General features: G+C 45.0%; 1 protein-coding gene across 1 annotated transcript; it reads left to right on the top strand.

Annotated features, from left to right (window-relative positions):
* The first annotated feature begins 6,512 nt into the window (after window positions 1-6,512).
* On the top strand, window positions 6,513-40,088 carry URM1 (ubiquitin related modifier 1). Its single transcript, XM_040324770.1, has 5 exons — window positions 6,513-6,619; window positions 15,478-15,548; window positions 31,537-31,618; window positions 31,996-32,044; window positions 39,255-40,088. Exons 1-5 carry the CDS (start codon window positions 6,585-6,587, stop codon window positions 39,321-39,323), a joined length of 306 nt encoding a protein of 101 aa, XP_040180704.1. The 5' UTR covers window positions 6,513-6,584; the 3' UTR covers window positions 39,324-40,088.
* Window positions 40,089-60,948: the final 20,860 nt, after the last annotated feature.

Raw genomic sequence — 60,948 nt, 5'->3', positions numbered from 1 at the left:
TTATGATATCAAACCACATATACCATATATACACATAGGGGCCAGATTCTCTAAGATTCTGCATTGGCGTAGTGTAAGCCATTTACACCACGCCACCGCAACTTACTGGAGCAAGTGCCGTATTCTCCAAGCACTTGCTCCGTAATTTGCGGCGGCGTAGTGTAAATGGCCCGGCGTATGGCCGCGTAATTCAAAGGGGGCGGCTTGTATTCAAATTAAACGCGCCCCCGCGCCGATTGAACTGCGCATGCGCCGATTGAACTGCGCATGCGCCGGGCTGAAAAAAAGCCCAGTGCGCATGCTCCAGCTCACGACGGAAAACGTCAATGATGCCGACGTGAGCGTCATTGACGTAAAGTCGTATTCAAGAACGACTTAGTAAAACGACGTAACCGATGGAAAAAGACGACGCGGACCCGACGCCATACTTAACATGGCATATGGCGGACTGGCGTAAGGTTACCCCTCATATAGCAGGGGTAACCTTACGCTTACGGAAACGACGTAAACGACGAAGAAGCGGCGCAAATTCGTTCGGGAATCGGCGTATCAGGCTCATTTGCATAGTCAAATGAGACCTGAACGTAAACGCCACCTAGCGGTCAGCGTTGTATTGCATTTAGGATCTGACGGTGTAAGTGACTTACACCAGTCGGATCCTAACCTAATTCCGGCGTATCTTGTTTTGCGAATACAAAACAATGATACGCCGGCGGGAATTTCGAATTACGCCGGTGTATCTGTAGATACACGGGCTAGATTCACATAGATTAGCAGATCTTTAGATCCGCGTAATCTATGTGATTTACGATCCGCCGGTGCAATTTATCTAGGCCAGTGCATGATTCACAAAGCACTTACCTCGAAAATTGCACCGTCGGATCGTAACTCCCCCGGCGGAATTCAAATTCCGCGGCTAGGGGGAGTGTACAATTTAAATCAGGCGCGTTCCCGCGCCGATTTAACTGCGCATGCGCCGCTGGTGAAATTTCCCAGTGCGCATGCTCCAAATGACGTCGCTAGGACGTCATTGTTTTCGGCGGCTACGTAAATTCCGGCCATCCGTATTCCCGATCGACTTACGCAAACGACGTAAAAATTTGAATCTCATTAGCTACCCCTCATATAGCAGGGGTAACTATCCGCCTGAAAAAGCCGAACGCAAAAGACGTAAAAAAAAAGCGACGGGCGGGCGTTCGGTCTTGAATCGGCGGTTCTCCTCATTTGCATATCCGACGCGTAAAAAACAGCGACGACACCTAGCGGCCGGCGGTAGATTGCAGCCTAAGATCCGACTGGCGTAAGTCACTTACACCAGTCGGATCTAAGGGAGATCTATGCGGAACTGATTCTTATGAATCAGTCGCATAGATCCGACCGTCGGATCTCAGAAATACGACGGCGGATCAGGAGATCCGCCGTCGTATCTCTTCATGAATCTGGCCCACCGGCGTAACTCTTTTGAGAATCTGGCCCATAGGCACTTCTCATACACTTACAAAATAGAAATGTATTTTCTATACATCATTTACCAGTCATGTCGGGGGGCACCTTATTTGGGGCAGATCATTTTATTACTAGTGTAGCGCTACCCCCAAAAGAGCCGCTGATTGTTTTGGGATCGGCGTATTAAGTTACCCTGTAGTGTGTCTAGGGGTGATAGCAGTGAGCCAAAACAGTGAGCGAATGTCCAGACAGTGAATAAAGGTTTTTTCCAATGCTTTATTTCCAGGCCAACACGGCCAACATCAACAATAAGTGGGAAGAGCAGGTTGATGAAGAAAAAGGAGAACCTCGCAGTATCAGGCCCGGATATTTGTTGAGCAGTACTTGCTCAATAGACCTGAAACGGTGACCCCGCGAAGATTTTAGAACACATGACACCTGTCACAGATATACCCTTCCCCAGCATGCCCCGCGAGGAAGAAACTTCTCTAATTGGCCGCTGGGAAAAACTTGCTCTGCAAGAACCCCTCTAGCGCCAACTGCCTGCCAGGGATGGTACTGCATCCCTGGAGTACAGATTGACCCAGCGGTAATTTCTGGAATGACAGAAGTGCCAATTTAAATAAATTGTGAATGGGAGCAAAGTAACTCTCCCATTCCCCACTAACTTTAGCGTAGTGCCCATACTGAAAGTAAGGGGGCGCTACACTAGTGATATATGTGTGAAGTTGATTTGTTCTTATAAGAATTTTATAATGAATGCTTTGAATACAGACAGTAGATTCTAATCAAGTTGTAGTTATAGTGCCTTCAAGGTCCATTTCCTTTTCGGTATGTTCCTTTTTGTGGCTTAAGCAGAACTAAAGGCAAAAGTACTTACCTTAGTTCTGACTGTCTGAGGCCCCGTACACACGTCCGAGGAACTCGACGGGCAAAACACATCGTTTTGCTCGTCGAGTTCCTTGTGAAGCCGCCGAGGATCTCGGTGAGCCAAGTTTCTTCATTGACTAACGAGGAAATAGAGAACATGTTCTCTATTTGGCCCGACGAGTTCCTCGTCGGTTTCCTCGGCCAAAAGTGTACACACCACCGGGTTTCTCGGCAGAATACGGCTCCGATTGAGTTTCTGGCTGAATTCTGCTGAGAAACCCTTGCCAGCACCGGCACCTTCGCCCTGGGTTCTTCTGAGAGCTGGTCTTTGGCCTTCTTGATTGGCTAGTGTGGGCTGATGCATGCACAGGCATTGTGACGAAATGTAAACTGAGCTGCACATGCACAGCTTAGTGTACATTCTACAGTGATTACCAACAGGGAGGTAAGAGCCTGTAAAGAGGCTGCCTGTTTGTATATTTTTATTTCAATACAATTCTTCGCAAAGGCTCCTAGAAATTGTGGCCAGTCCATCACAATGGAGCAAGGAGGTGTGAAAACACAGGCAGCATGCATGCATTTTTCTGCACCAAAGCTTACCTGACATTCCTGCCTGATGCAGGTGCATAGAAATATATAGTGACCTTTCAATAAAGCTAAAAACAAACAATTCTTGCTTAGTCTTCATCTATTTTGTTTTTAGGAATGCTAGAATGTGAAATGTTTTCGTGCTTTGGTAAAATATATTTTTCCCTGTATCTCTCACTTGTTGCTCTCCATCTCCCAAAAATCTTTACCCAAACTCACACGGGTGTCGCTACAAACCACAAACAAGACCATTGCTGATGCAAATTTAAAATAAGTCACAATTTTGTGTTTTTTATTATTTCCAAATTATCATAATTTGAGCCCAAAAAATGTGATATGTTGTTTATACATTAATAGAAATCTTTTTGTTAAAAAAAAAAAAAATGTGATATGTGTACCAACATCAGAAATAAAAATGTAAGTCCCAAAAATCAGAGGGTAACATCACTATTCTACACTCACACACCAAGAACCACCAAATATCACAGAATAACTCAAGTTAGAATAGCTCCTGAATAACAGGAAATAAGCGCCTTGAGGCGATTTAGTTTGCATTTGTAGCGCTATACAAGTTATTCACTCACTCACTCACACTAATGTAATTCCACTACCTACCCTGTTTCCCCAAAAATAAGACCTACCCTGAAAATAAGGTCTAGCATTATTTTCCAGGAGGGCTGAAATATAAGCCCTACCCCGAAAATAAGCCCTAGTTAAAAAATGCTTGTAAAATCAAAATCCTATAATCCACTATATTACAGTAGTTTATAATGTACAATGTGTGTGTTTCTGTAATAAAATTGCGGGGAAGAGAGCTCCGGCGGGTAACAGAAGTGCAGAGCGGCGCTATAACAAATGTATTTGGCACAATTATATTACAGAAACGCACATACTGTACATTATATAATACTGTAATAGAGTGGATTATAGGATTGTACAAGCATTTTAACTCAGTTCACATTGGGGATTCCTGACAGGCAGGGAGGGAGAGGGGGAGAGAAGGGGGAGCACATTACATGGTAAGACCTACCCTGAAAATAAGCCCTACTGTGTATTTTGTTGGCATAATTAATATAAGACCCAGGCTTATTTTCGGGGAAACACGGTATATGTCCAATGTGTGGCAGCACAGTGGCTAACAGGTTAGCACTTCTGCTTAGCAGCGCTGAGGTTTCTGGTTTTAATCCCAAACATGCCGCTTCATGTAGAGAAGTTGTCTGTTCTCCCTATATTGTTAACCATAACTCCTGACTCGGGTCCTTTATTTAGGAGGGTTCCACCACCATTGCAAATTGTGTCATATGTTTTTCATGGGCAAGGACTATAATCAGCCTTAACATTTCCCCACCAGAACTAAGTGCAACATCTTACCAGGCCAACACCCACAAAATGACAGCAGTTTATCTCTCAGCATGCTGACAGTAATCAGCCATAACCAGCCTTTAAAACATATTGCATTTGCCAGAAACATGTTGTTTGATGTCTCTCTGGCCTTCCACAGTACATCTGCATTTATTAACTTCTTGCACCCCTAGAACCTATGATAGTTTTAAACCACAGAGATGCAGTCAACAAATATGTAGCCGCACAGTGGCTAACAAGTTAGCACGTCTGCCTAGCAACACTGAGGTTCTTGGTTCAAATCCCAATCCTGCTACCAGGCTAGAGGCCTCTATGCGCTTCCTGGCGTTCTGCAGCATATGCTGACAATGGGTGAATGCCAATGCCACATGAGCATAATTGTTACCATAATATTAATGCCTCAAATGCAAAACATTATTGTATACAATTAAAAGAATCAAACCTCATGACATGTATTTCCTATGCATGATTGTGGTCAGCTCGGTAGTGTAGTGGTGTGCCCTGCTACCTTCAAAGGTTTTAAGCCATGGATTAGTTAACTTTTTTGTTTTTAATTTGCTTGTTTACTGGAAAAATCGACACAGCTACCCTTAGGTGGGTGGTAAGTTGGCTGGGATTTGAACCCATAACCTGAGTGCAGACCATCAGTGCACACCACCAAGCCATAGTGCTAAGTACACTGAGATGTTTAGTGTCGTGTAGTGTCTTACCTTTTTGTACTGTTGATATCAGTGGTGGCTGGTGGTATTTTTTTTTAGTACCACCACACCTCGGGCAGGCGGGTCTGGAGCACTTACCCCATCTATGGTGGGCAGCGTTTCTCCCGGTCTTCCCCTGCTCTCATGGGCATCACGGCGGCCTCTGTTTTCCTATTTCCTCCTCCGCGGGCCAATCAGGACTCTTCTCTTTTCGGACAATCGGGAAATGGGTCTCAGACCTTCTTCTAATTGGCCAGATTGAGGATCAATGTTTCAATAGCGAATATTCATTCGCTGTTGTTACACCTGGGTGGGCTCGTAGCTCAATGCTCTGTGCCCGGAGCCCACCTATTTTGAAGCCTATTACGTGCTTAATAAAAAACTTGCCGCTCTAATTCATGCGCCCGTCATCCTGAAAGGGGCCAGACGCATGAATAGGGGGGCGGTGGCTGTGGATTGAGGGGGCGGCGCCCAGGCACCCATAATGGATGGTTGATATACTGGTCGGGCAACACACTGAAACCTTTGCAGCCATTGTGCTATGTGCTGGGTGTTCAGTTTTCCCCTGTGCCTTTAAGAAGGGGTGGGCTCCCTTTAGTCCATCTGTCCTCTATCTATCCATCAGAATGCTTGTGCTTCCACTGTGGAGACACTTAAAAGTTAGCATACCTCCCAACTTTTTGAGAAGGGAATGAGGGACACCTACTAGCAAAAGCATGTAGGCATATGACAAGCCAAATTACCAAAAAAAAAAAATGTTTACCACTACTATTCCTTTAAATTGGCTTTTGAAATTTAAATATGCTGCCATTTAGATTTTGGGTGAAAGGTTTAGCACTGGGAAACACTTTTTGAAAGATAAAAAATGCATTTTATATACAACTATATAGATCAGACCAAAATGAGGGACAAATGAGGAGTAAAGAGGGACATTGCTCCAAATCAGGGACAGTTAGGAGCTTCTCCTTGCTGCAAAGGCCAGTTATAGGTGGGGGCAATGGCTTGCCTTTTGGCACTGTACTGTGTAAATCAAAGGACTGGATGGACAGGAATACCTGTGCATTGGCAGGTAACACAAAACTCTTACACCTCATTCGCACGGGGCATATAACCATACGTCAGTGGAGGGTTGTGTTTACCCTCAAGGGGGTACATAGGTATTTCCATACAGGCACCCCCATTGTTGTCAATTGGGACACAGCCGCTGCTCCCAATGTAAGATCTGCGTGGATGCACGCTTCCCTCCATGGCATACGGGTATGTATGCCCTGTGTGCCCGGAGTTCAGCTTTAATGTGACCTCCCAGGACTCACTGATCTCTGGCTGAGAGACCCTGCATGAGATTACAAGCTCATATGGTTGCACACTCCTGTCAATGATCTTTATTTATAAATTCAAGAACTGAACAAAACACATGTCAGCCCTCGGTGTTCAGACTGCTGCCTGCTGCTGTTCTCTCACTGTATAGTTTTTCTGCTGACATTCTGAGCTGTTATGTGACATCGGCACGTTTATTCCATACAGAAACTGGGACTTTCTCCTGTGCTTCGTCACCATAACAACCGATGACAGCCTGCACTTCCGACTCTGCTGCGGAGCACTTCCGGTGAGAGTAGCAAGATGGCGGCGCCCATAAATGTGCAGCTGGAGTTTGGGTGAGCAGGGAGTTTAGTTGTTTCGAGTGCTTTGGGGGGAATAATAACGATGTATAGAGTGTGCTGTGTGTGAGGAGTGGGTATTTAGAGAAGCCCGGGGCTCTGTAACTCATTATTATGGACGTCAGACAGGGTGGTCTACAAGAAACACACATACACAGTATACACGATAGGAGAGGTCTGATATTACAGCATCTGTGGCCCGCAAAAGCCTTCCATAGTACACTATGGGGGCAGGGGTGGCATCAATAAGGGAACATACAGTGCCCAGCTACCTGTTACCAAAGTATGGACATACAATATCACACATATTTATAAAACAAAAAATAGTACATAATATGTAATATGTAAACATTTCTCATGTTTTTTCTCTTTAAACTTGCTGCAAATATTGGAAAATACTCGTTGATCCTGACAGAAATCCAATGAGCTCCCCATTTCCTGTTTCTTAAAGGGGAGTTCCACCCAGATATGGAACTACCACCAATTCGACCCCCCCCCCCCCTCTCTGGTGAGGGAGCGGATATCTGTCAAATCCAGGTATGTGCTCCCACCTCCGGGGGAAAGATCGCCGCAATCTGTGCAGCGAACTATATGCAATGTCTGGCCCCTCCTCCTCCCCCCGCTGCCTTCTGGGAGACACACAGGTCCCAGAAGACAGCAGGAGCCATTCAGAAAGCGCAGTGTGACTCACGCATGCGCAGTAGGAAAAAGGCTGTGAAACCGTAAGGCTGATGATTAGGGATGAGGTCCGGCGTGTTTGTACAGACCACGTGCAGACCCCTTCAGGAAGTCTGCACGGCGCTGCGCTAATCACAAGCAGGGAGACATTGTCCCGATGCTCGGCTGCAGAGATCGGGAAATGTCTTTCTGCCTGTGGTTAGCGCAGCGCAGTGCTGACTTCCTGGCCCGCTCTGCACGTGGACTGTGCAAACACGCCGGAGCTCATCTCAAACCTGGAGGGGCGGGTCGGCTTCGGGTGCCGACATTGCAGGCTCCCTGGACAGGTAAGTGTCCATATATTATCAGTCTACAGTATTTGTAGCTAGTGACTTTAATTTATTTTTTTCTTGGGCAGAACTGTTCTTTAACCGCCACTACAGCTGTGTTTTAATTTTTTGCACGCACGTAAACATCTATATTTTTGGCAATAAAATGACCTAACCCTCCTAGAACATGATATATTATTTAAAAGCAGAGGGGCTGTAGAATAACACGAAAAAAAGCTGCAATTTTTTAGGCCACACAAACTATTTATGGAACGCATATTTCAGCAAAAAAGTTAAATATAAATTTTTTTTTTTTTGCAAACACACACACACAATTTAATACTCATTTTTTAAAATAAAATATAAAAGATGATGTTCCGTCAAGTAAATTGATACCAAACATGGCAACTCTTAAAATTGCGCGTGCCTGTGATATCCCAAAAAATGATGGTGCCCAAAAATGTCCAAAGGTGATACTTTAAAGGCCTTTACAGCTTCTCAGTATAGAGTTGTAATGTGAGCTCTGGTGCTTGAAATATTGCTCTCACTCTGATGTTCACGGCAATGGCGCAATTGCAGTTTACGAACATGTTCCCACATTTGCATTTGTGGGTGTGTGCAGGGAAACGGGTTTTGATATATATATATATATATATATATATATATATATATATAAAATATAATTTGATATACATTTTATTATAATTTACATCCTTCTCTTTTTTGCTATTACTAAGGTGTTAACAAACCCCCAATGTGATAGCATTGGGTAGGTGACAGGTACTCTTTATTGAGATGTTGGAGTCTATTAGACCTCCAATATCTCCCTTGCTCTCAAAAGCAACTAACAAAGCGCAGATCAATCTGTATCAGCCAGGGAATGACCGCTCTGAAACTGTTAGTGACAAGATCATTATTGCTTCCAGCTTTATTTGCTGCAGAGGAGATCGATGAATCAATGTTCCTCAGTCTCCTCCTACTCAACATCTATTTGATGTAGTCAAAGCCCAGAGAGATCCCAGGAACTAAGGATGAGCTCCGGCGTGTTTGCACACCCCACGTGCAGAGCCCGCCAGGAAGTCGGCACTGCGCTGCACCAATCACAGGCAGTCAGACATTTCCTGATCTCTGCAGCCGCACATTAGGACAATGTCTCACTGCCTGTGATTAGCGCAGTGCAGTGCCGACTTTCTGGCGCGCTCTGCACATGGAGTGTGCGAACACGCCGGAGCTCATCCTTAACAAGAACCATGGGGGAGGAGGACATCACCACCCGCACGGTAACAGTGATCAGTCGGCTATACAGATAACTTTTACTTTACAGCTGGGAACCTGTTGAAAAAATTAAGCACAAGCTTATGGCTGTTACTGCAGTCATGAGCTTGTGCTTAAAACCAGCAATAGATGGATCAAATCTCAGCTGGTTCAGCAGGGACCAGCCAAGATTCGATCCATCTATGGGCAGGATGGTTGTATCCAAGTCGATCTATTGAGCCTGTCTAATATACTACATGTGTTTACTACCAGCAGCTATAGCCACCAGCAGTAAACGTGTTCTGCCGAACGGGAAGGCTCCCTGCAGGCAGAACACAATAGCGCTGTGGGAGGCATTCCTCCATCAACACTAACTGTGCTGATGGAGAAATCAAGCAATTTTCTTTCCTTCCACTCGTGTTGGAAGGAAAGAAAATGTAATCATGTATGGCTTGCCTAACCCCACTCTCTCTGGATGTACTACGTCCAATGAGCTGAATTAGTTAGACTGACAACACTGCCTCTGCTTGCACTGAAATTCCAACCATCGTTATCAACCTTTTTTAAAACAGAGTTTCATGTCACTTTACCTGCTTCTGTTTGCCTAGGGGTAGAAGAATAAGGAGTAATGCTTTATTCCTTTCTCCAGGGGTGCGACCAGTCTCGCAAAGTCTCTTTTGTAAAGCCCCACAGCACACTGGGTATTTAGGTGCAGTCTGAGGGCACAGGTGCAGCGGCAGCCTGTTAAACTCTATCAGAGGCTGACAACCTAGTGATACTTACGTTTAGGGCAGTATGCCAGGGATGAATTCCTGAACACCGACTTCTTTCATCCTTGGCATTTGTCCCTGGGTAAGTACCGTTGGGCCCCTTTTCACATGGGCGTCCTGATCAGATCACACTATCTGTTTCTCAGGTGGATCTGATCGGAATTAGGTCCACAAATTCAGAATCAAGGCCACAAAAAAAATGCAGGAGGGTTTTTATCTTCCTTTTTGTAGAGCAGATCAGAGGCAGTTGGATGTGAATGGACAGCGAAGTCTGTTTACACCCACAGCCACCCATAGAGATCAACGGGGCCTGCCAGTGTCTGCTTAGCATAAACTGATATGCCATCACCTCTGTTTAGCCAGGGATCAGCTCACAAACTCCCTGCTGATCGGAGCGGAATCGACACCATGTGATAGGGGCCTTAGGTGCACTGTCCAGACACAGCAGCTCTCGGCTTCCCATAGAGTTTGACAGGCTGCTACCAGCAGCGCTGGATGGTGCATCTGTGCCCTAAACACTGGAGCCTTATACACCAGGGCCAAAGGCTCAGTGTACATGGGACATGGGGCCGTGGTCACACACCTCCCTCCTCCATGGACGGATCTGAGATTGAAGCATCACCAAATTTTGATTGTCCGATTTATAGATTTATTCCAGGATAGGATCAAAGACAAAAAATCCAACGCGTTTCAGAGGCACAGGAATAACCCCATTCATCAGGGCTTGTTCGTGCTGCCTGAACCAGCTGCAGACAAACTCCAGTATCCAATACCTCTCATTTCAAGCCCTGATGAGGGGGGAAATCCCTGGCTGCTGAAATGCACTGTAATTGAGTTCTCAGTGTGGTGCTTTAATCTCAGATTTTCTCACAAAGGAGTGGAGGTCCCTTGGCATGGAGCAGCTGCTGGTCCCGACAAACCAGACCTCTCAGTTGAATACCTCTTAACCCCTTATAACATTGGGATTACCACAAGGATGACTCTGCAATGTACATAATGGCAATGAAGGACCGTCCGGAGGGAGTGGAGGAGAATGGAGCCAGGGGGAAGGTAAAAAAAAATGGTGCCCATCAACCCTTGGATGTAACCAGCATTTAATCCTTCCAGTGCAAGCAGGGGGCCACTGCAAGGGTATTTTGGGCTTTAAAGTTTAAACCAAAGATAAACTATTTTTTTTTTAGTTTGGATGCAGGGGATGAGAGGGATTATGACATGTCAGGTCTTTATTGCTATATGTGACCCTGAGGCTGCCATTGGTCCTCCTGTACAGGTCCTGGGCAGCAGAGGGAATCGGATGTGGTCAGGGAGGGTGAACTGTGAGGCGGGGAATTACTGGAACCGCTCCCCTGTTTGTCTCTCTCTGAAGCAGCTGAAAGTCGGCTTCTTCTCCTCTCCCTCCTGCCAACTTTGAGCTACTGCAGAGAGACCCATACAGGGGATGGCTTGCAGTGGTTGCCCCCCCCTGCCGCACCATTCACCCTCCTTGTGCACAGAGCAAGCTACCCAGTGACAGTAAATTGGTTAGACTGTAACACTGCCATGGTTGCTTACAATGGTCATATCAATTTGTCATATAGAGAATGTTACCACAATTTTCTCTGACTTTATTGCTAAGTCTTGCTAACCGCTATCCCCCTATCCAATAAGGGTGCCCCCTATTGGCCTCATTGACAGTTTTGTAGAAATCGGTGACCAAAAATTGCAATGAAATCCATTTTATCTCCAAGTTGTAACCCTTGTACCATTTGGAAGAGTCCACAGGATATCCAGGCAAGCCACTGTACATGGTGAAAATGTAGCGCACAGGTAGGCAACCTAGGCATGCCAGCTGTGGTAAAACTACAAATCCTATAATCTTATTTCCCATCTGGACCTTCAAGCCTCTTATACAGCAGATTGCTTTGTCCACCCCTCCTCTTCTTTTGTCCAATCATGCAAGGTTTTGTTTTTTTACCAAAGTAGTCTGTGAATAGACAGCAAATTAGAGGGGCTGACAGAGCAGTTGCTGTGTAGCAGACCACAACTTTCCTGACATAGCAGTAGCTGTACACCTGGCCCTTATTAAAAATGTACATAGTAAAAAAAAAAAAGGTTAAGTCCATGAGGTGGCATACACCTTTTTAGACTTAACTTAACCATTTCAGCCCCGGACCATTTGGCTGGCCATAGACCAGAGCACTTTTTGCGATTCAGCATTGCGTCGCTTTAACAAATAGAGATTTCTTTTGGTGGTATTTGATCACCTCTGCGGTTTTTAGTTTTTGCACTATAAACAAAAATAGAGCGGCAATATTTTTTGCTATAATAAATATCCCGAAAAAATATAAAAACATTTTTTTTTAGGCCAAAACGTATCCTTCTATATATTTTTGGTAAAAAAATCGCAATAAGCGTTTATTGATTGGTTTGCACAAAAGTTATAGCGTCTACAAAATAGGGGATAGTTTTATGGCATTTTTTTTTTTTTTACTAGTTATGGCGGTGATCATCGATTTTTATCGTGGCTACGACATTATGGCGGACACATCGCACACTTTTGACGCAATTTTGGGACCATTCACATTTATACAGCAATAAGTGCTATAAAAATGCACTGAGTACTGTGTAAATGTGACTGGCAGTGAAGGGGTTAACCTGTAAGGGCGCTGAAGGGGTTAAGTGTGACCTATGGAAGTGTTCTAACTGTGTGGGGGCGGCGCTATGTGTGACACGACACTGATCACCGCTCCTGATTACAGGGAGCTGTGAAGGTTAAGAAGGATGTGCTGGAACTGGACAGAGTCCAGAGAAGGGCAGCAAAGATCATAAGGGGACTAGAGCAGTGATAGGCGAACCTTGGCACCATGCCATGATGCTCATGCACTCTACAGTGTAGTTGAGCATCATGGGAAATGTAGTTCTAAAACATCTGGGGTGCCAAGGTTCGCCTATCACTGGACTAGAGGAACGACTACAAACATTAAACTTATTCTTTCTGGAGAAAAGATGCTTGATAGGAGATATGATTGCAATATACTGGTGACTCTAGCATAGGGTAGAAACATTTCAGTTGGAAGGAGTTTAAAAAGACACTTGGCCATTCACTCGAATCCCAGCCACGACACTACTTGCCTGGAGTTTGCATGTTCTCCCTGTTCCTGCGCGTGTTTCCTCCCACACCCCAAAGACATGCTGGTGGGATTATTGGATCTTCTCTAAATTGGCCCTAGTATGTGTACTGTATGTATGAATGCGAGTTAGGGACCTTAGATTGTAAGCTCCTTGATGGCAGGCACTGATGTGAATGTACAATGTATATATGTAAAGTGCTGTTTAACCTTAACCACTTAAGACCCGGACCAATATGCAGGTAAAGGACCTGGCCACTTTTTGCGATTCAGCACTGCGTCGCTTTAACTGACAATTGCGCGGTCGTGCGACGTGGCTTCCAAACAAAATTGGCGTCCTTTTTTCCCCACAAATAGAGCTTTCTTTTGGTGGTATTTGATCACCTCTGCGGTTTTTATTTTTTGCGCTATAAACAAAAATAGAGCGACAATTAAAAAAAAAAATGCAATATTTTTTACTTTTTGCTGTAATAAATATCCCACAAAAAAATATAAAAAAACATTATTTTTCCTCAGTTTAGGCTGATACGTATTCTTCTACCTATTTTTGGTAAAAAAAAAAAATCGCAAAAAGCGTTTATTGATTGGTTTGCGCAAAATTTATAGCGTTTACAAAATAGGGGATAGTTTTATGGCATTTTTATTAATATTTTTTTTTTACTAGTAATGGCGGCGATCAGCGATTTTATTTTTCGTGACTGCGACATTATGGCGGACACATTGGACACTTTTGACACATTTTTGGGACCATTTTTTCAGCGAAAAGTGCTATAAAAATGCACTGATTACTGTGAAAATGGCAGTGAAGGGGTTAACTACTAGGGGGTGCTAAGGGGTTATGTGTGCCCTAAGGAAGTAATGCTTACTGTAGGGGGGGGCGTGGCTGTAGGTGTGACGTCACTGATCGTCGTTCCCTATATCAGAGAAGAACGGGGAAGGTGTGTTTACACTCTCCTCTCCCCGTTCTTCAGCTCCTGTGACCCGATCGTGGGACACCGGCGGCGATTGGGTCCGCGGTCACGGAGCTTCAGACCGGGTCGCCAGCGAGCAACCCACCCCATGGCTTTTAAAGGGCAACATACAGGTAGGTGCCTGTGCCCAGCCGTGCCATTCTTCCGACGTATATTGACATTAGGCGGTCCTTAAGTGGTTAAACTGTGTAGAGGGTTCTTTACTGTTAGAGCAGTGAGGATGTGGAACTCCCTTCCACAAGCATTGGTATCAACAGGAAGTGTCAAGGTTTTAAAAACAATTTAACTATCGCAACATACAGGGATACAGTATTTTTTATTGACATAAACACACACACACCACAAGTTGAAAAGGATGGACTGGTGTCTTTGTTCAATCTTACTAACTGTGTAACCACTTGCAAGCCAGCCTATTTTTTTAAATTGCTGCAATTCCTGGAGCTCAGCTTTAAATGTATATATTTGCAGACTATGCAATACAATACACAGGTCAACAACTGTTGTAATAAAATATCAGCCACACAGGGAGGGCATTTGTTTAATGAGTCAGACAACTCTTGGGCCCCTTTTCACACAGGGCGGATCAGTAATGATCCGCCTCCGTATGCTCAGTGGGGATCGCTCCGTTGATACCCGCTGAGCCGGCGGCTGATAGGGCAGGGACCGCCCTGTCTTTTCTCCGCTCTCCCCTATGGGGGGATCGGATGAACACGGACCTTATGTCCTTGTTCATCCGATCCGCCAGACGGAAGGAAAAATAGGGCTTTCTTCCGTCTGCAAAATCAGATCTTTGCGGAGGCGGACAAGATCGGGTGTCAGCGGATGTTCATCCGCTGACACCCGCAATCTCATAGGGACCAATGTATGTCCTTTTTTCATCTGCATACGGATGGATGAAAAAGCGGACATACGGTCCGTAGGTGTGAAAGGGGCCTTATGCAGGCCATTTACAGCTCAAATGTTGACCAATTCTGGCTGAATTGGCCAAAATTCAAGCTGCGGGTGGCCCTGGTGGCACCATCCAGCTCATCAAAATTTGATCTGAAAGTCCACTGAGCCTGGTGGGGAATTGTCAGCTGTACAATGACTGCAGCCAATCACATGCAGCCACTGTTGGGGTATTCTGATGTCAGCTGTCAGTATACAGTGGCTGGCTGGGTATATTCCTTCATCTACACTGTTTAGCGTCGATGGGGAATCTGAATGAGAACAATCTTAATTTGTATGGCTAACCTTAGACTTGTATAAGGAGCAGTAAAGCACAGCAAAGCAAGAAGCCAAATCTGCATATGTAATACATGACCACATTATCTTTAAAAAAACAATAGACAAATTGATCATTTTATTTAGATCCAAACTCACAGACCTATATTCTGAGAAAATAATGGACAGACTAGACGGTAGACTCCCTTTAATGAAGCGGGTTGGTCATGTGACCCCGCCGGTTTTATGTCTTTTGACCTCCTGTATTTGGTTTTTAATAATTCAGCTGTAGGAAATGCTCTGTTCATCCCCCATCTATGGGAGTAAATAAAACCTTCCTGTCGTTTTCTGTCATCTTTGTGGACTGAGCTTGTCCAGCGCTCCGTTGGTACCCAAGAGAGCCTGACATAGAGATGCTAATGAGTAGCCCGTGTCCTGCAGGAGCCTGCGGGGAAACCTTTGTCTGCTGCTGGCTCTGTTGTGGCACTTTGCTGTGTGTGTGTTAACCCCCTCCTCTGTGGCGGGGATGTCAGCATATCTCATGTATTTATTATCTCTTTTCAGAGGTGGCGCAGAGCTGCTATTTGACGGGATCAAGAAACACCAGGTGACCTTGCCTAGTCGGTCAGATCCTTGTGAGTATCCTTCATAGAGATGCTTTAGGGTTACCCCTTTATGATGAGATTGGAGGTAAGTGCAGGTCAATCATACACCTGCTCGGCACATGTTTCATGGGATAGCTGGCTATGATCGATCGAGAGCATGTAAAACATCTACACCTAATATTGTGACGTTTTTCAGCGGTGGTAGGCTCCTCTTTTATTCATTTTTTTTTAATTGTACCTGTGTGTATAAAGCAAAGTACACCTATTTTTTTAAGGGGCACTCCACCTTTAAAGCTAAACTCCAGGCAAACAACTAAATTCACTTACAGGTCCCCACCCCTTCCATGTGACAGGACAGTAAAAGGTGAAGCGGCATACGGATGAGCTCACCTACTCTCTCTCCCACTATCAGCATGCTCCTTGCACTATAGCATACCTGATTCGCTCCTTGTGCTGTACCTTCCTCTCCCACTTTGAGCTCTGCTGTACATAAGACTGCAATAGGGTGATATTTATTTATTTTAGGTACTTGTATAGTGCTGTCAATTTACATAGCCCTTTACCTATATATTGTAAATTCACATCAGTCCCTGCCCTTAAGGAGCTTACAATGTAAGGTCCCTAACATTCATACATACTAGGGGCCAATTTAGGCAGGAGCATATTAACCTACCAGCATGTCTTTGGCGTGTGGGGGGGAACCTACGCAGGTATAGGTAATGCCGTGGTTAGGATTCGAACCAACGACCACAGTGCTGCTAGACGGACATGCTAACCACTTCTGACCACTACATTGTGCGGATGTAGGGAAAAGATTATTTCAGTATTAATCTCTTAGACCCCTTTCACATTGGGACGGTTTTCAGGTGCTTTAGCACTAGAAAAAGCTTCTGCAAAGCGCCTGAAAACCGCCTCCCATTCATTGGAGTGCGTCTTTTTACACTGGGACGGTGCTCTAGTGGCATGTTCCAAAATGTCCTGCAAGCAGCATCTTTGGGGTGGCTTAGGAGCGCTGTATTTAGTGCTCCCAAAACACCCTGCCCATTGCAATGAATGGGCAGCGCTTCCAAATCTCCTTAACCACTTACCGCCCGCCCACCGTCAAATGGCGGCTGGGTGGTGTGGCTCTCGTTCTGGGTGGATGTCATACGATAGCCGCCCAGAACGACCGCTCTTCAGCGATCACTACCACGCCGTTTTGCTAGGACATGGCGCATGCCCGATCTGTGTTATGAGCCGCGGCTCTTTATGCGATCGGCTGTGACCAATCACAGCCAGACGCATGTAAAAGCAGAGATACCGGTAATTGGCACTTCTCGCCGCACACTGACAGAGTGTGAGGAGAGGAGAGACGATCAGCAGCATCTCCCCACAGGGGAAGGCTAGGTATGTATACAGGGCACTGATCATCAGTGCCCTGATTACAATTAAAGTGGATGTAAACCCTCCATACACCCAGTGAAGTGAACAGCTTCAGATGATACACAGAGATGAACCAAAGCTCCCTACATAGGTTTTGCATGTATATCTGCTGTCTTCACATTTATCTACTGTTTAGAAAGTTCAGATCTTCCTGGTTAACGCAGAGTGTGATGCCTGGGCATACAGCTAACATTGCTGATTGGAGGAAAGGCGCACACCCCCTCTCATCATGGGCAGAGACTCTCAGAGGTGATTTGTAATAGGGCCAGCTCCCTGTTAATAAATTTTAGCAACCTCCCCTGACAGAAATTTCAGGCTGCTTTTATCTAAAGTGTCTGAGAATTTGTCAGGAGTTATGAGGCTGATAACAGAGGAATGGTTCAGGAGAGAGCTATAAGACTTGGCTCTTTGAAGAGAGATGACAAAATACTGCAGATATATGTGCCCAGCTCAAATTTCATGAATTGGATTTACATCCACTTTAAGTGCCAGCAATGATTGCCCACCACTGCCAGCAATTAGTGCCAACCAGTGCCCACAATTACCACCAATCTGTGCCTACAAGTGCCAGAAATCAGTGCCCAAAAGTGCCAGCAATCAGTGGCCATGAGTGATACCAGTCAGTGCTGGCTATCAATGCCACCCATCAGTGCTGCCTATCCATACTGCCTATCTGTGCCCACCAGTGTCGCCTATCTGTGCCCACCAGTGCCGCCCATCAGTTCTGCCTATCAGTGCCACAAATCAGTGCCACCTATCGGTGCCCATAAGTGCGGCATATTCGTGCCTCCTCACCAGTGCCACCTAATCAGTGCCCATAAGTGCCACCTCATCAGTGAAGGAGAAAAATTACTTATTTACAAAATTTACTGACAGAAACCAAGTAAAGTTTTTTTTTTTTTTTTTTTTTTTTTAAATAATAATAAAAAAAAAAAACAGTAATTAAATACTACTAAAAGAAAGCTCTATTTGTGTGGATAAAATTATAACAATTTCATTTGGGTACAGTGTTACATGACTGCGCTATTGTCATTTAAAGTGTGACGGCGCTGAAAGCTGAAAAATGGCCTGGGCAGGAAGGGGGCGTAAGTGCCCAGTATTGAGGTGGTTAAAAGCGATTGTAAAGCGCCGTAAAACTAGAGGTTTTACCCTTTTTTTTAATGTAACAAACGCCCGCTAATGGCTGAAAACCAGCGTTAAAACATCGCTAAAGCGCAGCTCGTATGTGGGGGTTCCAGTGTGAAGCCTTAGGGTCTTATTCACATGGGCGTACTTACATCGGTTTTTGCCCGCACTTTATACACAGGTGTTCTGCCTGTGCATTCTTACGCCTCTTCCAGATCACACATTCGCATAACAGTTAAAAAGGGGAAGGGGGACAGTCCAGGAATATGCGCATTCAAATCAAGTCAGCAGTGATAGATTCCATTGATTTCTGTCTCGGTGAGTTCCCTTTAAGACGAAGTGGAATTTTATTTACTCTGCTGAGGCTCACAGTCTGAGCAGTAAAACCGCTACAAAAGATTGTCAAAAGGAAGGTTGCCGGAGAGTCGTGTTTATGAAGTCTAAACTTTTATTGCCGTGATGGAAAGCCTCACATGGCCTAGTCATCTCCAGCTGTGCTCAAATCTGTCATGTCCCTTGCTAATATCAGCCTGTATATAGACAACTTGACTGTTCAACTATCTCATTAAGGATATCATCCCTGTACTGGGAAAGCTGTGGCCAAAAAAGCCAACTCGAGAGCAGTGGACTTGTCATCGGTATTGCCAGTGGTCCCACTGCAGCTAGGTTTTGCCCATTACTACAGATTCCTCCATCCACACAAACCAGGTGGGTGGAAGAATCCACCCCACCAGGAGATTGTATTCTGACATCGGGACCCGATGCTTTCAGAATTCACTGATTCGCTGATCAACAACAATTTTTCCAACTTGTCTATTGAAAATAAGTTGATCCAACAGTTGATTTTTGTTGATCAGGGATGACTACACACCGATCTAAATTAGGCCGGTTCCAGCCAAACCAGATGAATTTTGATCCATTGATGGCCAACTTAACTGCTTCAGGCCCGGACCATTTTGGTGGTCAATGACCGGGCCCCTTTTTGCGATTCGGCACTGCGTCGCTTTAACTGACAATTGCGCGGCCGTGCAACGTGGCTCCCAAACAAAATTGATGTCCTTTTTTTCCCCACACATAGAGCTTTCTTTTGGTGGTATTTGATCACCTCTGCGATTTTTATTTTTTGCGCTATAAACAAAAAAAAAGCGATAATTTTGAAAAAAAAATGAAATATTTTTTACTTTTTGCTATAATAAATATCCCCCAAAAATATATAAAAAAAAAACATTTCCCACAGTTTAGGCTGATATTCTTTTACATATTTTTGGTAAAAAAAAAATTGCATTAAAGCGGAGGTTCACCCATAGAGAACACATTTTCCCCTTAGATTGATGCTCGTTTTGTCTAGGGGAATCGGCTAGTTGTTTTAAAATATGAGCAGTACTTACCGTTTACGAGATGCATCTTCTCCGCCGCTTCCGGGTATGGGCTGCGGGACTGGGCGTTCCTTCTTGATTGACAGTCTTCCGACGGTCGCATCCATCGCGTCACGATTTTCCGAAAGAAGCCGAACGTCGCTGCGCAGGCTTAGTATAGAGGCGCACCGACGTTCGGCTTCTTTCGGCTACGAGTGACGCGATGGATGCGACCGTCGGAAGCCTCTCGGAAGACTGTCAATCAAGAAGGAACGCCCGCTCCCGAAGACCCATACCCGGAAGCGACGGAGAAGATGCATCTCGAAAACGGTAAGTACAGCTCATATTTTAAAACAAATAGCCGATTCCCCTAGACAAAACGAGCATGAAGCTAAGGGGAAAAGGTAAAAAAATAAATAAATGGGTGAACTCCCGCTTTAAGCATTTATTGATTGGTTTGCGCAAAAGTTATAGCTTCTACAAAATAGGGGACTGTTTTATGGTATTTTTATTAATAATTTTGTTTTTTTAATAGTTATGGCGGCAATCAGCGATTTTTATCGTGACTGCGACATTATGGCGGACACATCGGACACTTTTGACACTATTTTGGGACCATTGTAATTTTTACAGCGATCAATGCTATAAAAATGCACTGATTACTATAAAAATGACACTAACAGTGAAGGGGTTAACCACTAGGTGGCGCTGTAGGGGTTAAGTGTTCCCTAGGGAGTGATTCTTACTGTTACTGGGCGTGGCTACACGTGACATGTCACTGATGACCGTTCCCGATCATGGGGAACGGTCATCAGTGACAGTGTCAATGGGCAGAATAGGGGAATGCCTTGTTTACAAAAGCATTTCCCTGTTCTGCCCTTGTCGACCCCAATCGCGGGACTCCCGGGAAAATTGAGTTCCCAGGACCCACAGCCGCACTCGCGAGGCACGCTGGGCGGCAGATTTAAAGGGACGTACCTGTACGCCAATCTGCCTGCCCGTGCCATTCTGTGGACGTACATAGTCGTGCGGCGGTCGGAAAGTGGTTAACTTACAATGCCTTGTTCTGAACTGTGTCTCTGTGTGGAGGCAGCCATCATGGTAGAGGTGCGGGCTTTGCTTCCTCATGTCCAAGCTCCTCCCAGATAAATGGTGGAGAAATACTCAAGAAGGGGTAGAGGAAGCACAGATCATAATAAAGCAGATGGAGATCCTTGTGTTGCAGGTCCTCAGGATCAGCTAACGAGGAGAACCGGGAGCAGTATACTGTAGTGATGACATCACCAATTCGCACTCCAAATATTCTAACACTAGCATTCAGAGGCAGTAATGCCTAAGATGATCTCGCACTGCAGATATACTGCTGTGTTGCCCATACATAGATCAAAATTTGGCTGGTTCAGCAGGGACTGGACGATCAGCGTCGCAGGTTATAGACTGCAGCACTGATCTGTGTATTGTGATGGCAGAGCAGTCTCCGTACTGTCAGAATACGACACAGCAGAGGATATGTGGATAGGGGAACCTGGTTAATTTTTTTCATTCAACCAACTAGTTGAGTGAAAAAATCTAGCCCATGTACAGACAGTTTAAGAACAAGAGTGGCTATGCAGAGTCACATGTCAGGAAGGGTACTGCTATTTTTTAATACAAATTCAAGAAAATAAGTAAATCTTTCATATTTATGGCATACACACAATTACAGTTTCTAGGTGTTGCTATTAAGTTCAGGTCCAGTTTAGAGAGCACAGGGAGAACATGCAAAGTCCATGCAGGTGGTGTCATGGTTGGGATCTGAACTGATGACACTAGTGCTGTAAGGCAGAAGTTCCAACCACTTAGCCACTGCTATGTCAATTATCTAAATTGTTTGTGCCATGCTGTAAGTATTTCTTTAGCTTTAACGTACATTTTAAAGTGGTTTTAAACCCAAAACCAAACATTTTATATATTCCAGCTTACCAATCATTAGAGGTGGTGGCTGCATCAGTTTTCTTTTCTTTGTCTTTTTTCCCTCTCTTTTTACCTGGTGATCTGGCCAGTAACACACCTCCGATATTAGTGAGACACAACTCTGGAGGAATTAGAACAGAAGGCACAGCAGACAACAGCATTGCCAGTCTGGGGGAGGGGAGTGTTGAATGTATTAGCAGATGTAAATACACTAACAACTTGAAGCCAAACTCCAGCTCACACTTAAAGTTACAGAAAACATTTTTTTTTTCTTTTGGGATAAAGGTTTTACATGAATAAATGAAAGCTGATCATTTTAATCACCCCTGGCATTGTTAGAGCCGGTTCACACTTCCGCGGCACGACTTCGGGGGCGACTCTGCAAAACAACTTCTGTATAGAAGTCAATGGAGGTCGCCCCGAGCCGCCCCCGAAGTCGTCGCTCCTATTAGAACGGTTCCATTGCATTGAATGGGACGCGACTCGCCAGGCGGCTGAGCCACCTGACGAGTCGCCCCAGTGTGAACCGGCTCTTAAAGGAGTTGTAAAGGCAGAAGTTTTTTTTATCTTAATGCATTCTATGCATTAAGATAAGTAACCTTCTGTGTGTAGCAGCCCCCCCAGCACCCCCTAATTACCTCCTTCTCTCTCCAGCGATCCCCTCAGCCATCCAGGACACCCCTCGTGATTGGATAAGACAGAGCAGCTGCGCTATTGGCTCCTGCGGCTGTTGATCAAAGTCAGCCCGCCAATCAGGGGAGAGAGGGGGTGGGGCCAGGTTGGGGCTCTGTGTCTGAATGAATACACGGAGCTCTGACTCAGCTTGGGTGCCCCCTGTAGCAAGCTGCTGGCTGAGGGGCACTCAAAGGAGGGAGGTGCAAAGAGCAGCACATAGGGACCCAAGAAGAGGAAGATCAGGGCTGTTCTGTGCAAAACCAACTGCACAGAGGAGGTAAGTATAACATGTTTGTTATTTAAAAAAGAAAAAACAATTACGAGCCTTTACAATCACTTTAAGTGTTTTTTCTCATCCATGTAAATTGATACATTTGCTGGAGAGCTTCAGCTTTTGAAAAACAGTAGACTTGCTGACTGGATCACCGGAAAAAAATAGAAGAAAGAAAGTCTAAAAAAGGAAACTAATACAGTTATCATATCTAAGAATTGGTAAGCTGCAAAAGAATAAATGTTTGCTTTGGGTTTATTACTGCTTTAAGTTTATTCATTACTCAAGTTAGGCGGCAGGGAATATGGCCTCTCTGTACAGTTCCATTTATTTGGGACGAGTGATTAAGAGTGTTACATTGGGGACCGTCTAGGAGCAGCCTCTGTGGAATTTATTGTCAGGATACTGCATAAGGTGGGGGGTGGGCTATGCTGGGAACTCTTTAAACTGATTAGGATGCAGCTCACACAGAAGATGATGCCAGCTGTTCCAGTGCCCTCCTCCCACTCTCTCTGCCCCCCTCCTGCTAACTGACCGCCACTGTTTGCTCAGCGCTGAGCCCCCTGCGCGAAATTGCTTTTCAAAAGGACCACTTTCTGCTTAATTAAACAGAGAGTCAACACATCTGTGAAGTTTTCCTGCTCCCCTATTATCTTGATATTGATCCCTCTCAATCCCACCCAGAGTCCCAGACTCTTCACTTATCAAATGCGCTGGCTACCTGTGGCCAGGCCTAATACAGAGCTAAGTCTTGTAAATGTTGTACTTTATGTTGAAAGGTAAAAAAAAAAATGGGCCTACAACTAACACTAAAACTTAAATCCCATTAATCTTAAAAAAAACACAATCTGGCTCACTGTAGCATTGGATAGTGGTAATCTCCCATTGACCATTGCCACCATCACTGTGGGGTTAGTCCTGGATATTGCCAATGTTTCTTGCTTTATTTGAGCCTACTGAATGGAAACTGAGGACTTTTCTGACTTGGGTCCTTCACATGTCTTGGTCAGATTACCAACTATGGGCTTCAAACCAAAGTGGTCACCAGCCATTATAGCCAAGGCTGTTTTATCCATTTATTTTTTATAGTGTAATGCCGCGTACACACGACACACGTTTTTCATGACGAGAACATTTTTTTTTTTTAAATTGGTCGTGAAAAACGGTCGTGTGTATGCTCCAGAGCATTTTAGTCAACGAGAAAAATGCACGAAATTTTTTTGAACCTGCTCCATTTTTTTCTCGAGAAAAAAATAGAGCAGGTTCTAAAAAATTTCGTGCATTTTTCTAGTTGACAAAAATGCTCTGGAGCATACACACTACCGTTTTTCACGACCAATTTAAATTTTTTTTTTCACGTCGTGAAAAACGGTAGTGTGTACGCTGTAACGAGGGGGGAAAAAAATGCGCATGCTCAGAAGCAAGTTATGAGACGGGGAAATTAGCAAAAGCAGCCCAAAGGGTGGCGCCATTCGAATGGAACTTCCTCTTTATAGTGTTGTCATACGTGTTGTACGTCACCGCGCTTTGCTCAAGCATTTTTTTCACGAACGTGTAGGCAAGGCTGGAATCACGACAAATCACATCGAGAAAAACCTTGTTTTTTTTCATGACATGAATAACGGTCGTGTGTAAGCGGCAATAGAGTTTCTATAAACCTTTGAATATGAGTTGAGAGTGTCTCCGTTGTTATATAATAAAGTTACAAGAGCTCCCTGATAAAGAAGAGGACTAATAGCCGTGCCTCTGACCTCTGCTTTCTTGAGGAGCTAAGCCACACAAGTAATCTCCAAGGTCTGATACACTTCTGGGTGTTTTAAATGGCTGGTGCCTTACTGCATGCTGCGGTCCCATACGCTGTCAACTACTTGTAAGTATAAAGCAGGCCATACACGGAGTGAATTTCTTTCCTGGAACCATGGGTTCCATAGACAGTGTTGACAGGGGAATGCCTCCCGCCGAGCCTTTGTATTCTCTGGGGGGGGTATATGGGGGAAGCCATCCCTGCTGGGACAACTCAGTGATTGTTGCTAGCGGCTATACCAGCCACTAATGATAATTGCTTGTAAAGTTCAGCAGGCAAGTTTTACCCAAATTGATCAATCAATCTATCAACGTGGGTACATTCAACCTGCCCATACATGGTTTGAATCTTGTCCGGTTTCTGCTGAGCCGACGGGGATTTAAACCGTTTATGGCCGGCCTTAGTCCTCTTTTAGCGTACGCAAGGTAATTTTTTTTTTTTTTTTTTAGATGCCTTTAAAGTGTTGTTGCTAGGCAGAATAGTTAATCTTCCCACTTCCTGCACTTAGGTGCTTAATGCTTCCTAGCCTACACCGCACAGACTCCTGGGAATGTAGTGGGTGTAACTTTCCAGGAGTCTGTGCACTCCCCAGTCTCAAAGAATCATGTGACTTGGACAGCACAGGTGCTGAAACCTGATCTGACACTGCTTGTGCAGCACTGAGCATGTGCGATATTTGCAAGGCTGAAATCCAGTAAGTCATACAGTCTGGCTTCATGATGCCCACACTTAAGATGGCCCCAGTCAATTTCTATTTTATAAAGTGTCTAAATGCTGTAACAACCTAACAAAACGGACCTTAGTTTACAGACTAACTTTACTAGAATACATTAAGCTTGTGTATTACAGGGGTATTTATATTTAAAAAGTGAAATTGTGGCCGGAACTCCGCCCTAAAGTTGTGAAGTGGGGGGGCCGCCAAAAAATTAAATTTCACATTAAAGGTGAGAAGCGGGGGTGGGGTGGGGTGCTGTAACATGTCGCATTAAAGATGTCGAAAATGACATCATACATTAAAGTGAGAAGCGGGGGGTGCTGACTTCTTACCTCTTCTCCCATGCAGCCAGTGAGTTGAGAAGCGGGGTGAGGGGTCGAAAATGACTTCTCACCAAGTGGGGCCTCTAGTAATTTGGGGGCCCTAAGCGGCTTGCATAGTGAGCCTATAGGGCGGATCGGCCCTGATTAGAGTAACCACTGTTCCATAAGATCTATAAGGTACTGCATTCACACTTTTATAAGAAATATTCCACAAACTGATCACAAATGTCCATTTACACTTTTACCATTTGATTACAGCTCATCTATAACATATTAGAGGCAATGGTGGTATTCACTCCACTACATTGTCTTACTGATTTTAAAGCAGGTTAGGCACAAACAGCAGTCTGTTCTGGAAGTCTGACGGAGGACATCAACTAATCTGGGTATTACCAAACCAGTCCAGCTTATGAAATCAATTGAATGGAGGTCTCCTAAAGTCTGGGAAACCTCCACCCTTTACATTTTTCACTGCTGGGGAAAATCTCTTCTCCACCTGTTCCATTGACAACTATAAAAGTTCAGAGTTCCTTTCCATTTCAGGGATAAGGGTCACCAGGACAAGTAGTGAGGGTTGATTTCTTCCAGGAGGGGCAGAGCAGTAAAAATCTGGCGGAGGATCTAACACTTCCCCACTGTATCCAGAACTGGGATAAAATATAGTGAAGTCCAGGAATCAAAATAGAGAAAGGGATATCACCGCTCCAGGCAGGTCAAATGAAGGTAAAAGCCTCTCCTACAGATTAGAAGCCCCAGGTGTTGGCAATACATGTAACAATGCAGATCGGAAGAAATTCTGGACAGCCGCACTCCCAAAAAAGTTTTTGCCTTTATTCAAAAAATGGATTAAAAAATACATGCCACAGCAGATCAGAACGGACAGAAGAGCTGACGCGTTTCACACTATGCTGACGCTGATGCTGTGGCATTTATTTTTTAATAAAGGCAAAAACCTTTTTTAGGAGTGCGGCTGTCCAGAATTTCTTCCTATTTGCATAAAATATAGTGAACTGGTATACTGCTTCCTTTTTTGTTAATCTGGGAGCCCTTTTTGCTTACCTGTGTGTAATTCAGTATAAGATTTCCAGAGCTCCCCCCGCAAGAACTTTCCACCTTCATGCGAGCTGTCTTGCATGGTGGTAAGTTCTTGTGGGCGCACTCCCGTGATACAGCCGGTGGCTATAGCCGCTCACTGTATCACTCGGCCCTGCCCCCCAGGCCGCGCCATTGGATATGATTGACAGCAGCTCGAGCCAATGGCTGTGCTGCTTTCAATCAACCAATGAATGAGCCGAGAAGCCAGCACGTTGGGGGTCAGGTAAGTAAACAGGGGCTCGGGGGGGACGCTAATACATAGAATGCATTAAGGTGAAAAAACATGTACCTTTACAACCCCTTCGGTTCAATGCTTCTGAGCATACGTCGAATTGTTTCCGAGCATGCGTAGAAATTTTACGCGTCGGGATTTGTACACACGATCAGAAATTCTGAACAGTTTTTTTCCTGAAGGGAAAAAGGAGATCCTGCTCTCTATCTTTTTCCAGCAGTTTTCCTGTTGGAAAAAGTCTGATGGAGCATACACACGGTCGGGATTCCCGACCAAAAGCTCTCATTAGACTTTTTCCAACAGAAAAACCGGTCGCGTGTACGGGGCATTACTCTATCTTTAAATAGTTCATATGGGCCACAAACCATTTCCTTCACTTAGATGCAGTGGCTGTGCACACTGTATAAAGTGTATGTAACCTCATATACAGTATATAGAGCTGTGATCTGGCAGTGGGACGAAGACTTTCCAATCCTGTTCCCGGAAAGAAAAAAAACGAGTCGGGCCAAGCGCTGGTCAGTAATGCACAAGGAGCTTTGTATTCTTTGAAAGAATGCAAAATCCTCTGATTGGCTGAGGCAGAGAGGAGGGCAGATGATGTCACAAACTCTGCCTCAGCCAATCAGAAGAAGCTTTGTATTCCTAGAATACAAAGGTTCCTGTGAATGGCAGAGCAGCGCTCAGCTCAACATGACTTTGTTCCAGGAGCGGGATGGGAAGCCTCCATCATGCTGCAGGATCACGGCTCTATATGCTACACTGATGCTTTGAACAGTTCATGCAGCTTCTCACAGCAAGCATCTGTCGGTGAAGGGGATAGGCGTTGGAGTTGGGGTTTAAACTGAGTGCACTTTCTGCCTTTAGCACACTTGTGGGGTTATCCGTATAAATTAGCATATTGTTGATGAATTTTTATTTATTGGCTGCAATTGTTCTTCAACAGGGCTTATTAAAAACAACTATAAAAAGGGATTGAGACCGGCATTCCCCTCAGATAAAAAAAAGAATGTAATTTTAGAGAGCGGTGAAATGACATTGGCAAATCGAGCATCTAGTACAGCAGCGATCTTTACATTTGGTTCACACGCCAGAGATCGCTGTAGATGCTGCTGTGCCCCGACAATATGGTGAACGGGGGATGACGCCCACTGCGTAGGAAGGGCAGAGAGCCATGGCTGCTACATGTAATGGAGAGCGGCGCTGGTCATTGCAGGGTCAGGTGCAGGGATGCGAAGGCTCGTTTATCAGCTTGACTCAGGAAGGTCAGATAGTTGTGCCTGCTTCCCACCCGCCCACATTCTCTATCCAGGGAAGCTATTGTATAGGGGAGTTACCATGGAGAGCCCAGCATCAGCTCGCTATCCCCATTGTTCCCAGTCTGGGAAGGGGCCTTTCCTTCTGTCTAATGAGTAACCAGAGGGCTATTAAAACCTGCTACAAGTGTACAGGCCCATGCAGTCCCTCCCTAACAAAGAAATGGTAGGATTCTCGGTGGCAGAGCCATGATATCTGATTTACAGTAGCAGCCTTCATCATTCTGGCAGCTCGCTTTACAGTACTGAATAATCTCTGTTCCTTTTTATTGCCACCTGCAGATGCTTTTCAGAAACCGCATCCAATGATATAAGACACCGCATGCTTTGAACTCTGGTGAAAGTGCCAAATATACTGCCGATAACCCATGACAAGAACCCAGTTTTTAGAAAAATATGGAGACTGGTGATCTCCTTCTGAAATTGCTAGTTATTGGCTGTCCCAGGAATAAGCGAAGTTAGAACTCCTGATTTGCATGCTTGTTCTGGGACAGTGACTGAAGATATTGGTGTCAATGGATTAGCATGACAGCTAGCTAACAGAAGGATAGGCTAGCGGTAGAAACCTACACAGTTCTTTAGTCGGGCATGGCTAATTTTCTCACTCTCATAACTGCAGGTGCCCCTCACTTATCTACTCCAGGCGGGGTGCATGCAAACTCCGGACTTGTCTTTGCCACAAATCAAGTATCTGTGCTGCAGATGGAGGTGGTGCAGCTTTCTCAACAGCAGATGTGGTGCAGCAGATCAATAACTTTATTAAAATAAACAGCCGCTCTTATCGCACCAGGCTGCTCCCTATGGCACTATGGCCTGCAGACATGCTGCGTTTTTGATCTGCATTTGGTGTGTCCTTAACAATGTAATGGCACCAACAGCTTTTTGGACCCAGTGCAGGAAACGCACAGAACTCGCCTTTCCAGCACCGCGTTCTGCTGTGGAAGTGTCCACTTTATAGGCCAAAAAAAATAATTTTGATGGCCCTTCCTGATTTCGTTTCACTTTGTTTCTGACTTAATGGCTAAGCTAGGCGAGCTGCTATCTCCCTGTCCAATGAGAGGGCAGTTTGGCAACTGGAGGCAGTCTTATTGGACATTGGTATGGCAGTTGACCATGAAGTCGGGGTATGGTCAGGCCCCAGTATTCAAGTGAAACTAAATCAGTAATGAGCCAAAAAAATATGTTTAAAAGGTTTCTAAGAGAAGAGCAATATGTTTATTGAACCGTAATGAGAAGAAGGCACTTTAAAGGAGAAGTCCAGCCTGAGCTCGTTTGGCTGGGCTTCTCCTACGGATCACAGGAGTGCAATTTGTTTTGCACTCCTGTGACCCATTTTCATCAGAGAGCGGACTGAAGTCTGCTCTCTCTTGAAGTCATAGAAATCAGTCTAGGCACCGCATCATCCTGACAATGGGAGTCAAGATCCACCAGGTGCCTGTACTGACTCCTGTCAGCCGCTAAGATGGCTGCTCCACAGCTCAGCGCTCCAGTGAGGCAGGAGGAGCAGAGTGGAGAGTTGCTGATTGACAGTCAGCAGATCTCTGCTCGAGGAGCTGTGAGAACCGAGCCATTGGTGATGTTTGATCGCTCGGTTCTCAGTCTAGAGGCGCTGGGGGACAAATGCAGCATCGGACCGAAACCCCCAAACCCATACTTCTCTCTTAAGGTGTTCCTTGAGTCCCTCTTGCTTGTTCAAGAAATCTATGGATTTTCTGCAAGCAACCTTTAATCCAACTGCTTATCTAGTGGAATCGGGCAAGACCCAGCAGCCATAGTGGATGGTGGATGTTATTGCTGGTCTTGCTTATTGCAGCAGGTATTCAAAACGGTATTAAACCCAAATCCAAAATAGAAATTTATTGCAGCTTTCAAATCATTAGATTTGGTGGCTGCATTGGTTTTCTTTTTTTTTGGGGGGGGGGGGGGTTATCCCTCTGTTTTCACTTGATGATCTGGCCTGTAACACACCTCCTGTATTAGAGTAGGGAAAACAGATGTTCATCCTGAGTGCTGACTATCCCTTTCCTTATCCTGTATGAGAGTGCTGGAGTTCTGGATGAAGGAGCACGGGGGCACAGTAGACAGCAGCTTTTTCAGTCTGGGGGAGGGAAAAGTAAAATTTACTAGCTAACTCCAGCTAACACTTTATAAAAGCAGTTTCTATGGAGTATTCATGGTGAAATCCAGACTAAAGGGGATCAAGAAGTTTAATGTGGGTTTCGGGGTGCACCCCCCTTACTCAGAGCTGAACTCAAGCTCAGCTCTGAGAAAGGGGTTGTGCCCTTGAAATGAGTCCGCTTGGCTATACAGCGGGATACAATTGGAGCACACATACCTTACAATATATGGCATCTTGTGGTCTATAGCCCCGTACACATGACCAGTTTTCCCGTCTGGAAAACTGCCATGACAGCTTTTGGCCGGGAAAACTGTCCGTGTGTATGCTCCACGGCAGTTTTCCTGACAAGAAAACCGCAGGGAATCGCGGCAGGAAAAATGAGAACATGTTCTCTTTTTTTCTGCCGCGATTCCCGGCGGTCTTTTTCCTGGCAGTTCCCCAATGAGAAACACTGCTGTGGAGCATACACACGGCCGGCAAAGCTCTCACCGCAGTTTTCCCGACGTGAAAACCTCTGGTGTGTACAGGTGGAAAGTTACCGAGCAGGTTCTCGGGTTTTCCCCCCCGGGATTCCCGGTGGACTTTTTGCCACCGGAAATCCCGGCCGTGTGTAGAGGGCTTGTGATTTTACCAGTTGCACTTTTGTAAGTGTCCAATTTGTATCCATTTGATTTGCTCAAATCGATTTTTTGCTGTAATGCACTAGGTGCTCGTGTGTTCCTGTTTGCTTGTTTTTGAAGTTGCACATGATGGGCCAGATTCACATAGGTTAGCGGATCTTTAGATCCGCGTAACCTATCTGATTTAAGATCCGCCGCCGCAAGTTTTTGAGGCAAGTGGGTAATTCACAAAGCACTTACCTCAAAACTTGCGGCGGCGTATCGTAAATCCCCCGGCGGAATTAAAATTCCGCAGCTAGTGGGGAGTAAACTATTCAAATCAGGCACGTTCCCGCGCCGATCGAACAGCGCATGCGCCGTCCGCAAATTTACCTAGCGTGCATTGCGCTAAATGGTTTCGACGTGAATGTAAATGGCGTCCAGCCCCATTCACGGACGAGTTACGCAAACAACGTAAAATTTTTAAATCGCGACGCGGGAACGACGGCCATACTTAACATTGGCTGCACCTCATAGACCCAGGGGTAACTATCCGCTGGAAAAAGCCGAACGCAAACGACGTAAAAAAAAAGCGCCGGGCGGTCGTTCGTTTCCGAATCGGCGTATCTCCTCATTTGCATATTCGTCACGTAAATAAACCGAAACGCCACCTAGTGGCCGGCCTGGAATTGCAGCCTAAGATCTGACGGTATAACACAGTTACACCTGTCGGATCTTAGGCATATCTATGCGTAACTGATTCTACGAATCAGTCGCATAGATACGACCGACGGAAATCAGAGATACGACGGTGTATCAGGAGATACACCGTCGTATCTCTTTGTGAATCTGGCCCTATGAATGTATTTAGACAAGATTGGCTTATTCTGGAGTTTAGCTTTAATTATACAGAGGGCTGTAAAGGACCCATCTGATCCACCGCTCAGCAGATTATCCCTTTTCCCATAGTACCCCTTACATGACCGCCACATAACTGTCATTTTTTGCTTTTGTCAGGGGACATCAAACATTTGTTGGTGTGGATCAAAGATCATTTGCTGAAGGAACGTCCTGAGCTGTTTATTCAAGGAGATACAGTGTAAGTATTGTGTATTATTATGGAGTGAGCTGAGTGGGTGTGAGGATGCCTTTCAATGAGTGTAAGGCTGTACCAACCCTAGTGCATTGGTATCTGATACCAGCGGGGACCGCTAAATCAATCACTGCATTAACAAAATGTGCTATTTATTAGCTGAACTATACTATCAGTGCCATAAAAGGCTGCAATTATTCCTGGAAATAACACAGAACACAAGTATTTGCCACCCAAATATCTCCATGTCAGGCAGAGTTTGTATAGGAACATTTTTATTATGATAATCTGATTTTCAGTATCTTCATTGATAAATGTCCAAACCAAGACATGTCCTCTCTCCATTTCCATGAAATGTGATGGTTGTGTTTCTGTTCTTGTAGGAGGCCGGGGATTCTGGTTCTTGTTAATGATGCCGACTGGGAACTGATGGTAAGCAAATAAATACGTAATACGTCTCTTATTTTCATGCACAGGTAAACTCCTAATGAACACAAATAACAGAAGGTCCATTCAATAAAATAGTTCAACCACTTAAAGCAGGAGTTCACCCAAAACAATTTTTAACATTAGATTTAGGCTCATTTTGTCAAGGGGAATCGGGTAGTTTTTTTAAAATCGAAGCTGTACTTACCGTTTTAGAAAGCGATCTTCTCCGCCGCTTCCGGGTATGGTCTTCGGGACTGGGCGTTTCTATTTGATTGACAGGCTTCCGACGGTCGCATACATCGCGTCACGAGTAGCCGAAAGAAGCCGAACGTCGGTGCGTCCTATACGGTGCATCCTGCGCACCGACGTTCGGCTACTTTCTGAAAATCGTGACGCAATGTATGCGACCGTCGGAAGCCTGTCGGAAGCCTATCAATCAAATAGGAACGCCCAGTCCCGCAGCCAATACCCAGAAGCGGCGGAGAAGATCGCTCTCTAAAACGGTAAGTACTGCTTCGATTTAAAAAAAAAACTACCCGATTCCCCTTGACAAAATGAGCATCAATCTAATGTGAAAAATTAAGTTTTCGGGTGAACCTCCACTTTAAGGACCTGCGCAGAACTATGTACGTCCTCTTTTTGAAGAGGGATATCTCGGTAACGGCAGCAGCTGCTGCCACAACCAAGATATCCATCTCTTCAGGCGCCAGTCCTTTAAACGATAATGGTGGTTTCCGCGGCAGATTCACCGCGAGATCACCGTTTCCCCCTCTCACCGCTCTCCCATGCCCTCTGCCGCCGTCTGCAGCGGCGGAGGCGATAGGGTCCTGGAATACGAGTGAGGGCAAGATGGCCCCCACCCGTCTCATACCATAGCAGGGCGGAAGCGGCGTCAAAACATTACTTCCGCCAATACGTCTTAAAAAGACAATTTATTTTTGTCATTTTTTCAAATGACAATTATTAATTTTTTGCATTTTAGCCCAAATATGAGATCTGGAGGTCTTTTTGACCCCACGTCTCATATTTAAGAGGACCTGTCATGCTTTTTCCTATTATAAGGGATGTTTACATTCCTTGTAATAGAAATAAAAGTGATCCAATTTTTTTTTTAACTGTATAAAAATAAATAAAATCAAGTAAAATAAATAGGAAGAATTTTTTTTTGTTTTTAAAGCGCCCTGTCCCAACGAGCTCGCAAGCAGAAGCGAACGCATACATAAGTCGCGCCCACATATGAAAACAGTGTTAAAACCACACATGTGAGGTATCGCCGCAATCGTTAGAGTGAGAGCAATAATTCTAGCCCTAGACCTCCTCTGTAACTCAAAACATGCAACCTGTAGAATTTTTTAAATGTCGCCTATGCAGATTTTTAAGGGTAAAAGTTTAACGCCATTCCACGAGCGGGCGCAATTTTGAAGCGTGACGTGTTGGGTATCAATTTACTCGGGGTAACATTATCTTTAACAATATATAAAAAAATTGGGCTAACTTTACTGTTATCTTATTCATTTATTCAAAAACCTGTTCCCCCCCCCCCCCAAAAAAAACGCACTTGTAAGACCGCTGCGCAAATACGGTGTCACAAAAAGAATTGCAATGACCGCCATTTTATTCTCTAGGGTGTTAGAATATTTTTTTTATAATGTTTGGGGGTTCTAAGTAATTTTCTAGCAAATAAACTTGTTTTTAACGTGTAAACACCTATTCTTAAAAAGAGGTAAGGTCCTTAAGTGGTTAAAGGGCAAATACAGTAGCTATAGTGACCGATGGTACATCTTGTACGGTTTCCTTTACCAAAGTAAAACTGGCCATACACTAGAATGTTCGACTAGTAATCGAACATTTGTGTGAAAATCTTCATAAGTACCCTTTAATGACTTGACAAACGTCTTTCAAACGTATTTTTTTTTTTTCCACAAACAAAAAACAAATTCTCTGTTAGAAATTTAGTCGTTCAACCAAAAGTTTTATCTTGCTCCTTCAAATCTTGACCACACTAGCGATCCCAGAATAAAAAAAACTTTTCTGAAAACCTTTCTAACTAAATTCCATTGATGCTAAACAGTGGAAGGAGAAATCTTCACTGCGATGTCCACGAGTCCTTCGGCCGTCCTGATTAGCTGAGACACAGCAGCAGCGCCATTGGCTCCCACTGCTGTCAATCAAAGTCAGTTAGCCAATCAGGAGAGAGGGGCCTAACCACAGCTCTGTGTCTGAAAGGACACACAGAGCTGGAGCTCGGTTCGGGTGCCCCCACAGCAAGCTGCTTGGAGGAAGTGGAGGGGCCAGGAGCAGCGAAGAGAGCCCCCAAGAAGAGGAGGATCCAGGCTGCTCTGTGTAAATCCACTGCACAGGGCCAGGAAGTATAATATGTTTGTTATTAAAAAAAAAAAAAAATAGACTTTACAATCACTTTAATGGAAAATAGGAAAAAGTATCAGCCACACTCCAATTACTGGTAGCTCTTCTTACAGTATTTCTAAGGCTCCATTCACATCTAGGCGGACGAAATCGCGGCGTTTTGTCGCCGCGATTTGCGGCGACAAAACGCCGGTATTGTCCGCCCAGATGTGCCCCAGAATGACCCCCTCTATGGAGATGCTTCCCATCTCCTAGCCGAAACGCCGAAAGACGCCTGAAAAAAAGGTCCGGGACCTTTTTTCAGGCGATAGGCGTCAGGCGTTCGGCGTGGAGATGTGAACCATCTCCATAGAGGGACATGTATTTCCAGCCCTCTGGCGGCAGCGGCGTAGCGCTACAGGCGTAAAAACGCCTAGATGTGAATGCGGTCTAATATTCAGTGAATTGACTGCATACAGCGATGACCCAAAACCAATCTTTCTTGATGCATTTCACTACTCTTCCCCTATCCTTGTGAACAAGCCAGGTGTGGTAAAATGCGTCCAGGAAGGTTGGTTTTGGGTTGGAGTCATCACTGTATGCAGCCAATTAACTGATTAATAAGAACCCTGCAAGAAGAGCTAATTGAAGTGTGGATGATATTTTCTGTTTTTGATGTCTCGATCTCTCACTTTCTTTCAAATCCTCCTACAATCACTGTCTTTCTTCAACCTCTCTCTGTCTCTTTCTATCCCTCGCTTTTGATCTCTCTCTCCCTCTTTCAGTCTTTTTTTTATCCCTCTGTCCTTCATTCTCTCTCTCTCAATCTCCCTTTCTTTAATTTTCTCTTTCCATCTCTCTCTTTAGATCTCTTTCACTTTCAATCTCTCTCTCACTTTCCCCTATTTCCCTCTCCTTTTTAATTTCTCTCTGTCTCCCTCTGTATTTTGATATCTCTCTCTTTCAACCTCCCTCTCCCTCTCGATTTTCTCTTTCGATCCCTCTTCTCAGTCTCTTTCATTTCAATCTCTCTCGCACTTTCGATCTCTCATTTTTGATCTCTATCTATCTTTATCTCAGTTTTTCTCTCTCTCTCTCCATCTCTTTGTTTTACCCCCCCTCTCTCTCTCCCTCTATCCCTCTCTCTCTCTCTCCCCCTCCCTCCCTCTGTCTGTCTCTCTCTCTCTCTCTGTGTCTCTCTCTCCCTACCTCTGTCTCTCTCTCCCTCCCTCTCTCTCTCTCCCTCCCTCTCTCTCTCTCTCCCTCCCTCTCTCCCTCCCTCTCTCCCTCCCTCTCTCTCCCTCTCTCTCTCCCTCCCTCTCTCTCCCTCTCTGTCTCTCTCTCCCCCCCTCTCTCTCTCCCTCTCCCTCCCTCTCTCTCTTTCGATCTCCAATTTTTTACCTCTCTCTTTATCTGAGTCTTGCTCTTTCTCTTTCTCTCTCTTCTCTCACACTTTTGATCTCTCATTTGTTACCTCTCTATCCTTATCTCCGTCTTGTTGTGCGAGATCTCTCTCTTTCATTTCAATCTCTCTTGCACTTTTGATCTCTCATTTTTGAGCTCCCTCTCTTTCAATCTCCCTCGCTCTCTCTCTCTCTCTCTCAAACTTTCTCCAACTCTCTTGCACTTACGATCTCTAATTTCTTACCTCTTTCTCGATCTCCCTCTCTCTAGACTTTATCTTGCTCTTTTTTAATCTCACTCTCTCGCACTTTTGTGCTCTCATTTTTTTCCCTCTCTCTCTATCTTTACCTCAGTCTTGCTCTTTATCTACCCCCTCTTTCTTTCTCTCTTGCACTTTCGATCTCTCGTTTTTTACCCCCCCTCTCTCTAACTCTCGCACTTTCGCCCCTTCATTTTTGACCTCTCCCTCTCTTGTGATCTCTCTCTCTCTCTTTATTTCAGTCTTGCTCTTACCCACTCTCTCGTTCAATCTCTCTCCCTCTGTGTCTCTACTACAGAAATAAAGTTGAGCCATGCACCCTTTCCTGTTAAGAGTGACCAGACTGGTCCTAACAGCGGCTATAGAAGAGTTTCAAGCTGAAAGTTGATGTGATCACTGTCACCTGACATTGATCATCTTATGGAAAAACTTTTTTGTAAATACTGCTTGTAAAAAAAATCTGGATGACAACTTATTTTTTGTGAAAAGCCGGGGGGAAGCACACTGTCCCATAGAAGCACATTCTCTCTGGGAAATTTAAGCCTAATGCTGGTAATAAAATAAAAATAACTCAAGACACTAATTTGTTAAAAAGGAGCCTTTATTTACCTAAAAATAATTCTAGCAAAAAAAACAATTTTCCTTTGTCCGTATTTGTGAATTAGATAGTATTTCCATATTCCTATGCAGCCTTGCAGGAGGCGGGCCAGTACAAGCCTCAGCACACGCTCCTTCCTATGGTTTACAGTGTATGTCAAGGGCAGAAAGGCCTCCCATTGACTTTACATTGTGAGCCACATAGGAAGACAACACAATGAGGCTTTCACTCCCTCAGCTCGTGAAAACAACCCACATTAACAAAATCATTGTTGTATAGGCCTGTAAAGCCCCTTTCATGCATTTGCTTCATTTGTGATGTTTTGCATAGTTTCTGCAAGACAAAAGGAATCTGTCCACATTGGACTATTGGAGCTGCTTGCTTTGTTGTGCAGGTTCCGGGGCTTGTCCTCCATACCTCAGGCCCAGGACAAGGACGTGTTAAGACACACAATATATGCGCATGCATGTTCCAGGTAGGAAAGCAAGGGTATGGATAAGCAGCCCAGAGCACACATTGTCAAATCAAATGAACTATCATTTTGAATTTGATCTTGAAGTAAAACTTTTCTCTCCATAATGAAACAAAAGTTACATTGTAGGGCAAGCCAGTCTTTGACTTTCCCAGAAAAAGTTAAGATTTGCATGTCGCCTAGAGCCCCTAGATTTTGGGGGCAACTGGGCTATGGTAACAATAATAAAAGGTACGTGGTGGCACATGGGGACACTTGCATCACATTCAGGCTGTCAATTAGCTACATTAAAGGGAGAGAAGGATGAATCCAGAAGTTCAAGTGTATATCACGTGCTACCCTTCATTGTATTTTTTCTCTTTTGTACACTCCTTAAAGGTATGTTCCAATTTAGAGCAAATGAAAAGTGGACCCCTACAGACCATTTATGCAGAAGAACATTAGCTAGTTTTCATATACAAAGTCAGATGAGAGAGCCAAACATTATAAAACCTTTAATAGCAGTATTGGTTCATAAACAGCGACACAGAACCTCCAGCGCATTTTGGGGGCTTAGAGATCTTCTTCTTCAGAGCTTTGACATAAGTGGTAATCAAAAGAAATTCTGGGTTTGGCTGATCATTTGATTTCTGGATAAACCCTATGCAGCAAACAGTTTACTCATGGTGATTCGTACAAGTTCTTTTGATTATTGATGTTCAAAGTGATAATAAAGGCAATCACTTTAAAAAAAAATGAAAAATAACAAACCGGTCATAATTACCTGCTCTGTGCAGCGGTTTTGCACAGAGCAGCCCTGATCCTCCTCTTCGCGTGTCCCCCGCTGTCGCTCCTTGCCCCTCCCTTCTGCCGAGTGCCCCCACTGCAAGCAGCTTGCAATAGGATCACCTGGGCAGGCGCTCCTGAGTCTTTGCTCTGCGTGTCCATTCACACACACAGCCGTGGCTTGGCCTCACCCCCCCTCTCTCTCCTCATTGGCTCACTGGCTGTGATTGACAGCAGTGGGAACCAATGGCTTTTGCTGCTGTCTCAGCCAATGTTGAGAGAGAGACCCAGCAGAGCCAAGGCTCCCCTGCACAGCGCTGGAGAATAATCAGGCTCAGGTAAGTATTCTGCTGCTGCACAGAAAGTTTTTTTTAACTTCATGCATAAAATACATGTAGGTAAAAAACCTTGAGCCTTTATAACCACTTTAAGGCATTAAGAAGGGGGTTGGTCTCTCATTTCGGAGCCCCTGAAAGGCATTGGCTATTCTGTGTTGTCATTTGTGAACAGATACTATTATCAAAGGGTTTTCTACTCTAATGCCCCGTACCCAGGATCGGAAATTCCAACAGCAAAAGTCCGACGTGAGCTTTTGAACGGAAATTCCGACTGTGTGTATGCTCCATCGGACTTTTGCTGTCGGAATTTCCGCCAACAAAGATTGAGAGCAGGTTCTCAAATTTTCAGACGTAAACAATTCCTATCGGAAAATCCAAATGTCTGTAGCAATTCCGATGCATGCTCGGAAGCATTGAACTTCATTTTCTCGGCTCCTCGTAGTGTTGTACGTCACCGCATTCTTGAAGGTCGAAAGTTCAGAGAACTTTTGTGTGATCACGTGTATGCAAGCCAAGCTTGAGCGGAATTCCGTCGGAAAAACCATCCAAGGTTTTTCCGACATAAAATCTGACCATGTGTACGCGGCATTAGACTGTTTGATGCTCTCATTGGACTGTACATGTGAATCTTTGAAGCTAGGCCCCCTGTTTGAGGGACAACCCGAGCTTCCTCCCCAGAGCCATTGTTCTATATTACATTCTGACCAATCCGATGATCTGAATCCAGCGCCTCATCGATACTTATTACATTCACCAATTCACAGGCTGCTCTTCAAAGCAGCACTGGAGAGAATCTGGACCAGTATTTTCTCCAGGAAAGGTATTTCAGCTCTCTTGTCACTTTTTATTTATTACCCCAGCCTGACTTTCATTCCATCATCAGGGTTTAGGTCCACTTTGATGCCCAAGCTGAAATCGCTGCATAAGAAGCAATTGGCCAATAGCTGTGTGCAGTTCTATGTGAATTCTTGTGATGTCTTTGCTGTTATTATTCCTATACCACCCTCATATATAGGTCATTCTGTCCGCAGGGTGAGCTGGATTACCAACTGCAAGACCAAGACAACATTGTATTCATCTCCACATTACACGGAGGATAGTGAAGACCTTGTGATTTGGTTTAATCCAATCATGATGTTCCAAGTGGGGAGGGGATTTTCACGGTGTCTTCATCAGCTCCAGTGGCGGTTCCTTGTAAAGTGACTTCAATTCTGAAAAGGACATGTCTACATACCACACCACCAGGGCAGCTGCTGTGTGAATAGGTCAGAGCCATCCGTTTGGTGACATCTCATTTACTGGCGGCCTTATATAGTATGTCACTTATTAGAGATCCCGAATTAAAATGATTTGTTGTCGGTTATAATTAGCGGTGTGTATACACAAAAAAAATGCCATTGTGAACATTGTCGCATCCTTATGTCACATTTTGAACTGCCTCCAACCAATTGCCTTTTTTTTGTGCTTCTTTTAAAATATTGTGTTAGTATGGCATGTTTCCTCCCGAGATCAGATATATTCTACCCTTTACCTCCGCACGTGGGAGCAGCCATTGCGGTCCTATATGAAGTGTCTGCGTTTCCTTCCCAGCAACCAATCTGCTTTTCCCTTTTCTGCTGCTATGACAAAAGAAAAGCATCTTCTTCCTTTTCAAGGAATGAAAGTGACACAAAGCACTGTCAGCTGTATCGGTCTTGAGGTCAAAATACAATAGTGAGCATGAGGTCTCCCAGGGCTCATTAAAAGTGATCTATTTTAAGTAGGAATAAACAATAACTGGATTCTATTAGGTTTGCTAAATCACTGTGTATCATAAACAATTGCCATGTTTTCTTAATAAAAAAATAAAGTTTTTTTTCACCCATGGTTGCATTTTAGTGCTGCTGATCTCTTGCAGATTCTTATCAGCCACTTCCTTCAGCATTGGCTTTCTGGCGGGCTTCCTGATGGTGATAACAGAACATGCCTTCACAATGTGGATTGACACAGCCACTTAATGTCTTTACTGGAGCCATGTGTAACAAAGGGACAATGGTAGAAGCATAATTGAGAGTCAGTGACACTGCGTAGTCACCCGGCAACAGCAAGCGCCTATACAAGGTTCCTTATGGCAGGATCACAACGTATTATTTTAATGATATTTAAACATTAAAGGAGATTGAAAATGACTCGTGAAAGAACATTAAAGCCCCATTCTGGGTAAATGATGAACCCTTTTGCATCGCTCCCTAACACATCCTGCAAGGTTTTATTCATTTCTTACCTGATAGAGCAAGTTCTGGTCAAGGTCTCTCGGCAGGACCTCTTCTGGGTGCAGGAGACCGCTAATCCAGTGCTGTAGATACTCCATTGCCAACTGGTCCCTGACAATCCACTTGCACTGACATCACACCTCTTTTGGACCCTGGGAAGACCCCGCTGTTGGCTAGCCAATAGGAAACGTCCACCCAAGGAAATACCCCACTGGATGTAAACAGAAGAGGAGAGAAGGCTTGAAGCAGAAGCGTCACGTGACAGTGGTGCCATGTTTACCTGCACAGGTGTTCTGTGCATCCCATGCAGGCAGCCCTATTAAAGGGGATGTAAAGGTACATTTTTTTTTTTCCTAAATAGCTTCCTTTACCTTAGTGCAGTCCTCCTTCACTTACCTCATCCTTCCATTTTGCTTTTAAATGTCCTTATTTCTTCTGAGAAATCCTCACTTCCTGTTCTTCTGTCTAACTCCACACAGTAATGCAAGGCTTTCTCCCTGGTGTGGAGTGTCGTGGTCGCCCCCTCCCTTGGACTACAGGAGAGTCAGGACGCCCACTAACACACAGCTCCTTTCTCTATCTGCAAAGATAAAACTCTCCTGTTGTCCAAGGGAGGGGGAGAGCACGACACTCCACACCAGGGAGAAAGCCTTGCATTACTGTGTGGAGTTACAGACAGAAGAACAGGAAGTGAGGATTTCTCAGAAGAAATAAGGACATTTAAAAGCAAAATGGAAGGATGAAAAAAATGTACCTTTACAACCCCTATTAATGTCAATTGGGATGCAGCCGCTGCACAGACACAGCCACTACTTCCAATATTACATTAGTGTGGGTGCCGGTGTGTCTCCCTGTCTGCGTTCCAAGCCGTGCACCCACATGGATGTCATAATGGGAGCAGCAGCTGTCTGTGAAGCCGTTGCACCCCAATTGACATCAATGGGACTGCGTGCCTAGGAAGGCACAGAACACCTGTGCAGGTAATCATGGCCCTTGTGTTGGGTATGCATTGATACGCCCCGTGTGAACAAGGCCTTAGGGCCCTTTCACACTGGTGCGTTTTTGCCGCGTTTTCGCGGTAAAAATAGCGCTATTAAAACACTCCCCATGCTCCCTCCATTGAAATGAATTAAAAAACGCTGTAAAATCGCGGTAAAAACGGAGCGTTAAAATCGCGTTTACCGCGTTTTTACTGCGTTTTTAATTCATTTCAATGGAGAGGGGCATGGGGAGCGTTTTAATAGCGCTATTTTTACCGCAAAAACGCACCAGTGTGAAAGGGCCCTTAGTGATCAGGTTTACATACCGGTGTTTGCCTGCTGTGGGCACCCACTCCATTTTTGCTCCAGTTTCTGTTAATTATATTCATTACGCCTTTTGCCCACAAGTGAAAAAAATTCTGCTCTGTAGCGTTTTGTATACATTTTTAAGAATCTGAATACAGGTGTCTTGTTGTGTCTATAGGACATTGCAAACAGCTGTGTGTATGAGCATGCGTATGCACATTTGCACGCCTGTATGTATACACAAGGTTTTTACGAAACACAACTTGCGTTTTTTACTCTTCCAGCCATCACGATCCTGTGTATAAACTTCAGTAAATGATTGCGTTTGTGTGCGAGAGGCCCCTAAAGAGCGTATCTATATGATGAATAATGTCTTGGTGATCACTGCAACGCGTATTATTAAATCGGATTCTTCTTTCCGTGTTTATAGGGCAGAGTAGGATATTGAGAGGGATATGATCAGCTGCTGCGTGCAGTACGGTCCTCCTTCAGACATTTTTTGTATAATGACTGTCGCTCCCTATCGGTGTTTTTTGTTCAACTCAATTTACTTTTTTTTTTTTCACCCCAGCTATGAAAGCATCAGATGGATAATCGCCATATTGTCTTGGCTCAGAGAAAATAAAATAGCATTTGCAACCATTACATTGCTGACGTGTTTTTTTTTTTTTTCCCTCCATACAAAGGAAGGTGGATTTATAGACTGAAGAAATATGACTTCAGCGTTCTGTGACAGCACAGCAGTGCTCCTGGTGAAACGCCCACAATGCGTTTCGTGGCGTAAAAAAATCGAATTCTCTCCGACCTCCAGAGTAGCAGAAAAATTGAACATGATGCAGTGTCTCGATTTACCAGAAAAAAAGGGTAAAGAATCGTCAGGTTGAGTCTTGATTTATATCTTCATAGATGTTATGTGGTACGCCGGTCACCCCTGCCAGGATCTTGCTAATTTTCATGGGGGGGGGGGTTCGCTGCGAGTTCTGGGATAGTCTCCTCCTCCATTCTATATGGCTGCCCATTCGCCCTGTTCATCCCCTTCCCTCCCCTCATCCTGCCTCCTCACTGCTGCAGTCTTTGCTGTAACATGGTTGTAAAAAGGCTCCTGTCCATTCATTGGGATGTGAAAGGTCCCCATCGCTTGACATTTTTCCGTCAGTGACCGTGCTATAGAGAGGCGATTCATTGTCGGCCAAGTGGGTCAAGGAGCAGTTCCGCAGCTTTTCAAGTGGTTAAAGTACAATGTAATTGATACACTGGCTTGTTTTATCATTATTGTATTGAATTGTTAACCGAGAGCTGTGCATAATATTGTCACCTAATGGGTCTATGTATCAATAATTCGTAGTGTCGCTGGGTGCTCATGTTTTTTAGCTGGGCTTTTCTAATAAGGGTGATGTGATTATTGTAGAATCTATACCTTTGCATGGGTTTATACCTTTCATTGGTTTAGAGTAGTTGGAACAATGACAAATGTTTTCCACGACAAGTTGCTGAAACTTTCACATACTTGAGCTCACTAATCACAATCCAATAGTTCAAGGCTCCTTCACACCACGGAACGCATGGCCAACGGTGTGCGCTGGGAGGCCCGCCAAGCGCTGGAATTTTTTCTTTTTTTTGGGTTAGAACTTGACTGAAATTAAAGGGTTACTAAACCCTCGTATTTAAAAAAAAAAAATTACAAAAATGTCATACTAACCCCCACTGTGCAGTTCATTTTGCACAGCGTGGCCCCTATTTTCCTCTTCTGGGGTCCCTCAGCAGTGCTAGTAACTCCTCCCTGCATTTAGTGGCCCGTCAGTGAAACGCTCTCCTATAGGACATCCGTGAAGGCGCACTCAAAGCAGGAATCGCCCCGCCCCCCTGCGCTCGTGTCATTGGATTTGATTGACGGCAGCGGGAGCCAATGGGTGCGCTGCTATCAATCTATCCAATCGGGACACGAGACACCAGCTCAGTCAGGCAGGCACTTGCATTACATAATTGTTGGTACATTGTAAAATTAGATTGTAACTCGCGTGTCAATCTTAAAACGGAGGTAAAGCTGCTTTTATAAAAAAAACTATTTTTTTCATAAAAAACTATTTTTTTCTTCATGGCAGAAGAGACTATCTATGTCTCGTAGAGCTGCACGATTCTGGGAAAAATGAGAATCGCGATTCTTTTGCTTAAAATGAAGATCACGATTCTCAAAAACTTTTTTATTTGACTGTGGTAATATTCATTATATTATAAGGGATATTTTAAGTCCACACTCCTCACAGGCTCACAATCACATGCCCCCCTTTAATAGCTTGACTGCAGTGTCATTTGCAAGGTCTGGGGTAGCTGACTGTGGTAATATTGATAATATGGGTAGCTGACTCAGACTGTGTGGTAATATTCATAAAATATTATAAGGGGGACACTGACAGTGGTTGCCGGTATTTTAAGTCCACTCCTCACGTGCCCCCCTTTAATAGCCTGACAGTCAGACAGGCTATTAAAGGGGGGCATGTGAGCCAAGGAGTGGACTTAAAATACCGGCAACCACTTTCCATTATTATGAATATTACCACAGTCTGGGTCAGCTACCCATATTATCAATATTACCAGCTACCCCAGACTCTGGGTAGCAGACTGTGGTAATATTCATAATAAGGGACAGTGGTTGCCGGTATTTTAAGTCCACTCCTCGGTTCACATGCCCCCCTTTAATAGAATGACTGCAAGGTCTGGGCCTGGCTGGGGTAGCTGACTCACTGTGGTCACTGGTGTTCATGATATATTATGTACATTGTATACACTGCTTAACGCAAGGAAGCTCACTCAACTCACTGTGTTTTGGAGACTGTAGTGGCGGGTGACACCTGCTGCACACACACACACCATACATACATACAGACACACGGGCTGGTTACCTTCTGCTGCCTCCTGCTCATGTCGGTGGGCTGTTTGGCATTGGAGGGATAGGTGATACACCTCATAATGAAGGCAGAGCTGTAGCTGGCTCCTCTCCCGTTCCTCCCTCTGTGCCCCCTCCAGCTCCTCTCTGCCCTCACTATTGATGGACGGACTGGTGAGGGTGGTGTCTCTGGAGTCCCGGAAGGGTGCATGTAGTGTGCGGTGCCCCGCTCCTCCTCCGCCGTTTCGTAACGTTTTCCCACCGGCCGAGAAGCGTGGTGGTACCGCCCACGCCCAGGCATCACGCTGCATCTGATAACTGATGTCAGTTTCGGTTGCTGACGTCAGTTCCTTTATCCGCCATTTGCGTTCCACGCTGGTTACGTGGAACCGTCGGTGACACATAAGAATCGCGGGTCATCCCGCGGGGAGAATCGAGATCGCGATTCTCTCCGCGATTAATCGTGCAGCTCTAATGTCTCGTCTATCATAGATATTTCTCCTTGCCTGCAGATCAGTGTACTGCCTTGGTGTAGGTTCTGTTCCAAGACAGAGTAAAACCCATGTGCCTGTGTGGAGGTTACTTGGGCTGGATTCACACCTATGCATTTTTCGTGCATTTTGCACTACAGAACGTGTTCCATAGAAAACCATGTTAAATGGACTGTAGTGCAAAATGCAAAAAGCACAAAAAATGCATAGGTGTGAATCCAGCCTTATGCCACGTACAGACGGTCATTTTTTGTGATGAAAAAAAAATGACAATTGAAGTGATGAAAAAAAACGACATTTTTGAAACTTCATTTTCAAAAACGATGCAGCATACACACCATCGTTTTTCAAAATGCTCTAGCAAAGCGATGTTACGTTCAGCACGTATGATGGCACTCTGTTACATTGAAGCTCGCTTCATAACTTGCTTCTGAGCATGCGCGGGTTTAAAAACATCGTTTTCAACGTCGTTTTGACCACACACTATCATTTTCATTGACACAAAAAACGAATTTTTTTTTTTGTCGTTTTTCTGAAGACATAAAACGACGTTTTCCCCACACACGGTCATTTGAAATGACGTTTTAAAAAACGTCGGGTTTTTTTCATCGCAGAAAACGACCGTCTGTACGCGGCATTAGGCCTGATTCACACCTATACATTTTTTTAGTGCGTTTTCAGTTTTGCAGAACCACACTACAGTCCATGTAACATGGTTTCCTATGGATGTAGTTCACATCTGTGCATTTTATGGAAAGGGCCGGGACTTTTTTCAGGTTTTTGGTTCCATAGACTTCAAGGGATCAAAAGCATGCATTGAAAAACGAAAAATGCACCTGGAATATGCAACCGGCATATGTATGAATCAAACCTTAATCTGGGCCTAGCCAATCAAGCAGCTTAAGACTGAACTGGGAATAAGACCAGAAGTATATAGAAGCACCATGGTAGAGGAAAGTGCTGACATCATAGTGGTGGAAGGGATCACTTTAGGTGGGTAAGTCTGCCATAATGTACTAACATGCTGTGCATATATATTATGGTGAAAAGCTCCTAGAGACCCCAGTTTTCTTTTTTTGGTTTGCGATTTACTTCCACTTTAGGGACCTATCTGCTTAGATAAAAATTCAGTGGATCGTTTAGGTAGACTCTCAAATAATATCGTTTTAGTAAACGTGAAGGAGATTTACAATGAAATTGTAACATGAATTTCCAACTCAAGCGTATGGCTTATTGAATTTTTTTTCAATCTTCTCATTTATCTCTTCCAGCCATTAGGTTGATTAAATTGCAACCATATTATTATTATTTTTTATTTGCAGCACTGAATGATTTTGTAACTTTTTTTTATTTTTTTTTTATTTTTTTTTGCTAATGTGTAAAAGGAAAAGGTGACCTTGCAAAGATGAATAAAGTTTGGTTCATAATAAAGTGACATATTAAATATGCTGTTAAAATTGTGGCTTATGTGACAGGTGTATTACTTCTACATTTAACCATAAAATCCAGTTATCGTTGGAGTTTGATGTTCTGTGTTAGCCCCTCCTTTCATTATATCTTGGATGCTCCAACAGCAAGACCTCCCACCCGTAATTTCTGACTCCATTCCCGTCCACCTGGGAGTTTGGGGTATCCTCTCACTATTACCGTCCCTGAAAAACTGAAGAATCTGCAAGGTGGTTTAAAAGGTAAGTTCATCTTTTAATGAAAAGGTGAGTTCATTCCAACTGGCCTGGCGACCCCTACGGACCCCACTGTACATAGCGGCCATGATGCCCTGTGCTGCCGGTCTGTACACCTCCCCGGAGGTGAATACTAATCATAAAGCTCACAATGGCAAGGGTACATGACCATACCTCCCAACTTTTTGAGATGGGAATGAGGGACACCTATCAGCAAAAGTATGCAGGTATAGGACACACCCCTGCCACGCCCCTTAAAGGAGAATTATACAAAAAAAACAAGATTGGTTAAACCCACAAGTGCTTTTTTTTACCACTACTATTCCTTTATATTGGCTTTTGGAAATTAGAAATGCAGCAATTTAGAAATCAGATGAAAGGTTTAGCGCTGGAAAACACCTTTTGATAGATAAAAAGTGCATTTTATATACATCTATATATATATATATATATATATATATATATATATAGATCAGTCCAAATTGAAGGACGAATAAGGGACAGAGGGACATTGTTCCAAATCAGGGACAGTCCCTCAAAATCAGGGACAGTTGGGAGCTATGCATGACTGTGCTAACCAATGAGAAGCGCATCTGAGACTTCTTCTTTCTGTAAAGTGTCCCAGAAGAAAAAAACACTTCTCATTGGTCAGCGAAATCACTGATCTCTGACCATTGAGCACTAGCTATTGCGAGCATTATGGATACTCACTATGGGGCTGCGTATTACATTGTACAGACCGCAGCACGGGGTATCATCACTATGTTCAGTGGGGTCGGGAGCAGGGCTGGTGCAGGGATTTTTGACACTCTAGGTGAAACCTAATTTTGCAGTGCCCCTTGGCCCCACCCCCTTATTCCTGCCCATGTATAGCCCACCTTTTTAATAAAGCGCCCATCAAATGCAGCCTACCAGCTCCCATCAAATGCAGCCTATCAGCTCCCATCAAATGCAGCCTACCAGCACCCATCAAATGCAACCTCATCAGTGCCCATCGATGCAGCCTACCAGAGCCCATCAATGAATGTTTGCTTGCTTCCATTCATTCACGAGTCGGGACACAGACACAGTCCTCCGCCACCGCTGCGTCTCTGACACTATATGCGAACGGAGCAGCGGCTGCCCGCTGATGCTGAGACTTAGTTGCTTGCTGCAGAGAGAAGAGTAGGAACACCAGTGGCCGGGGGCCCTAGGCAGCAGGGCGCCCTAGGTGGCCGACTAGTTTGCCTAGTGGTGGCACAGGCCCTGGTCGGGTTAATTCATCTTTGCATTTTTCGTGAAACTTACCCTTTAACTTTCTATCATCTATCAAACAATACTGAAATATCAGTATTGGTTGCACTGATCCTTTAGGCCTGGTTCACACCTATGGATTTATTAGTGTGTGTTCAGTTTTTGAGTTTTGGTTCCATAGACTTCAATGGATCAAAAATCTCTATTGAAACAATGCAAACTGCACCTGGAATATGCAACCTGCATACAACTGAATCGGGCCTTAAAGGGGTTGTAAACCTTCCTGTTTTTTCACCTTAATGCATCCTATGTGAAAAAACACCTTGCAGTGTCCGCAGTGGCGTATCTAGGGTATGGCAGCCATGGCAAGTGCCATGGGCGCCATATGAAGGGGGCGCTGTTGAGTGGCTGGGCAGCAAGGCACTTACCAGGGTCTGAGTAAGTGCCTTGCTGCTCCTCCGAAGCATAGGCAGAATCTCCTTTTCAGCACCTTTGCTAATGGACAATGGCAGCGCTATCCCTGCTGCGTTCAGCCACAGCCCTCCCCTGTTCTCCCAGGCTCTCCCATTCCATCTGGTCGGATTGGCAGTGCACAAAGAAGGAGGAGGAACATCAGTTTCTCCCTCTCCTCTGCGAAAACTGAGGCCTTAAAGGGGTTGTAAAGGAATTTTTTTTTTTTCATAATAAGCATCCTTTACCTGCAGACATTCCTCTTTTCACCTTCTCATTGTTAGTTTTTGCTCAGAAGTTGCTCTATTTCTTCTCTGTTCTGTTCACTTCCTGCTTGTCTGATTATTACTGACCACCGTGTTGGGAGGCTTTACTGCGGTGGTCAGTGAGGTGCTCGCCCCCTCCTGGGAACTACATCTGTGCGGCAGATGGCTCTCTATGTGTTAGAGACTTCAAGGAGGTGTGAATTACTGGGCGTGCCGCAATTTATACTGGGAAATGTAGTTCTTACATGAACGAGCGCCGCAAACCAGGAAGTGAATGAGAGAATAGAAACTAGAACGCCGGAGGTGATATAGATGAAGGAATTTAATAGGTATTTACTTGTTTTTTAACAGAATCATAACACTATTCTGTCTGTCTACCTTGCAGACATTAATTTTAGGCAAAAAAATGTTTTCCTTTAGTGACCCTTTTTTAACCACTTAAGGACCGCCTCCTGCACTTATACGTCGGCAGAATGGCATGGCTGGGCACAAGCACGTACCTGTACGTCCTCTTTAAGTGCCCAGCCAAGGGTCGCGGACGCGCGCCCGCGACCCAGTCCGAAGCGGCGCGGGACCCGCGGACCCGATCGCAGCTGGAGTCCCGTGATTGGTCCCCGGAGCTGAAGAACGAGGAGAGCTGTGTGTAAACACACCTTCCCTGTTCTTCACTGTGGCGCCGTCATTGATCGTGTGTTCCCTGATATAGGGAATCACGATCAATGACGTCACACATCCAGCCCCGCCCCCCTACAGTTAGAAACACAGATGAGGTCACACTTAACCCCTTCAGCACCCCCTAGTGGTTAATTCCCAAACTGAAATTGTCATTTTCACAGTAATCAGTGCATTTTTATAGCATTTTTTGCTGTGAAAATGACAATTGTCCCAAAAATGTGTCAAAAGTGTCCGATGTGTCCGCCATAATGTCGCAGTCACGAAAAAAATCGCTGATCGCCGCCATTAGTAGTAAAAAAAAAATTATAATAAAAATGCAATAAAACTATCTCCTATTTTGTAAACACTATAAATTGTGCGCAAACCAATCGATAAATGCTTATTGCGATTTTTTTTTTACCAAAAATATGTAGAAGAATACGTATCGGCCTAAACTGAGGAAAAAAAAATATTTTATATATGTTTTTGGGGGATATTTATTATAGCAAAAAGGAAAAAATATTGAATTTTTTTCAAAATTGTCGCTCTATTTTTGTTTATAGCGCAAAAAATAAAAAACGCAGAGGTGATCGAATACCACCAAAAGAAAGCTCTATTTGTGGGGAAAAAAGGACGCCAATTTTGTTTGGGAGCCACGTCGCACGACCGCGCAATTGTCTGTTAAATCGACGCAGTGCCGAATCGCAAAAAGTACTCTGGTCTTTGGGCAGCAATATGGTCCGGGGGGTAAGTGGTTAAGGCAGTAAAATCCAAAAGCAATATTTATTATATTGCAGTTTACCAATACTTACCTGTGATGGCCGCATTATTTTCCTTTTCTTAAGCTTGCTTTCATCTATTTTCATCTGGTGATCTGGCCAGTAAGTTTTTCACAAGCTCTCCAGCAGAATGTATCAGTTTATAAGGCTAAAAACAAACCACCTAACACTGACATTAAAATGAATAGCTTCATTAATGTAAAACCTTTATCCAAAAAGGAAAACAAAAAAAAAAACGGTTTGCTCTAAGTGCTTATAAAGTGTGAACTGAAGTTTGGCTCCTCCAATTTGTTAGTGGATCGAAATCTGCTAATGTATTTAACACTCCCCCAAAGACTGACAATGTCTGCGGTGCCTTAGATGCTCATTCCTCCAGAGTTGTGTCTCACTTAGGCCTCGTACACACGGCCAAGGAACTCGACGTGCCAAACACATCGAGTTCCTCGGCCAGTTCAGCCCTGAAGCCGCCGAGGAGCTCGGCGGGCCGAGAGCTCCCATAGAACAACGAGGAAATAGAGAACATGTTCTCTATTTCCTCGTCGAGCTCCTCGTCGGCTTCCTCGGCCGAAAGTGTACACACGACCAGTTTCCTCGGCAGAATTCAGCCAGAAACTCGGTCGGAAGCTGAATTCTGCCGAGGAAACTGGTCGTGTGTACGGGGCCTAATACTGGTGATGTGTTGGTGACCTGATTACCAGGTTAAAACAGAGGGAAAAAAGCCAAAGAAAAGAAAACTAATGCAGCCATCACATCTAATGATTGGTATGCTGCCATATATTACACTTTTGGGCTTTTTAGCTTTGGGTTATTACCGCTTTAAGGTAACCCATTTATTTTTAATGGTTTATCAGTGGGTTACACTATTTTTGACAACACAGTGGGGTTGATTTACTAAAGCCAAATAGACTGTTCGCTCTGCAAGTGCAGTTGCTCCAGAGCTTAGTAAATGAGCAGGCGCTCTACTGACTTCCATCATCCAATCATGTGCAAGCAAAAATGCTGTTTTTTATTTTTCTTGCACGTGATTGGTTACTCTTTGCAAAGTAAAGCTTTACCTTGTTTACGAAGCTCTGAAGCAACTTCACGGTTTTATTACCTTTAGTAAATCAACCCCAATGCATCGCAACCAACTGAACATTTTCATCTATACACTAAGTGCAGATGTTTTATTTTACTGTATATGTGCGTTGGAGTGAATTGCACTGCATTACAAATACACCTGAAAATACCGCAATGCACAGGTGTGACTCCAACCCTTATCCATCTACAGCAGTGGTTCTCAACCAGGGTTCCGCCCGGTATTGCTGTGGGTTCCTTGAGCATTTTCTGTCTAAAATCCTATTTAATGGTGCCTGTATAGATCCAGGGCCAATGCCATTTGGTTGAGCCAGCCGGTAAGGGTGGCATTCTGACCACCGCTGAGGGTGATCAAACCTCCTACTGACCACCAAAGTTAGGGGCATTTTTCCCCGAGATCTAAAAATGGAAAATTGTATCAAATACTTACCGTAATTTTCCTTTCCTGACGCCAAACCATGGCAGCATACTAGTGATAGATTTCCGCCTCTTGACCACTCCCTCAGGACCAGTGAATAGCATAAATTAAGGCATGGTTAGCCGCCACCCCATTCTTTGTAACAAGCCACATACCGAACGTACATGGGTGGGCTCATATGCTGCCATGGTTTGGCGTCAGGAAAGGAAAATTACGGTAAGTATTTGATACAATTTTCCATTTTCCTGACGCCAACATGGCAGCATACTAGTGATAAATAACTAGCTGACAGGGTGGGATCTACTTGTCCAACCAATCCTCTAATTAGGATGAGACAGAGGACTGAATAGTCCTTCCTACAAGGTTACCTGATGACAGGACCCCCGGGTCTATTCTGTCAAGTTTGAGTAGGAATGTTGGGAAGACCACGATACCCCTCTACAGATGGGCACCATAGATTATTTTGAATGTGTTGCCTATGAGGCTTCAACTGCTCTGGTAGAGTGCTCCGCCACCGCTGACGGAGGCTCGCAACCCCTAGTCCTATATGTACAACTAAGCCTGCTCGGGGTCCAGGCAGTAACTTCTTTCCCTTGATTCCCAGCTGGAATGACAAAAGGTTTATTTAGATGACCCGAAAGGGACAATTGTGGACAGATACTACTTTAAAGTTCTGAAAATGATCAGTTTGTGAGACTTTCCTGTGTGATGTTCTGGAAAGTTAGGCAATGTCCAGCTGTCTGTTAAATAGCAGTCTGTTGCCATTTTTGTGGCAAGATGATCTACAAGACCAACTCTACTCCTTTTGGAAATAAAAGAATATATATATATATATATATATATATATATATATATATATATATATATATATATATATATATATTTTATTTTATTTTACTTTGAAGCTTTTTTTTTTCGATAACCCTCTGCCTAAAGTTCTTGCAATTGATACTGCCTTATAAGTGATGGCCTGAACCGAACACGAACGGTTGAACTGATATGAGAACCAGCAACTCCAATATATCTTTTCCTTGGAGACCTACTCTCCAAAAACTCAAGAGTTGTACAAACTGAAGGATTCTTGGCCCATTTAAATGTGTTATTGTCGATATAGTCGACGCTTGTGAGTTATGTGAGGATAGGCTAAGGCCTGGAGGAAGTATAGAACAGCTGGCACTGAAAGGGCAGTAGGATTAATGTCTCGCTCTACCAAGAAAAAGCAAACTTGTTCCAGAATTAGGCCTAGATGTTGTAAGTAGAATGTCTTCTCGCACACAACAAAGTAGAGATCACTTTGTAGTGAAACTGGAGCAACCGAGTTGCCCACCCTCCCCCTTTAGTACCCCTGCTTGCAGCCCCAGTCTGCATAGGTTATGGAGGGGCAATGTCTTCTGTACCCTGAAATGAATGGCCAGGGAAAACCGAGGGCCTCCTGGTCAATATGGAGGACTGGCTATGACAACTATGTTCTCTGTTGACAGCATCAAGAGGAATCTCATTTACAGGAATTGTTGGGGAAAATATATAGGTTAGATTAGAGTCCAAGGACCACGGCTATGGAACGCTCTGCTAACGGACATCCGCATGGAAGAAAACCATCGGGCCTTCAGGAAGAAACTTAAGACCCACCTCTTCTGAAGGATAAGGAAAGCAATGGATGGAAAAAGCGCCTTGAGGCGGTTTAGTTCGCAGGTGTAGCGCTATATACGTTTTTCACTCACTCACTGCAGTCCCATGGAGAGATCAGAGCATCTGCCCCCTGCGCCATGGGGTGCGGAAACAAAGTCAGACATACCCAAAGTTTGCGATTACTCTGGGAAACGAGGAGATCTGTCTGTGGTAGGCCCCACCTGTGGACCAGGTCAGAGAAGACCTGGGACATAGACACTCGTTGTGCTCTGGGAAGCTTGTACTTGTTCAAAAACATCCGCTGGGAGGTAAACTGCTTCTGGAATTTTGCTGGTGATCTTCCATCCCAGGCGTTATGGGTTTTATCTCTCTCACTAGCATATTGCCTCGAGTTTCACCCTGGAGCTAAATATAGGCAACTACTGATTGTTGCTCAACTGCAAGGAGACTGGTCTTCCTTGACTCTGTGTAGTAAGGCCAAAGTGCTAAAAGGGGCTGTTTGAACCCCAGCGCGTTCAAGATTACCCTCCTTGGCTGGGAATCCCTGCTTGCCTTGACCGAAATTCCCTCACAGTGCATCTTCCCGAGTGTCTTGTAGACATGATTAGTAGCAATTCTCCAGTGTAAAAGGTCCTAACGGACCGAGACTTGCTCAAGGACTTTCTATCACTGCGGACCGCTACTCATACTGAGTAACACTGTTATTAGCAGTGTTCGATCCTGTTTCCTCCCTTGCAGAATTCTTGAAATTGAAATTTGCGCAGGTGCCCATGCACCCGAGGAATCATCTGTATGCATGATGACGTTGTGCCCAGATGACTGAGGCACTGAGAAACCCTCAAACAAGCGGAAGTATACTTCCTCAGAATTCTGTTCCTGTCACCACTTCCTCTGATAGAAATAAGAGGAACAAGAGCACCCCCAGGGTACACTAACCGTTAGGATAGAGACAGACAGTTGGTTTTGCTTTCCCTCTAAGGTGTGAGTATAGGATAGGCATCCTGACAATCCAGCAACAGCATCCAGCCATGTGGTTGTACTGTTTAATGGACTTCATCTTAAAGATCTCAAAGAGGCCCAGAAGGGTTTGACCTCTTCCGATCTGCTACTGGACACTAGCCAACATCCCCTGCAAACTCCAAACAGGATTGTATAGAAAACCTGCAATCCCTTGAGTCTGAAGTGTATTGTAGCATTGTAAGCATTGTAGCAGCACACCTGTTGTGGTGGACTTGGCATATGCGTGGGAGAGAAATGATCTGGAGGAGGAGCAGTGAGGATTTTCCCGAAGTGACCATGAGTGCCTGATACCTTCATCCAAGGACCTGTACCACGTGCTGTCCAGAAACACGTAAAGTGTGCCCTTTAGGTCTTACCTCAAGGCTCCATTTACACTACTGCAACCCCAAAAGTCGCGTGATCTTGCTGCGATTTTTTGCATTTTTTTTTTTGCTGCAATTTTGATGTGACTGGAAACAATGCCTGTGTAAGTCGCATCAAAGTGGGATCAAAGTAGTGCAGGGACTATTTTGAAGTCGCTGCCACTTGAAGTCGCACAGATATAAACGATACTCATTGGAAATCATGGGGAACGGCCTGTCATGCGACTTTCCAGTCTCAAGGAAACTGAGCCCTAGAGTTTGGGCATGCACTTGTGTGACTAATTTTTTCCCAGAAGTCTGCACTAAGATACAAGTCAGACTTTTTCACACCCACTGCTACAAAAATGTCATTTTTGCCAAGATACTCCCAAAAGGAAATCATGTCTAAAGGGATGCAGACCCTGTCACTCTCCTCTGAGTCCTGCAGTGCAGCAGCTGGTTGATATTTATTAAACCATCCCATTAGACTCGCCCAACACATGGACCGATTATTGCTGGCACCTGCAGAGGCTACATAATGTAGGAGCGGGTTGACCCCTAGCTTGTTCAGGGTATACAGTTTTGACAGCCTGTTTATATGGTCATTTTTCTCTAACTCCTTCCATTCTCTCCCACTTTTGTTTCTAGGAAGCAATACTCAGCCCAACCGTATGGCCTCCCTAGCCACCAAAGTGCCAGGATGCTCTTCCAGTGGTTTAAAAAGCAACTATGTGGGACTTCCTGTGCAGCCTCCATATCCTGAGTAGCAAACTGCTGTATCTGTAATATATGTAGCAAGGACCCAGGCCTCCTTCAGTCTAACGAGAACCACCAGAGCCATGAGTTGCTGACTTCCCTTCACATACAGTGGGTCATAAGGTATAATGGATGCAGTGCAAAGTAGATTCATGGGCGCCAGACACCTAGGGTATGCCACCTGTCCAGGATTCACCAGGACAATTTGGGCTTTGAATCATGTGTCAGGGCCTCAGTCTGCAAAGCGATTCCATCTCTCCTCAAAAGAACTCTGGGAGAGAGGATTATGGCCAGGACACCCCAGGCAGCCGCAACACCAACCCGGCAGACTCCAAGACTTCTACAGAAGGACAGCCACGCAGGTAAAAGCATCCAGCAAAATGCCACATCTGCACTGATAGGAACGCTGTCTCCTATGGCAACAGTCTACAACAGTTTACAATACAAGTGTAAGAGTCGGTTCACACTGGGGCGACTTGCGATCCGACTTCATGTCGCCTCAAGTCGTCCCAAGTCGTGCTGTAGAGAATAACAATGGAAGTGAATGGGAGCGGTGTTAATACACACGACTCAAGGCGATCCGACTTCAGAAAAGGTTCCTGTACTACTTCAATCCGACTTGTAGGCGATTTGTACCCATTGATTTCAATGGAAGTCGCCTCAGAAGTCGCATCACTGTCTTAACTGAAGCTACTTTCCAGGAAGATAACATACATTTCTCAGGCAACCCCCTCCCTCCCCCTCCCTCTCACAGAGCTGATTGTTGTTTTATTGGCCACTGGAAAGCCTCCTGTCCTGGAGACAACTTCAAGTCGTGTTGTAAATCTCCCCAGATTGCCCTGTGGTTCATGCTCAAGTCGTGTTGGAGTTGCTTCTGAAAGTCGTGCTGGAAGTCGTGTCGCCCTAGTGTGAACCGACTGTTACAGTAGCTTCAGGTAATTAAGGCAAGTTCAAAACAGGATCTTGTGCCACTTTTATCAATAATAAAGACATTTGGCATTACCTGTTAGCTGCATACTTCTCCAGGCAGTGTCTACTCACCAGCTTCCTAGGCATAGGTACTACGCCATAGGCCCTGCAGGACTTTTGCTGGGGCACCGGCTCTGGGGAAGAGGAGCGAAGACGTCTTCCTTGGAAATTTTCTCCTGAGTGGGGGGTGCCATCCAGGCTATGCTCCCCTGAAGAACGTCCGCGTTGCCTTGGCCTGGCTCTATTGAGAGCGTGGGCATGCGGAACTGAAGCAAATCAAAGCAATCCGCACAAGAGGGCACTCTTTTCCTGAAAACGTACCTATACGGTGGTCCCCACCCTAGTTGTTGAGGGTCTTTGTATTATGAGCAGTAACTGACTCTTGATCTGTGGAGAATTGGGACGGCCAGCTGAGGTAAGGATAGCTGAAAAAGAGCGACAGAAGGAGCAGGAGTAGACATAGGAGAAAGGATTCCACTTTCCTTCCTGATTTATCTACATACACCTACATCTGTAAATACACCTACACACACATTATATATATATATATGTATATATATATATATATATATATATATATATATATATACACACACATACCTACCTGCAGAGGGTCAGTCTGGGGCGGGTTAAGAAGGGGTTAATTGAATAGAGTAGGAATTTCCCTTTCAGACCTGATTGTCAGCTGAGCTGAACATGTCAGAGAGGAGTTGTGTGTGGAGAGAGAGACAGACAGCAAGCATGCTGTGTGAGAGGATCCATTGTGTACCTACTGGGGTGAGCAAAACCATATCAAAAACGGTAGCTCTGGCTATAGCCGTGTACTTTGTCTATATATCAATCTGTTGGCTAAAGAGACTGAACCTTTCCTATCTCTGTACCTGTGTTAGAAGACAAGCCTGTAGTTTCTGCTGTTTGTTTTGCTGAAGCCGTGAATAAAAAAGGTAATGAAAGACAAAAGAGGGAGATATAGGTAAAAGGCAGTGCTTTAAGTGGGCGGGAACGCGGCGGTACTCAGTACCGCCACTTCCAAAAATGGCCCTGGAGAGTACCAGCACCTCTCCGTGCGCCCAGTACGTGGGTTTCCGGTACAGGAACGCAGCGGAGAGCTAGCTACAGCATTGTAGTCAGGGGCGTCTCCAGGGTGGGGCTTGAGCGGGCCACGTCCCCCCCAATTTTACTGTGTGCCCCCCCAAGTAATGTTGTATGTTTGTATTGCAGACAGACCGCGAAACAATAGCCGCCGCGGCTGTCCGCGATCCGTCTGCGGCGCTGAATGACGGAATCATGACTGTTATTGTCATGTGACGTCGCCACAGTGCCGCTAATTATCATGGGAGTTGTAGTCTCCGCGGCCGTGCGGGCGGCATCGGCTACGTGCTTGAGTCAAGCTCAGCCTGCTCCCGGGGGGTGGAGACGAGTCAGTCAGTTACTGTGAGAGCAGCGGAGCCAGGCTGCGTGCTAGACCAGACCTCCCATTTGCCCGCCGACTTCAGTGCCTGCCTCGCTCTGCTGCCACAAGGTAGGTAAGGAAAAAACGTAATTTGATGGCAATTGGAAATACCATTTTATTGGTGGTGATGGACAATTTTCATTTCTGTTAGCTCCCTCCCTCCATGTTACCTCCATGAGAGCTCATTATATATATATATATCAGTATTGGGGGAGGGGGGGCGAGCACCGGCGCCTAATAGAGTACCGGCACCTCTTTTGGCCCACTTAAAGCACTGGTAAAAGGTACAGGTGACCCTGTATGACACAAGGGGCCAAGAGAGATAAAGCATAGCTGGCCCCTCCACATTCCACAAGCGCTGCAGTTATCAATTTTAAAAGCAGATTTCGTTCCTAAAGAGGAAACACTGCAGGGGCCCCAATAAGACCCACAGAAGGGGCTCCCAGACAATAGCGCTTTTAGCAGCCTGAGCGCTGGGACTTCGCACTGGGAGAGGCTCAACCCAGACGGCTACTGCACTGAGGCAGAGGGGGGACATAGTACTGCTTACTCTTCACTGGTGCGTGAGGTATGAGGGAAAAAAGAAGAATGGGGTGCCTTAATTTATGCTATTCACTGGTCCTGAGGGAGTGGTCAAGAGGTGGAGCTCTATCACTAGTATGCTGCCATGTTAGCGTCAGGAAATTTATTTTTGAGGTTCCTTTGGGGGTAAAAGGGATAAGAAAGACTGATCTGCAGGCTAAAATGACATAGGTAGACAAATAATTTTTAGGGCCCATTCATACTGGCAGCCAGTGGAAAAACACATGTGTTGTGTGTGAGCAACCGCGGCCAGATCTGTACCCTGTACTAATAATTGCCTGGTGCTGTCGCTGTTCACCTGTTACCGGCTACATGTAATTAGGGACTTTGGCCCTAAATACAGACATTTTGCATCTAGAGAGCCGCAGCTAATTGTTCGGTTTATGTGTGGCGATAGCATAGAATTCTTCTGCGTCCAGAGGTGGCGTTTAAAGCGGGGGTTCACCCTGTTAAAAAAAAAAAAAATGTTTTTTTTTATTATTCCATTACTTTCGGCATTGTAGCGCGAGCTACGGTATGCCGGTCCTAAATTTTTAATCCCCGTACTCACTGTGCTATCGTTGATTGAAGAATCCGGGGAATGGGCGTTCCTATGGTGAGAGAAGGTGATTGACGGCCGGCCCTGGCACGTCACGCTTCTCCGGAAATAGCCGAAATAGGCTTGGCTATTCACGGCGCCTGCGCATAGCCTGTGCGCAGGCGCTGTGAATAGCCGAGACCTACTCCGGCTGTCTTCGGGGAGCGTGACGTGCCAGAGCCGGCCGTCAATCATCCTCCCTCTCCATAGGCACGCCCATTCCCCGCGGGAGTCGGATTCTTCAATCAACAATAGCACAGTGAGTACGGGGATTAAAAATTTAAGACCGGCATACCGTAGCTCGCGCTACGATGCCGAAAGTAATGGAATAATGAGGTGAAGGAGGGTGAACTACCGCTTTAACCACTTCTGAACTCAGCAGCCTATCCGCCCTTATGCACTCTTCTGAGTGAGGCCTTATGTTTTTAAAGACCTAGGGCCAGATCCACGTAGGAGATACGACGGCGTATCTCCAGATACGCTGCCGTATCTCTGAGTCTGAGGCGTCGTATCTTGGCGCCTGATTCAAAGAATCAGATACGCCAGAATTTTGCTAAGATACGACCATCGTAAGTCGCCTACGCCATCGTATCTTAACTGCATATTTACGCTGGCCGCTAGGGGCGTGTACACTGATTTACGCCTAGAATATGTAAATCAGCTAGATACGCCAATTCACGAACGTACGCCCGGCCGTCGCAGTACAGATACGCCGTTTACGTTAGGCTTTTTCCGGCGTAAAGTTACCCCTGCTATATGAGGCACAGCCAATGTTAAGTATGGACGTCGGGGCAGCGTCGAATTTTCTGTTGATTATGTCGTTTGCGTAAGTCGTTCGCGAATAGGGCTGTGCGTCATTTACGTTCACGTCGAAAAGCATTGGCTTTTTGCGGGTTAATTTGGAGCATGCGCACTGGGATACTTTCACGGACGGTGCATGCGCCGTTCGTAAAAAGCTTCATTTACGTGGGGTCACAATACATTAGCATAAAACACGCCCACATCTTCCATATTTGAATTAGGCGGGCTTACGCCGGCCTATTTACGCTACGCCGCCACAACTTTGCTTTGAGAATACTGCACTTGCCTGTCAAAGTAGCGGCGGCGTAGCGTAACTACGATATGCTACGCCTGCTTAAAATTACGTCGTTCTACGTGGATCTGGCCCCAGATCACATATCCGTTCACCTGTAATCTTTGCCTTTCTTTCTTTTTTTCCTTTTTTTTTTAATGTACGGTAAAACCTTGGTTTGAGAGTAACTTGGTTTGAAAGCAAAATGTTTCAATACATTTTGCCTTGATATACAAGCGATGTCTTGATATAAGAGTTGCGTCATGTCACAAAAAAGTATAAAAAAAAAATAGAGGAGCCTCTAAGTGTAGCAATACGGTTACATTTAATGAAGGTACAACATTTAGCAACATATTGCTACACTTAGAGGTGCTTCTCTTCTCTTTTATACCCTGTAACAGTGGCGGTGCGTCCATAGGGACGCAGGAGCGCCGCCCCCTCTGGCTCGCTCACAGCCAGTAAAATATACAGATTCATACACTGTATGAATCTGTATATTTTCGCCGCTGCCGTCCACTATTCAGCTGGCCGGAAGTTGAGCGCCGGTCAGCTGAATAGCGTCAGCTGACTGGCTGTGTGGAAGTGCCTATCAGGGCCAGCGGCCCTGATAGGCTGTCCGAGTACAGCCCTGAGGCTGTAGTCGGCTTCCTGAAGCTCATCCTCGGGGCGTACCGGCCGTACGTCCGAGGATAAGACTGACAGGCGTTTCAGCCAATCAGATAACCTGATTGGCTGAAGCGTCATCGATGGCGGGACGAGGGACATCGAGGGACGTAGAAGCCATAAAGGTAAGTGCCGGGGGTACTGGGCACAGTGGCTACAAGTTGGGCATAGTGGCTACAATTGGGGGCATA

The sequence above is a fragment of the Rana temporaria genome, chromosome 9, assembly GCF_905171775.1.
Source record: "Rana temporaria chromosome 9, aRanTem1.1, whole genome shotgun sequence".
NCBI classification, from domain to species: Eukaryota; Metazoa; Chordata; class Amphibia; order Anura; family Ranidae; genus Rana; species Rana temporaria.
This window is presented reverse-complemented; position numbering and strand designations above follow the sequence as displayed.

What these genes read in the sequence shown, in the direction of transcription:
- URM1 (XM_040324770.1), top strand. Translation starts at nt 6,585, where the DNA reads ATGGCGGCGCCCATAAATGTGCAGCTGGAGTTTGG. An exon ending in AATGTGCAGCTGGAGTTTGG is followed by an intron (nt 6,620 to 15,477) that starts GTGAGCAGGGAG and finishes ATCTCTTTTCAG; the next exon opens with AGGTGGCGCAGAGCTGCTAT. An exon ending in TTTATTCAAGGAGATACAGT is followed by an intron (nt 31,619 to 31,995) that starts GTAAGTATTGTG and finishes CTGTTCTTGTAG; the next exon opens with GAGGCCGGGGATTCTGGTTC.